Here is a 72,089-nt window from a genome sequence, read left to right as displayed (position 1 = left end):
ACCTATCTAGTGAACAAGAGCAAGTTATCCATTATCTAATTGCTGTAGACAGTGAAAACAAATAAATCAGTGTTCCCAAAATTAAAAAAAAAAAAAATAGCAGCTATCACATGGTTGGGACTACATTGAAGATTTTTATGTTTTTTAAATTGTTCATAGATTTACGTTCTATAAAATAATACAATGTTTATTTACCATTTTTATTTTGCAAACATTATAAACTAATATTCTAATATTCAAACTGCAATACAATGATTGCTAAAGACTAGTAAATAATCCAGACCTTAGAAGATGAATCAGTTTTGGGCTATGTCATAATAATTTTGGCAGGGCCACGGAGCAAGCATACATGATGCAAGGGTGGAGATTTGCCTCCATGGAATGTATGATACTGATGCCAAGTAGCTTGGGAAAAAAATGTAAGGGGCAGAAAATAAGACCTAAGGCAAGCTTTAAAATTGTGCTTGAACTAAATATTTCTTCTATCTGGGGCCTGAGATCAATTTATCTAGGTTTCTAAGGTTTGGAGTAGTTTTTCTGGTCTGAGATGCAAGGAGCAACATAGGGAAATAAGAAGACCTTCTAATGTGGTGCAGGCTTATTATGTAGCAGCTTTAGGTTATTCTCTTTGATGTGTGTGTGTGTGTGTGTGTGTGTGTGTGTGTGTGTGTGTGTTGATGTTCCTGTTTATCCTCAAATTCTTGGTAAAGTCTTGCTAATTTTATACCTTAGTTGTTTTGTGGGAAGTTAGGAGGCATACGAGCAATGGAGAGGGAAGTGTGCCATCTGATCACACACAGTGTCTGCGCCCCCTTCCCTCACGATGGCGCATGTGATAGGTGTAAGGGACACAGCAGTCACTAATGAAGCACAGCTCTGAGCAGCAAGGTGGCAATATCTCAATTCTGTGTTTCATGGTCAATATTGTGATGGTGGGAAGTCAAAGCTCAGAGGTCTTCTTCTGGGTAATTCAGACATAGCTGGAGCACCTATTAATGGGGGCGAAACTCCAGAAGTTTTATTGCTGGAAGATTTTTTTTAATGAAATTTATTGTCAAATTGGTTTCCATACAACACCCAGTGCTCATCCCAACAGGTGCCCTCCTCAGTGCCCATCACCCACTTTCCCCTCCCTCCCACCACCCATCAACCCTCAGTTTATTCTCAGTTTTTAAGAGTCTCTTATGGTTTGCCTCCTTCCCTCTCTGTAACTTTTTTTTCCCTTCCCCTCCCCCATGGAAGATTTTAACATAATGCTTCAGGTTTACATTTTTTAAAAAAGGAAGAAGCTTTATTTTCAATAAATAGCATGGGATGAACTAGAACTGTGAATTTTGCTAATGAAATAGCTACATGTATTGCCATGAATTTACGTACTATAAGTAGATATTTCTATTCACATTTAGTGAGCCGTTTCACAGTTCAAAGACTGTAATATATAAGTTACTTTTATTTACTAGATCCCCTCACATATAGAAGGAAACTGATGCCTAATCTATACATGAGGTTTTTAGCTCTTTCTTAGCTTTGTCAGTTTTATGTAGTTTCTACTTTTACTTATTTACTCTTTGCATGGGGAGACAATTCATGAGAGAGAAGTCAGTCATTTCAAAACATAGATATACAAGATTTGAATGAATTTCTTTAATAGAACAAAACTCTAAAAATAGGCATATGAAGCATAGCTTTTAAAAAGGAATTCAAATGAACTCGTGTCCTGTAGAAAAACACATTCATCTGCAAAGAGAGAGCAGGTGTTTGGGGAGTGGTTTTATGTTTCAATCACTTGAAATCTAATCAAAGCACTTTCTCTGGTTACACACTGGTTTCCAGCTTCCGCTCTGCAGCTAACTCCATCACGTCACGTAAGTGAGATATGAAATGGAAGCAGAGGTTAACTTCCTTTTCCAATGCCAGAGAGACAGGTAGTGGTAGGAAGGCAGGTTCCCAGTATCTTCTGAATCATTTTAATTCCCTATGCTTCCATATGTTTATTGGGTTCAGTAAGATGGTGGAGAAATACTGCAGTTTACAACTTTCTCATCTGTACTTTTAACAGGTACGTCAAGTCGGTGTGCAATAAAAGATTATTTCCAAACTGCGATGTTCAAAGAAAGGGTTTTCATTTTCTTTTTCTCTCTAGCCCATCTACAAGCACGAGGTAATATATATGCTGGCCATGACTTATTACGGTTTTAGAGATCACTGATTCTCCATTAAATCATACAAGAAGAATTTTTTCTTCCCCTGAACATTACCTCAGGCAGGAAAAGGCAGAGAAACTTTTATTACTCTGGTTGAGTATACTAGACTTCTGTCCTAATATTCGGTGCAGTTGATTAGCATAAACACAGTACTAGAGATTGTCATGGCAGGAACATAGATAAGCACTGTGGAATATACCAAAATAAATTATTTACACAAAGACTGAGGACCGTCTCATCCTCTGGTGCAAATGCAGATTGGCTTGGTTCTTCCCGCTGATAACTCAAATGTAATTTTCCTTACGGTCTTCTTACTGTTATCACATATGCATGAAGAAATAACACTGCATCCAGTACAAAGATAAATGTACCTGTGGTTGACACATCTATGTATAATATTATAGAATTCATATAGTTGTGCTACTTATGTGTCAATATCTATTATTTTAACTTTCCATTGCAGATATCCCAAATTTTTCTTGGGTATATTGACAGGTAAGTAATATAATGGATATTACATTGGACACACACACTCACGCACACACACACATACACACACACACACCTTGTGCAAATGACATATACAGCATATTTCTTTGATTAAAAATTAATTTTGATTTGACTTAAAATTATTCAGTATAAATTCAAATATTCATTTAAAACGGGTATTTAGGAAAATATTTTATATGCAATGTAATATTAGTGGTGCTTTCAAATGAGCTAATGTAAGGAATAAAATTTTAATCTCTTAAAATAGCACAATTATTCTTTTTATAGACCTTTTATAGCTCATGCTTACACAAAAATAAAGAAAAAATGAAAGTGGTCAAGGAAGGAAAATTTTTATATTTTTGAAAGGCATACAGAAAACAATGAGTCTGTCTATGTTTGACATATTTGATGAGTTAAAAATTGTGAAGTTTAGATGTGCAAATCGGTGATGAAATAATAACATGGAGAACTCAAAAGTATATTTAAAGATGATCCTCTAGGAACGGTTTGCACAAATATGGAAGGAATGTTTGGATATATGTTAGTAAAATACATTCTTTTGAAAGGTCAAATAAGTAATGCAGTAATCTCCTTCTTAAAATTGTGATAAAATTCAATTCTCACATCATGTAATAATTAGAGAAAACAGAGGTGAACATTTTAGAGTGCTAAAAGACTTTTACTTGTAGCTACCATTCAATCTTAAAATTAAGATTCCTTCTACATCACCATTTACACTAATATCTTTTAAAATTTATGTATTCAAATTCAAGTTAGTTAATATACCATGTTCTCTGTATTTAAGAGTCTCTGATGGTTTGCCTCTGTTTTTATCTTATTTTTCCTTCCCTTCCCCTATGTCCATCAGTTTCGTTTCTTAAATTCCAAATATGAATGAAATCATGTATTTTCTTTCTCTGATTTACTTTGCTTAACATAAAACACTCTAGTTCCGTCTATGTTTTTGAAAATGGCAAGATTTTGTTCTTTTTGATTGTCAAGTAGTATTCCATTGTATAAATACATACCACTTCTTTATCCATTCATCAGTCAATGGACATATGGACTCTTTCCATAATTTGGCTATCGTTGATAGTGCTGCTATAAACATCGGGGTGCATATGCCCCTTCAAATCAGCATTTTGTATCCTTTGGTTAAATACTTAGTAGTGCAATTGCTGGGTCATAAGTTAATTTCATTTTTAATTTTTTGAGGAAACTCCATGCTGTTTTCCAGAGCAGCTGTACCAGTCTGAATTCCCAACAACAGTGTAAAAAGGGTTCCCCTTTCTCTGCATCCTAACCAACATCTGTTGTTCCTGAATTGTTCATTTTAGCCATTCTGACAGTTGTGAGTTGGAATCTCATTGTGGTTTTGATTTGTATTTCTCTGTTGATGAGTGATGTTGAGCATCTTTTCATGTGTCTGTCAGTCTTCTGGCTGCCTTTGAAAAAGTGTTTATTCATGTCTTCTGCCCGTTTTTTAACCGGGTTATTTGGTTTTTCGGTGTTGAGTTTGATAAGTTCTTTGTACATTTTGGATACTAACCCTTTATTGGATATGTCATTTGCAAATATTTTCTCCTACTCTGTCGGTTGCCTTTTAGATTTGTTGATTGTTGCCCTCACTGTGCAGATTTTATCTTGATGATGTCCCAATAGTTCATTTTTGTTTTTATTTCCTTGACCTCTGGAGAAATATCTAGTAAGAAGTTGCTGTGGCCAAATTCAAAGAGGTTGCTGGCCTGTGTTCTTCTCTAGGATTTTGATGGTTTGCTGTCCCACATTTGGGTCTTTCATCCATTTTGGATTTATTTTTGTGAATGGTGTAAGAAAGTGGTGAAGTTTCATTCTTCTGCATGTTTCTGTCCAGTTTTCCCAGCACCATTTGCTGAAGAGAGTGCCTTTTTTCCATCGGATACTCTTTTGTGCTTTGTCAAAGATTAGTTGGCTATACATTTGTGGGTCCATTTCTAAAATCTCTATTCTGTTCTATTGATTTATGTGTCTGTTTTTGTACCATACTGTCTTGATTAGAGCTTTGTAATACAGTTTGAAGTCTGGAATTTTGATGCCTCCAGGTTTAGTTTTCTTTTTCAACATTACTTTGACTATCTGGGGTCTTTTCCAGTTCCAAAAAAATTTTAGGATTATTTGTTCTAGTTCTGTGAAGAAGGCTGGTGGCATTTTGATAGGGATTGCATTGAATGTGTAGATTGCATTGGATAGTATTGAAATTTTAATGATATTTATTCTTCTAATCCATGAGCATGGGATATTTTTGCATTTCTTTATGTCTTCTTCAATTTTTTTCATAAGATTTCTGTAGTTTTCAGCGTACAGATCTTTTAACCTCTTTGGGTAGGTTTATTTGTAGGTATCTTATAGATTTTGGTGCAACTTGTAAATGGTATTGATTCCTTGATTTCTCTTTCTGATGCTTTATTATTGGTGTTTAGAAATGCAAATGATTTCTGTATATTGATTTTATACCCTGAGGCTTTGCTGAATTCACATATCAGTTCTAGCAGTTTTTTGGTAGAGTCTTTTGGGTTTTCCGTACAGAGTATCATGTCATCTGTGAAGAGTGCAAGTCTGAGTTCTTCTTTGCCAGTTTGCCTTTTATTTCTTTTTGTTATCTGATTGTTGAGGCTAGGACTTCCAGTACTACATTGAACAACAGTGGTGAGAGTGGCCATCCCTGTCATGTTCCTGACCTTAGGGGGAGAGTTCTCAGTTTTTCCCCACTGAGGATGATGAAGCAAATGAAAATGAAAGTACAACAATTCAAAGAGGAAAGTACGTTGCAGTTCAGGCCTATCTCAAGAAGCAAGAAAGGTCTCAAATATACAACCTAGCCTTACACCAAAAGGATTTAGAAAATGAGAAGCAAATAAGGCCTAAATGCATCAAAAGAAGGGAAATAGTAAACATTAGAGCAGAAATAAACCATATAGAAAAAAAAACCAGATCAGTGAAACTAAAAGATGTGTTTTTTGGAAAAATAAATAAAATTAATAAAACCCTAGCCAGACTTATCAAAAAGAAAAGATAGAGGGCCCAAATAGATAAAAATACGAATGAAAGAGGAGAGATCACAACCAATGCCACAGAAATACAAACAATTATAAGAGAATATTGTGAAAATTTTATGCCAACAAACTGGGAAATCTGGAAGAAGTGACAAATTCCTACACACTCACACACTACCAAAAGTTAAATAGAAAGAAATAGAAATTTTGAACCGACCAATAACCAGCAAAGATATTGAATCAGTTATCAAAAATCTCCCAACAGGGGCGCCTGGGTGGCTAAGTTAGTTAAGCATCCGACTTCAGCTCAGGTCATGATCTCACAGTTTATGAGTTAGAGCCCCATATAGGGCTGCGTGCTGACAGCTCAGAGCCTGGAACCTGCTTCGTATTCTGTGTCTCCCTCTTTCTCTGCCCCTTCCCTGCTGTCACTCTGTCTCTCTGTCTCTCAAAAATAAACATTGAAAAAAGTTTTAAATTCTCACAACAAATAGGAGTCCTGAGCCAGATGGCTTCCCAGGGGAATTCTACCAGCCATTTAAAGAATAGTTAATATCTATTCTCCTCAAACTGTTCCAAAACATAGAAATGGAAGTAAAGCTTCCAAACTCATTCTATGAAGCCACCATTACCTTAATTCAAAACCAAGGACCCCCAACTTACTAAAAGGAGAATTACAGGCCAATATCCCTGATGAATCTGGATGCAAAAATTCTCAACAAGATACTAGCAGGTAAAGTTCAACAGTACATTAAAAGATTTATTCACATGACCAAGTGGGCTTTATTCCTGGGCTGCAGGGTTGGTTCAATATTCACAAGTCAATCAATGTGATACACCACAATAATAAAAGAAAGGATAAGAACCATATGATCCTTTCAACAAATGCAGAAGAAACATTTGACAAAATACAGCATCCTTTCTTAGTAAAAACCCTCAAGAAAGTAGGGATAGAAGGAACATTCCTCAGCATTAGAAAGGTTAATACATTAACATTTATACATAACATTAACATAACATTAACATAAATGTTAATACATTAACATTTTATGCATGTGTTCATTCACCTTTCCTTATTTCATTGATCTACAAATATGCATTGATACACTACTGTGTATTAGAGTCTGTTTTAAGTTCTAAAAGTTCTTCCTCTTGTGTTTTGCATTCTACTGGGGGGAGAAATGTTATATTAAGTGCTGTGAAGAATATGAAAGCCAGTGGTAGGTTAGAGAGTGAGTAGGAAGATTCATTGGCCAAAGGGGTCTATGATTTCTGTCTCAGGAATTGAAAGTTAAGCAAACACCTGGATAATGAGCAGATGTTGAAGAGTGGAACATCTTATAAGTGAAGATGCTTACAGATGAGATTTCAGATTATGTCAACACCAGTTCAGGTAGCATTTTCTGATGATAAATAAATAAAAGGTGAGCAAATGCCCACTGGTAATTTCATATCGGGATAAGATCTCCATCCAATGGTACCCTAAAACAATAAAGTTATCAATATTAGACACAAACTAAGAAATAAGAAAACGTAGCAGAATTCCGATGCACAACATCAACTACAATTGTAACAAATGGAGGAACGAGCTCATTCTCTTAAGAAAATATCCTCGGCTTTCCTTCTCAGAGGAAGAATGACTAGACACACGGTGGCTGGAGTCCGCTTCTATACTTTCACGAGAGGACACAGACTGTACTATTTTCCCAGATAATTGGTAAAGTATATAAACTCCCTGTGATAAACAACATAAAACCAGACCAAAGATCGTGATTTCAAAATGTTTGATGTTAACTTTTGTTAAAGGTCAGGCTGAAAGAATTGATGTATTTATAAGGAAGGCAGCCTGCAATTTACAATTGAACTACCTCATATCTTCTTGTTATTTTCTCAAATCAAGCCAAATGGCCAGAAAGCTAGGAACTTCGGCCACTTTGGTTTCTTCCCCATCCCAAATGGTGACAGTAAACCTATATTATAAATACTTTAGCACCACCGCATTGACTAATATTGAAGATAACTGTGAAAAGGAAATATAAAAAAACAACAGTACATACAACCTCTTATTCTGTTTAGTGAATGAAAATCGCTGCCAGCACTTTTCACATCATCAATTTTCCTCCATTATGAGATGCACATCTGAAATTTCTTTCTTAACAAAAGCCCAGAAAATGACTCTGCGAAATCATTATGTGTGGGTGTGATGGATGAAGTGAATCATAGCTGAAACCTTATCTATTCTATTTAATCCAGATTTGCAGTTCAACTCTAATCCTGTAGAACTTTGACTTAATATGTACAAACCTTATATTGCTACTCACCTTTGACCAAGTCTTCTTTTCGTATTTTTTCCTGACTCTGATTTTTATCAAATTGGTTTTTTTTCTGCAAAATTGCTTTATTACTCAAGATCGCTCGTGTCTTAAGTGAAGTCAAGTGGACTATAATTGAATAAATAAGATAGAAAACTACTGCAAATGCCCTTTTAATTTTTTTTCTTGCAGAAATAAGAATCTGTGAATAAAACCTCTCATGGGAAAATGCACATAAATATTATGGCCAATATTTCTACTACTAAAGCTACTTTTGAAGAACCTGAATATTGTGTAGAACCCAAGTGTTACTCTGTGGAGAAGGACCTTGGAATATAGCATACTGGTGCAGTCTCCAGTTAGCTCAGAAATCGACATTCTTACTAGTGTTTGTATAGAAAGAGGAGACAATATTTCCTCCCCTTGCAAATATTCAGTGTTCTTCTACTACCACTTTGCTGGGAAAATATGTAACATTCTTGTAACAGGAGCAGTAAGCATTGGACTGTGACCCTTGCATTTTGCTCATTAATATTTTGCAGGGCTCTCAGTCTGCTTCAACATTCAGTACAACATCTCGGTGCCTACTTGCTCCCCATGCCCAGGGTCCTGACTAGTGAAATCATGAGATGACTCCTAAAATTCCATAATTCCTGCATATTTAACTAACCTCGGACACTGAATGGTAACATTGAATAAATTAGAAATGCTGAATTCTATGCATTAGCAGTGATATTTAAAAATCTTAGAGCACAATGATGAAGAAATATTGACCAAGGTGGTTTTGACTCCTAATCCCTGGAGTTTCAGTGATAGGTCCATATTAGCTTCCTTAATTTGGGTTGAAACCACTCTTAGACAAATTTTACATCCTATCCATTAATGGATATAATTCTATTAGGAACCCCAATAAAGTTTGTTTTGAATCTCAATCAAATTATTCTAAAGCTTATCAGGAAAAATAAGCAGACAAGACTAGCAAAAAGAATTTTACTCTAGAAGGTCAATGAGAGGGCACTAGCCATCCCAGACCTAATTTTAACCGAATAAAAAAATTGACATAAAATTAGAGGAACAGAGCAGTGAAACAGAATTGACAGCTAGGAACTAAGACCAATTACATATCTGCCTATTTTAAGATAAAAGAAAAAGCACAAATCAAGCCAGAAAGGAATTTATATTAAATAGTGTTGAGATAATTGGTTAACTACTTGGAAAAATAATACAAGTAGAGCCCTATCTTACAACACATAGCAGAGTATTATAAATGAATAAAAATGGAATTGCTTTAGGTAGATTAATTTTTATTCAAACAATGGAAGATATTATTAAGCAGAAGGTGGACACATTTTCACTTTATAAAAATTTAAAACTGGCATATCTAAAATAGTAACCAAACTATATCCATCAAAAATAGGGGATACATTTATTTATATATTTATATTTTTTAAACAAGGGTCATGTACACAGCAATAAGATGCAAACACTGTGACTCTGATTACAAAGTAAAGGCAATGAGCTGGTAATTCCTTAGGTATAGGTGTAACAAGCAGATATAAAAATTAGGAAAAAATTACCTAGGTTGGTAACTGTTCATATGACCTTATTTTGAGGGTGGTACATAGATTTATCATTTTAAGTGTTATTTATTAAATTTGAAAGAGAGAGCAAGCAGGGGAAGAGCAGAGAGAGAGAGAGAGAGAGAGAGGACTCCAAGCAGACTCCACACTGTAAGCATAGAACCCGATGTGGGGCTTGAACTCACGAAACGGTGAGATCATGACCTGAGCTGAAATCAGGAGTTGGGTGCTTAACCAACTAAGCCACCCAGATGCCCCCACAGATTTATCTTTTTATAAAGCAGTTTGTCAACATAAATCCATGTATCAAGGCATTTTAAAACGTTTCTGTGCCTATCCAAGAAATTATACAGCTGTTTACTCTAGAAATTATTAATTGGGAGCATTGATACACACAAAAATCTTAAATGTAGTGTTTTTATAAAGCAGAATTTAGGAATAGCTTACATTTCCAAACATAGGGGGAAAGTATGAATATGGTGACGAATCTACTTAATAAAACTGTATGCAGCCATTGAAAATGCTTATTGTGATTAGGTGACATTATGGAGTGCACCAGGAAAATGCTTATTAGTTGAAGGCATTAGGAATAAAAGGCAGATATAAAATCATATGTAATAGTTCAATTGTTTAACTATCACTATGAAAAAAAAAACTTGAAGGGACTACATACATCAGGAAGAGTAGACATGACTGAATATATTTCAGATAGAATAGTTTTTAACATATATGTTTGCCTTTTAACGAATATTATAATGAAAAAGTTACTTTAAAAAGAGTACATTATATATAATCTACAGCATTCCTACATTACCTCTGAATATTTTTCTAAAGCAATAATGCATTTTTCAGAATTTCACCTCCATTTTCTGCTACAATGTTTGCTATTCAGTTACAGATATCTGTGGTTTTATTCCATACAAGACATGTTTTTAATGCTTTGAAAAGTACCAAGCTATTCTGCACATACTATTATGAAGATGATATGCCACAGCAATCAGGAGCACCAATTAGCATCAATTATAACCTATCTTACCTGTCACCCTGCATCCTTGTGAAAATAGCTACAGAACTTTGCTTCTTTATATGCCCTGGGATTGAGGGATTTCATTGTTATTTGAGCTTGAACCCAGTCATTCAGTGAACATAAAGGTTAAATGAGGGCTGCGCAAATTAAGACTTTTAACAGATCATGATGTTTTCTAAAATTCCTTTTACCACTAACTTTTCAACTTATGACATTGAAAAATATATATGTGATATTACATTTGTGAGCACCTGTAAAGGTTTAGAAATGTGCCAGCTCTAATGGAAAGTGTAATTTAATGTGTTTTTTTTTTGATGTTCTTTTAAGAGAATTTCTATAAAGTGCATTCTGACTGTATTTATACAGTTTTCTATAATGTATTCTCAATTGAACTGATGCTGCTTTGGGGAGGAAATGGACAAAGTCACTTTTCAATGCAAAGATACCATCTTTCATAAGATTTTTAACTTCTTTTTTGAAAAAAGGAAAATGATAGTAGTCATTTACTTTGAATTACGATATGATATCTATCTATTCCTTTGGTTTGCTGAGACATTATTTTTTAATCTTTTTACTTTTGAAATTGGGGATAAATGAGTGAATACTGTAGGTACAGACACATTCAAAGGAGGAGAAACTAATTTCTTCAGGTCTAAAACAAAAAATAAAGTTAGACATATCAAATAAATCTAATTAAATAGCAATGACACCACCATCTGTGTATCCAGTATTATAGTCTCTCACACTTTGTAAAAACCATTTGCTGTGTGTGTGTGTGTGTGTGTGAGAGAGAGAGAGAGAGAGAGAGAGAGAGAGAGACCAAACCTCTTGGACATGATTTCTTTCTATTTCCATCACATTTGGCAATGTCGATATTTCCTATTTTCCAAAACTTCTCTTTCCCCAATTATAGGACAGTATCTTCTATGGATGTTGTTCTGCCTGCCTGACATGCATCATTTGAGATTCAGGGCACTTGGGCTGAAACACAGAGTAAGGCAGGAGTCAATTTCCTGAAAGCCATAAGCAAATCTGTGAGAATCTAGAAACAACACAGTATGGAGTCAGGCTCACAGAGCTGACAGGTGCCAAAATTACCCAGCTCTTACCTTCCTGTCTCATCTAAGATGTGAAGAAGAGGGGAAAAGGGAGGGAGAGAGAGAGAGAGAGAGAGAGAGAGAGAGAGAGAGAGAAATACTTGTGAAAGAGGAAAGAAAAGAAAAGTGACTTCTGAAGGTCACAGCCTTTGGAAAGAGGCCTACTAAAACGCTGAGGTTTAATCATAACACTATAGAACACTTTCTTATACTCTGTGAAGTGCTCAGAGGGAAATTTATAGCTATAAATGCCTACATTAAAAAAGAAGAAAGATGTCAAATCAATAATTTAGCTTTGTACCTCAAATAACTAGAAAAAGAAGAGCAAACTAAACTAAAGCTAGCAGGAGGAAAGATATAATAAAAACCGTAGTGGATATAAATTAAATAGAGAATAAAAAGTGATAGAATCAATGAAATCAACAGATGGTTCTTTGGAAAAAGCAACAAAATTGAAAAAATATTTAGGTAGGCTGACTATAAAAAAAAGAAAGAAGACAGAAATAACTGAAATCTGAAATGAACGTGGAGCTATGATTAATGATCCCACAAATTGAAAAGAAATATAAGAAAATACCATCAACAATGTATGTTAACAAGTTAGAAAAACTAGATAGAATGGACAAATTTCTGGAGACATACAAATTACTGAAATGAACTCAAGAATTAACAGAAAATCCAACCACTTATGGATTTATTAATAAAAATAAATGACGGATTCATTAATTTAAAACACAACAACAAAGAAAAGACCAAGTCAAGGTTACTTCTCTGATTCTTTCTTTCTTTCTTTCTTTCTTTCTTTCTTTCTTTCTTATTCATTTTGAAAGATAGAGGATGGGCAGAGAGAGAGAGAGAGAGAGAGAAAGAGAGAATCCCAAGAAGATTCCACACTGTCAGTTTAGAACCTGACACAGGGACACAGGGCCAAACAGTGAGATTATGACCTGAGCCAAAGTCAAGAGTTGGATGCTTAACAGTTCCAGACACCCCAACTTCACTGGTGAATTCTACCAGAGATTGAAAACAAAACAAAAGAAAACATCAATGCTTCTTGAATTCTTCCAAAAATTGAAAATTATTCTATAAGATTAACATTATGTCATCCCAAAGTAGACAAAGATACCACAAGAAAAGTAAACAGTAGACCACACATGAAGATAGGTGTGAAAATCCTCACCAAAGTAGTAACTTACTAAATTTATAGAATAATAAAAATACTCACCACGAATAAATGGATTTTTTCATGATTGCAAGAGTGGTTTAACATATGAAAATCAAGATAATATACCACATTGACATAATGAAGGGAAGACTGAAATAATTGTATCAATTGACATGGAAAACACATTTGACAAAATCTGGTATCTGCTTATTATAAAAACAGAGAATAGTAGATATATACAGAAATTTCATGAACATGATAAAGAGTGTTTATAAGTAACCCACAACTGGGGGTGTCTGGGTGGCTCAGTCAGTTAAGCATCCAGCTTAGGCTCAGGTCATCATCTTATGGTTCATGAGTATGAGCCCTGCATCTGGCTCTGTGCTGACAGCTTAGAGCCTGGAGTCTGCTTCAGATTGTTTCCCTCTCTCTCTGCCCCTCCCCTGCTCACGCTCTGTATCTCTCTCTCTTAAAAATAAATAAACATAAAAAAATAAAATAAATAATAATAAATAACCGATACCTAACAAAACACTAAATATTGAAAGACTGAAAGTTTTACTCCTAAGATCAGGAACAAGACAAGCATCCCACTTTAACCACTGTTATTTAAAGTTATATTAGAAATTCAAGAGAAATAAGGCAAGAAAAAGAAATAAACAGCATTCAAATTGGAAAGAAAGAAGTAAAAAGAAAATCCTATATACAGAAGAATTCAGGAAAGGTACTGAGTACAAGACCAACATGAAAAATCTAGTTGTATTTCTATACACTCTCGATGGAAGTAAAAACAATTCCATTGGTAACAGCATCAGACACTATAAAATACTTAGGATACAGTTATCTGTGGAAGTACAAAAATAACACACCAAAAACTACAAAATACTATTGAAGGAAATGAAAGTAAATAAATGGAAATAAAGGGGAGTCTGTATTGATAGACTGAAAGACATAATATTTTTTTAATGTTTATTTAAATTTTTTTTCCATGTTTATTTATTTTTGAGAGATAGATAGACAGAGTACGAACAGGGAAGGGGCAGAGAGAGAGGGAAACACAGAATCTGAAGCAGGCTCCAGGCTCCGAGCTGTCAGCACAGAGCCTGAACATGGGGCTCGAACCCACAAACTGAGAGATCATGACCTGAACTAAAGTCGGACACTTAACAGACTGAGCCACCCACGTGCCCCTATTTATTTATTTTGAGAGAGAGAGCGTGCATGTGAATGCAAGCAGGGGCAGAGCAGAGGACGAGGGGGACAGAGAATCCCAAGTAGGCTCTGTGTTGTAAGCACCGAGTAGTAGGGGAGATGGATCTCACAAACCTGAGCCCAAATCAAGAGTCAGATGCTGACTGACTGAGCCACCCAGGAGCCCCAGTAAACAGAAATAAATAAAAAGGAATCTCTATTAATAAACTGGAGGACGTAATATTGTTAAAATGCCAATACCACTCAAAGCTTTCTATATTTCCAATGAACTTGCCATCAAAATCTCAACAACCTTTTTTTCTTTTTTTCCAGGAATGGAAAAGACTACTCTAAAATCTGTGTAGAATTTTAAGTGTTTCTAACAGCCAAAACAATTTGCAAAATTTCCTATAAAGCTACAATAATCATAGCAGTTTGATGTTTGCATCACCCATATACATCAGTGAAAAAGAACTGAGTGTCTAGAAATAAACTCATACAGTTACAATCAAGTAAATCTGGAAAGGGTGTCAAGACTAGTCATTGGGGAAAAAATTGTCTTATCAACAAATGGTGCTGAGATAAATGTGCATCCGCCTTCAAGAGAATGGTGCTGGATTCTTCAAACCATATATAAAAGTTAAAATGGATCAAAGGCTTGAATATAATAGCTATAATGATAAACCATGTAGAAGAAAACATCGGGGTAAATATTTGTAACTTTGGATTTGGCAATGATTAATTACACATGACAGCAAAAGCACAAGCAAAAAAATAAAAAAAAAACGTAATAGACTTCATTAAAATAAATATTTTTTTGTGCGCTAAAGGACATTACTAAAAAAATAAAAAGACAACCCAAAGTGGAAGAATGTATTTGCAAATCACTTACGTGATAAAGAATTAGCATCCAGAATACAAAAAGACTTACTCCAATGCAACAACAAAAAGAAAAGCAACCTAATTAAAAAATGGACAAAACACCTGAATAAATATTTCTCCAGAGAAGATTTACAAATTAAAAAGAAGCACATGAAAACATTTTCAATACCATTAGCTATTAGGGAAATACAAATCAAACCACATTGAGATACCAATTCGTACCCATTAAGATTTGTTATATCATAAGAAAAATAAAAAAGTGCTGACCAAAATTATGGAAAAATTGGAGCCCTTGCATACTACTGATGGGAATGCAAAATGGTATAACCACTTTGGAAAATAGGCAGTTCCTCAAAACTTAAACATAGAATTAGAGCCCCTGGGTGGCTCAGTCGGTTGAGCGTCCGACTTCAGCTCAGGTCATGATCTCACAGCTTGTGAGTTCGAGCCCCACGTCAGGCTCTGTGCTGACAGCTTGGAGCCTAGAGCCTGCTTCGGATTCTATGTCTCCCTCTCCCTCTGCCCCCAACCCACTCGCATTCTGTCTCTGTCTCTCTCAAAAATAAATCAACATTAAAAAAATAAACATAGAATTACTGGATGGCCATAAATTATAAACAGGTACTCAAACAAAACTTATATACAAGTGTTCATAGCAGCACTATTCCTAATATTCAAAAGTAGGAAACAACTCAAATATCCATCAATTGATGAAACGATAAATATAATGCACTATTATTTGGCGATACAAATCAAAGAAATGCATGTACATACTACTACATGAATAAAGTTTATAAACATGCTAAGTGAAAGAAGCCAGACACAAAAGTCACACATTACGTGATTTCATTTATATGAAATGTCTGAATAGAAAGAGCCATAGAAACAAACAGCAAAGTAGTGGCATCTGGGAACAAGTAGGAGGGAGGAAGGGAAAGTGGCTACATAATGAATATGAGGCTCCCCTTGAAGTGATGAAACTGTTCTTGAACCTAGTAGGGTCCTTGTCATATGACATTGTGACTAAATATAGCTAATGATAAATTTTCTTTTGTGTATTTTACTAAACACAAAACAAAACAAACCCCAAAGCAAAAGAAACAAAATCAGCCAGTGACCCGAAGAATCTGTGTTTTCACAGAAGAAAAAAAAAAAAAAAATATATATATATGCAAACATGGAGGACATATTACAACTTTAAAAACTTACAGGAAGTGATCTAAGCATTTTTATCTACCACCCATTGCTAATAATACCCTTAATGGGCCTAGTCATCTTATTAAAATATATTCTAATATTTTAGAAGCTCTAAAAATAAATTTAAATTATATGTTTTCATGTTTGAAGATGTTTTCATACCTTGTCCCCCTTCTCTCCATTCTTACCTGCTCTTGCATTGCCCTAAAATATATGAAAAACCTGATTAAATTAGTGATATCCTAGAAAGTAGTGTTGCTTCATGTTCTACTAAAGAAGCAACACTTACAAATAGGTTCCTAGCTTTGGGCCCATTATATTTACTGGACCATTTTAATTAGGATAGTTGCTTTCTCTGGCCATGGAATTTTCCATAACAGAATTTACTTGGATGTCTCCTAGTGTCCTGAACTAGTCAATGCACTGTACCTAAACAAATAGGTAATTTTGCTTCAACCATGTGCTCTTAGTTTTGCTCTAACAGGAAGTTTCCTTCAAATCTATTAAAATGTGTTCATGCTCACCATCTGAAGATAACAATTTTGTTGTCTTCTCATGTCATGAGTCTGTCCTTTATATATACAACAAGGTTCAGGGTTGGATTAGCTGGCAGAGAAGTTCTGGGAGGTTTTAAGAATTACAGCTATGTCTGAATTATGATCACTCAGGATATAGGTTCACTAACATTTTAGGCAGATCTCAAGCTCTAGACAAAACTTGATGACAGAGAATCAAAAACAGTAAAATCATAGAAGATGATTCCTTAAACTGGGTCAAAGTGGTCCATTTCAGAATCAAAAAGCTGAGACATCTCAAAAGTACAGTGGAATTTGCACTTCATTTGTGAACACAAATTTTCAATATTTTTCAAACTGGAATTATTAAAACTTGGTCAAAATCACAGCTGCTTGTTCTGTAAACACACTATGTAGCTCTGCTTTCTCCAATTCTAAATTTTTGGCTGTGTTAAATCCTTCGAGAAAAATGGAGAAAATGCATCTCCTTCAAACTAGTCTTTATTGCCTTGCCTATGAAATAGCTCCATGAGAGAAAGGCAATTAGCTTGGAAAAAAAAAAAAAAAAAAAAGACAAGGTTATCATCATGCTTCCTGCAACCTTAGACTTTCCTGGCTTAACTCCACTATCTTTCATTTATTACAGGTCTTCTTTCTACCTTGAGGTCTATGTGAGGACATTCAAGAAGTCACTTAGAGTATCCAGACTTGAGGCTGATAATATTGCACCAGACATTTTTAAAACCTGGATAAAGTCACAAGAGAACCTAGTTTATTGTCCAAGAGATTGCTAAGGTTTGGCTTCATCACGTAAGTTTCTGGTGGCATGATGGAGATTGTGAAAAACAAATAAAATATTAAAAAAAAATAAGTTATTGGCAGTGGTGGATGATATCTAGAACAGATTTACCTAAGCAGGTTCTGTTGTGTTTCATTCTGAAGACAGTGTTCTTTGGGGAAAATTCCAAGACATAAAAATGATATTCTTATTAAAGTCTCCAAGATGTAGTTTTGTTTTCTATACCTCCAGATATTGTTCCGTTATTGTTTTAAGCATCTGAATTTTTTATGAGTATTTACAGTTATTCTAATTTCCCTGTTCTAGAGCTCATATTAATAATATTTGTAGAACATAAAGGAACTTTATATCATCTACAAAGAATCTCAGAAAGCAAAGAATGCTATATTAATATGTTTATATGCTTTTTCCTTGAGATAAGTAGTTTTTAAAATACCTTCTATATTTTATTGTAGCATAAGCACAAATACATAATTTTGAACTTACTAGTCTGAGGCAATACCTGCCATCACGTAGCCTCAGTAAAGACTTAATGTTTGTGCATAAGCATGTGTTTTAAGTGTGCATGTGACACATTGCATTATTGCACACGTGGTATGTTATTATGTGTGATTGACTAAATCTTTCTACAACTGTTTATAGGGGGTTATCTCCTGAGAAGTCTAGCAGCAGTAAAAGAAAGAAAGAACCTGATTTTAGAGCCATGTAGTTGAGATCAAGTTACATCTTCAGGATGTCATTGTATTTTTATTTATAATGTAGTCAAGGACAGAAGTTGATAACAATTTTCTGCTGCCTTCAAATTAAGATTCTCTCTTTTGAATTGTGGTAACAGAATGTTTCCAGATCTCTGTGTGGCCACTTCAATGGTGTATTCCAGTGGATTCCAAACGCTAGTGTGTACAGAACTACTGGGAGTCTCACTAAGACAGAGATTGCAGGGCCCACATCTGAAGAGTCTGAGTTGCTAATTCCGAGGTGAAACCCGAGAACTAACAAGTTCCCAGATGACATTTAATCATTTTATCTATTTGAGATAGTTTCACACAGGTCGTGAGATGAGTCTCTCACTTGTGTTCTCCTCCCAGGAAGACCAGCCTTGCACCCGCACTCTCACTGCCTAGTTCTCCTACCTTCCCATGAAATATTCCCTGAGTACCGTTATGTCTTCCTTCTAGGCCCCCAAGATCCTCTCTATTTACTACTCTATGCAGCACTTGCACAGGCTTAAATGAAAGCCATATTTTTAAAAAAAATTATTGGGGAACCTGAGTGGCTCAGTTGGTTAAATGTCTGACTTTAGCTCAGCTCATGATCTCATGGTTTTGGGTTTGAGCCCCACGTGGGGCTCGGCACTGACAGCACAGAACCTGCTTGGGATTCTCTCTTACTCTTTCTATGCCCCGCCCCCACTTGCTCGTGCACGTGCATGCGTGATCTCTTTAAACTTTAAAAAACATTAAACTTTAAAAAATAATAATAATAAAAAAAATAAAAAGCATTAAACTTTAAAAAATTATTTTTTCCACACACTTTCAATACACCTTTCTCTAGTTACTATCTTTTCTATTTCTTCCCCCTTTTAAAACTCTTACGAACTTTTCAGTTACCTGTTTATTCATCGTCTCACATTTCTCACCTCAACATATTCTCAACATGCCTCTCTGGCTTCATATCTAAAAGTTCCTAAGAATAATTTTTAAACAACTTTTACTGCAATTCAGACACCATTTGATGTTTAAAAAATCCTCTTGAGTTTTCTTTTTCTAGTTTCTATACCACCATAATCTCATGTTTTCCTCTACTTCTTTGACAACTTCTTTTCCGTCCGTTTTGCTTATTCTTCTTTCTTTGCATAACAAGTGCTTGAGGTTCCGAATCCTCTAATTTCAATAAGTTCCTTTTCTCACTCTATATCACCTTTAAACAAATTCATTCACTCCGGTGATTTCCATTTTCAGCTATAGGCCAACAACTTCCAAGTTTTTAATTCCAGCTTTGATTAATTTTTGAGTACCAGACCCACAATTAAACTGCATACTAGGTGCTCTGAACTTAACATACCTCATGCATAATATTCCCCTAAAATGGTTTGTCATTCCAATATTCTCTGTCTCATTGAGGGGTACCATCATCATTTACCCACTCATTCATTCCAGAAACACCTAACTTATCCTCAACATCTCCTTTCTTTTCACCCAGCTTCATACAATTAGTCACCGAGCTTTGTCAATTTCACCCCTCCTATCCTCAAATTCTCCATCCACCCCAGTGATCCCAGGCTGACTTCATTCAATGTTTTTCTCACTAAAACCATTGCCTTCTTTAACTTCATCTCCTCATTCTAGAAAGAATCATTATTGAACAATGCAATCTAAACATGCTACATTTTCCCTACTTAAAACATGTTTGTCCCTTTACATTGTTCTTAGGACAAAGCCCAGACTTTATGGCATGACTCACAAGATATTTTTTACCTGTTATTTTATACCTGATATTTTACCACACTTGTTTACAATTTAAACATATTGATTACCTTTAAAAATCAAATGATCTTTAAATAATAACTTTAATAAATATTGAATGTACTCTAAATATCATGCCATGCCATATACGACTTGGAAAACATTTCTAATTAGCAAAATTTGAACAATAGAAATATAATTGTAAAAGATCTTAAAAAAGTGCAATATTAATTTGGTGCCACAAAAGCAGTGTTACATTTTTTAAAAGGAATATGTATAATTACACACTTTCACACACACATATGTGACTTTAGAGAATGACTGATTTGATACTACATGTATATTAAATTGTCTGCAGTTGAACATTGTGATTCTATTAGCTGTCAATTCCACAGAAATAGTCAAATTTGTTTTACAGTGATGAATAACCATAGTTATTCTTTTAAAGAGTTGCATATCTTTAGAATTTTTTCCTATGGCTATTTCTGAATCTCTCTCTTCAACCCAACGAGTAATAAATTGACATTTTTGCTAATGAAGTGATAGTTTGGTACATTTGACACACCTTGTTCATAGATGAAGCATTCATATTTCTCCCTTATCAAATAAGAATCTTTTTTTTAAAGTTTATATACTTCTATTGATAGAGGGAAGGAGAGGAAGAGAGAGTGGGAGAAAGCGAATCCCAAGCAGGCTCTGCACTGTCAATGCAGAGCCTGACGTGGGGCACAAACTCACGAACCATGAGATTATGACCTGAACAGAGATCACAAGTTGGATGCTCAACTGACTGAGCCACCAGGAGTCTGCCCAATAATAATCTTTAAGTTAAATTTATTTAAATCCAACAATATGTCATATTTCATGCATGAGCCTTTCAGAGGTCCTCATATAAGATGGAATGGTAATGACAGCCATGCTTCTGTGAATGTTCTGGCTCAAGAAAAGAAATGTCTTTAGGAAACCTATCATCAAAGATTCAAGACCATCAAAGTTAAGATTTACTAAGTCATGCTCTTACTTTTGCTATACTGTCTTATGTATGCTTTTGGTCTCATGCAAGTAAAAAAAAAAATACTGTCCATAAACAGTATAATTTCTGTATCTTGCCTGTTCAAAAATAAAAGAAGTCAACTATATATTCAATTCTTTTTTATCTTTTTTGCTTCAGGTTTTGTAAAGATGTTGCTCATTGACATAACATTATCTTCACCCTCACCATTTTTAATTTTAAAATTACCTCGTGTATGACATGAGTCTGACATATACATTGTAAACCAACAGTGAATATGACAATATTAGTACTGGAGAATACATGTTTAAATACTTGAGTTTATAATTTATGATAAGGATAAGCTTCCAAATTTAAACATCACCTGCATATGATTTATTAGCTTTATGTTTAAGTGTAACAAAGAGAACAGCAAATAGAAAAAAGCCATACATAACTAGTCACTAGTAATAATTAAGCAATAGTTACTTTTCATCTAAGAAGTATATTACTATAGACTATTACTCTCAATGAACATGAAATGACTTTGAGTGATCAAAGTCTGGGCGTACTAAATAATAGTCACATTTTGTTATGTATTATTTCACAAAGGAAAGTGTGCAAATACGGAGAGGTTAGCAAAAAAGGAGAAATATGAATTTCTACAACACTTGATTTCATAATTGTTGGGAAATAATTCTGTGGGGGAGAAATCACCCTCAAAGTTACATTCTCAATATTTACTTACAGACAAAAGGAAGATGAGACAGACACAAAACAATATTAATGTGATCTGAGACAGTCTCCTTTGAGATTTCCATTGTTCATACAATTTTGCCTATGGCAATGACACAATTTATTTGATATACAGCATTAATATGCATGAATAAATAGACTTGATATGAGTATCAGAATAAGCAAGGCTACTGTGATAACATCCAAATATAATCCTTAGGCAAACATAAGACAGTGTAAAGCAAACCATTGAAAAGTAGATTCATTAAGAACTAGCATCATATTTATGTAATTGTTTTCCTTAAATCTACAAGGAAGTTCAACTTTTGTTCACTCTAAGATAAAAAAAAAAAATTCTGACAAAATCTAAGCTTTGGAAGTCAAAGTATGCTTCTTTTGGATAAAATCCTATTTCAGAATTTGAACTAACAACATACTTTTTTACTTTATCTGGTTCTACTTAACTGTCAATTATTAATTAGGAATTATCTTGGCTCCCACCAATTATCTTTGAATGACATTAATTATTTCTCAGGTTTCAACAGATTTTTGCCACTCTTTATCTGATGAATTAGCACAATACATATTAATTTTTAAAATAGCATATGATTATTTTCTACTGCTTTCCCTTCACAATGTAAATGTAAATCTTATTAACTTTTCTCAATTACCAACACAGAAAGCCAATTAAAGTAACAGTAAGTGAGAGAGGAAAATAACAAACAGAAAAGAAGTAAGAAACAAAAAAAATAAGTAGAAGAAAAGAAATTTTCATTGTGTGTTAATGCATATTGAAGCTGACCTAAATCTTGTAAGAATAAAGATAGTGCAATGTATTACCTAACGAAGACTTTTATTTATTTGTTTTGGTCATATATACCACTTTATTAATTATGCAATTGAGTTCTGTGCGTAAAGCTAGCGTCACTGTTCCTGTAATTTTCAGGGAAGGAAAACTCTGACAAATTGTGCGGCAAAGTAACAAGGGAGATGGACGGATTACTACAGACACAAAATTACTTTAGACCCAGGGTTTTGATCCTTGGGTTTGCCATTCCAGAAAATGGATTTGATATCTCTGGAGCAAGCTTATACCAGCCCCAAATCATGAGATTCACAAGAGACTGACATATAAAGTACAAGTTCCATTTGTTGGTTACAAGGAGAAAAGTAATTCTGACAAACAGGTTGGGATCCTCATGACAGCAGGACTGATGCCTCCCCATAGTCACATCTACCTAGGAAGAAAACAGATAAGGTTGCTTCCAGAACATGAAATCAGAGAGGGAAGATGAGTAGGTTATAATTCATAGAATCATTGATCCGTAATAGTCAATTCAGTCATTTTTTTGCCCAAGAGCACCCCTGCTTATGAACAAAATTATGATTTTTTTTGCATTTAGATAAAAAGCATATCTCAAAAAAGTTCCAAAGTAATATCATGCAGAACATGTTAGAATAGATTTAAAAATTGTACAATATCCATCCAATGAAATATTTATGGCATTGAGAACGATCGAGTAGATATGTGTAAAATAACAGATAAATGTCAAAAAAAAATCCAATGTTGGGCTGCTGGGTGGCTCAGTCAGTTACACAGCCGACTCTTGATTTTGGCTCAGGTCATAATCTTGTGGTTCATGAGATTGAGCCCTGCCCTGTGAGCATGGAGCCTGCGTGGAATCTCTCTCTCCCTCTCTCTCTGCCCCTCCCCCTCTCACATGCTCGCTTTCTCTAAAAATGAATTAAAAAATAAAACTTGAAAATAATTTTCAGTGTTGAGTGAAAAAAGCAAAAGGTAATAATCCATTTAGTATAATATTACGGATACAAAATTCAACACATACAAAATGTAACAGTACTACATTTAAAAACACTCATTTATAGTAATACTATTTTTAATACTTTTATCATTTATATTCATTTATTTTTTGAGAGATACAGAGACAGCATGAGCAGGGGAGGGGCAGAGAGAGCGAGACAGAGGGAGAGTGAAACCTAAGCGGGTCGATGTGGGGCTGAACTCACAAAACCATGAGATCATGACCTGAGCTGAAACCAAAAGTTGACACTTGAACTGACTGAGCCACCCAGGTGCCCCAGTAATACTATTTTTAAAAGCAGAAGAGTCATAAGCACAAAATTTAGAAATGTACTTGATATTAGAGGAAAGGCGGTAGGATTCAAAGGTCACTTGAGTATTGAGAACTACTTTTTCAGCTCATTTGATTTTCAGATGTGTTAGGTTTATATGTAGATATTTGTTGGTTATTAATATATACACATATGAAACCATATATTCTATCATATATCCAAGATGATACTTGGTGGAGATTCCATAGGTAGATAAATTCAAAAGGTGGCAAGTACAACTACAGTTCAGTTGACATTCTGGCCGCTTGTATTACAATCAGGCTAATTTTATTCAATGCCACAAACCACAAATTGGAAAAACAATAGCTTTCATCTTTGATTTTATGTTCTTCAGTAGTTTCATTTCAAACTAAGACTGATGAATTTCCTTTTCATTCTCAATAGTTTTTCTTGCCTTTTACTTGTTTCCCATCTCCCAGAATGGAACCCTACTTTGTAAAAATTCAGAAACAAAATTTATCAAGCATTAGCTTTTTTTTTTTTTTTTTTTAACATTGGGATGAACATTTTAATCTGACAGTAGCACATAATACCATACAGGCAGTACTTCTAGCTCCAAGAGTCCCCTTCCAGTTTACAAGGAAGTTATCAAAAATAACCAGATTTGCTACAGCCTGGTCCCCTGCCCCTGGAAGGGACAGGGAACGGAATGGGCAAAGCACTGAGGTCTGCTTTCTTGCCACTCATAGATCCAGTTCTGAGCTCAGCTTTTGTAATCTACCAGCTCCTCAGGCTGAAACCGCAAGCCAATCTCCTTCTCTGCAATCTCCATGGAATTGCTGCATGGATAAGCTTCTCCTGCCAGCTTGGATGCACAAGTTTCAACAGATTATACTAGGTATGGAGCCCACAGGATTGGTCTCCCTGAGCATCACTCAGCCTGTCTCTGCCACATCCAGTCCCTCTAAGATCATGGCAACCACAGGACCTGATTGCATGGACTTCACCAGGCCAGCAAAGAATGGTCAGTTCTTTAGGTCAATGCAGTGTTCCTTAAAAAGCCTGAATTAATCTCATAGCAATGAAATGGAATCCTTTTTGCTGAAAACGCTTGATCTCCCCAACAAGGCTGTGCTGGACCCCATTGGGCTTGATGGCAATGAAGGTGTGTTCGCTGTTGGCCGTGACCCCTCTAGCTGCTCCGGCTGCAACCAATGGCAACACTTACTGTTAGCTTTTGATGTCACATATCATTTTCATGTCCTCTACTGGACCATCAAAATAACTGAAAAATTGCAGGCTCTAAAGTGGCCACGTAATTAAGACCAAATATCACGGCTTTGATCTCCCTGGCCTCATGAATTCAGAACCGATGTGGACTTGGGTGCCTAGCCCATATCCACATGGATGATGATGATAAAATGCCCTTTTTGTAATCTACTCCTACCATGAAGTACATATGAGCCCTGAGGAAAGGAGATATTGTGAGAGTGGATCCTTGGATACACACAAAAAATACCTCAACTAACTTAGATTAAATTACTTTCTTCTGTTGGAATAACAGCTTGAATTACAAATGAATTTTAGTTAATCAAAATGAAAAAAAAAAAAAAAAGAGAATGTCTCTTAAAAGCTGAGGTTTTGCTGAGTTCCTGGGTGGCTCAGTCGATTAAATGTCGGACTTCGGCACAGGTCATGATCTCACAGACTCTGAGTTCCAGCCCTGCTTGGGGCTCTGTGCTGACAGCTCAGGGCCTGGAGCCTGCTTTGGATTGTCTCCCGCTGTCTCTGCCACTCCTCTACTCATGCTTGCTCACCCTCTCTCAAAAAGAAATAAACATTAAACAACTTTTTTTTTTTAAAGAACTGAGGTTTTGCTTAGGAAAATTTATGCCCAATAAAGATACTTGAGGCATAGAAAATTTGTTTGTTACGCTTTTCATCCATAAACAAAGCCTGATAATTTCCTTTTTCATTTGTTTTGAAGATTAATAAGAAAAACAAAATTCTAACTGTTTGGGCTAGCTAGTGACTTCTGCTTAATCCACACAGGGACATTCACAGAATATGACTATTGGATGTGTTTGCATTATAGGTTTTGCCATAACAAAATTGAGGGTGAGACTTGTGTGATATAGCTAATATCTCCAAAATTCTTGGGCTAAGGCATATTTCTGAGTTTCTCCTGTCCCTGATTATCAACTGGGCTTATAGTCACTCCCAAATTCCATAGCATTTTTGTGATCAGCTTTTGACCCAGGGACTTTAGTTATTATCTGTTTACAAATTTATTTCACATTTAGTTCATGGAATACTTGAAAACAACTGTAGTATTATTTTAAATTAATGCCAACATCAGTTTAAGATCTATAAATTTTGTGAAGTATTTTCTGATTAAAATGTACTGAAAGAGCTAGCTGGTTTATTCTCCTCCAAATTACTCTTGCCATAAGCACAGACACACTGAAAACTATGAAATTTCAACTGTATTTTGTATGGAAAGACATATACTTAGTTTGTCACTAGAATACAAAGAAGGCCAGAGTGACTATAGCAAAATGAGAGAAAGGAGAATTAGGTCCAAAAATGGGGCCAAAGTGGAGTGGTCATATCCCATGAGGATGTGTAACCTACGCATAGTTTAAATTGTAAAATGAGGTAAAACACATGCTAGAATATTTACACTGAGAAATGTGATCAACTTATTCAAGGATCACCCTGGCTGCTAGGTGAAGAATTGAAAATGGAGTGCAGTGCAAATTGATGATGCTACTAAATTTATAATGCTGAATATTCTAGAAATATAGAATCTTCTACCAAAAGAATTATGATTTGGTCTACCAATATGTTAAAAAACAATATAGTATTGATACAAAAATTGATAGATGGGTTGACGATTTAAAGGTCCTTGGGGCAAAAGTTGACAGAGAAAATAGTGGAAAAGAATGACAGCTCAGAAATTGACCAATGTGTACATAATATATATATATATATATATACGTTTTTTTTTAAGTTTTATTTATTTTTGGGACAGAGAGAGACACAGCATGAATGGGGGAGGGTCAGAGAGAGAAGGAGACACAGAATCTGAAACAGGCTCCAGGCTCCGAGCTGTCAGCACAGAGCCCACGCGGGGCTCGAACTCACGGACCGCGAGATCATGACCTGAGCCAAAGTCGGCCGCTCAACCGACTGAGCCACCCAGGCGCCCCTATGCATAAGTTTTAAAATACCCAAATTAATTAAATTCAGTGATAGTCAAACATTGCTGAAAATTTGGGCCACCTGCATGGCTCAGTCTGTTGACCATTCGGATCTTCACTTGATCTTAGCCAAAAGGCCGAGAAGCGATTGACCATTCGGATCTTAATTTTGGCTCAGGTCATGATCCCAGGGCCGTGGGATTAAACCCAAGTCAGGCTCCATGCTGAGCAGGGAGCCTTCTTAAGATTCTCTTCCTTCCCCCCTCTCTCTCTCTCCCTCTGTACTTCTCTGTGGCTCATACTTTCTCTCTCTCTAAAATAAAATTTAAAAAAAGTACAAAACATTGTCAAAAAATTAAGAAATAATATAAAAAATGTCATTCACATCTTACATCCGAACTTATAGTTTAAAAAATATAAAGAAAAAGATGTGTCTATGTATGGAATTTTGTGAAGGAAAGTATTTCCTAAACATATTAAAATTCTTTTAAAGCGACATAGATTTTTAAAGATTATAAAAACACAAAGTCAAAAGCAAAATTAAATGATATATGTACAATAGCAAAACAGTTAGACAACCATGAAAAAGAATTAGTATCTTTTTTAAGGAAAATTATCTTATCAAACACAAATGCAAATGGTAATACATCTACAGAAAGAAGTACAAGATCATCAAAAGAAAGGAAGATCAGTAAGAATATAAAAATTCCAAATCGTTGTTTATTAAATGTATGCGGATGAAATGAAAACAAATGTGGTCATGAGGTGTCAAATTTTCTCTTTTCTAAATATTTTTAAGACAGAAAGTGCGCACGCGTGTACACACACACACACACACACACACACACACACACACACACACGAGTGAGCACGCGCGCGCGCGCCCACGTGGGGGAAGGCTGGGGGGAGGGGACAGAGGATCTGAAGCAGGCTCTGTGCTGACAGCAGAGAGCCAGACGCGGGGCTGAGCTCAGGAACAGTGAGATCATGACCTGAGCCTAAGTTGGGCACTCAACCAACTAAGCCACCCAGAGGCTCCTCAAATTTTCGAAATGCTTGTTCTCTCATAAACTGCTAGTGAGAATACTGACTGATAAAAGATTCTTTAGAGAGCAATTAGAATTTTAAAAATATGTACTTTTTACTGTAATTACATTTCTACAAATTACGCTGTAAAAATAGAGGATATGTTTAAGGATGTCCCCCAAACAATATTATATTGAGGCATTGGAAATTAACAAGTTATTTAAATAAAGTATGGCAGGACAGGATTAAATAATGTGTAACCAATATTATGGATATTTTCAAAAGCTATTAATGATGCAGACTACTTTCTTGAATGCAATGTTACCTAAAATTCAGGATGTAAAATGATTGCAACCACATTAAAATCATGCATGTGCTTAGATGTGGCAATGAGGGCAGAGTGTCTATAATCATGGCATTAAGGGCATTTGCTTTGCCCTCAAATTAGGAAGGTCTGGATCACGGTTCTGAAACCTGCCAGCTGTGATACCTTAAGCAATTCACTCTCTGTGACCTTGGCAATATTAATATGTGCCTAAGCTTGGCTTTACAGAAAATGGAATAATAGTAATATATGGCACTTTGTGAAAATTTATTTCATGATATCATGAAAAGAGAGGAAAAGAGAGCCAATAACAGTGTTTTACATTTTATATATGATTTCCATTTTGTACGTAAGAAACACTTCTGTTTCCACCAAAAAAATAAAAAATGTGAATATTTACTGTATTTTGGAAGCCTTTTTCTACCCCTCTTTCATCATACCCCTTACAGTTGCTCCCTACAAGCAGCTGTTCTCCTTAAATTCATGTCGAGCATTCTTTTGAGCTGTATTGTTTAACTGTCTGCTTTTGAACTTTATGCGTTTGTGAAGATACCATAAAGTTTCAAACGTAATTCGCTTCCTTTTCTTAATATTACATTTTTAAGATTCATCATGGTTGACACGCATGGCTTGTTGATTTATTTTCACTGTGCATACTATTCATTGAATGAATGTATGATGATTAATCATTCTATTATTGATGACATTAGGCTGTTTCCACTTTTTTTAGATATTACAAAAAACATTCTTATATATGTCTTCTATGCACCCATGCCAGATTGTCTATAGATATCTATAGAATTGAAATTGTTGGGTTGTATACACACACACACACACACACACACACATTAAAGGAGAGGTGTACAAAACAATACGAGGCTCCTTACACTATTCAAAACAGAGATAGTTTTGTAGAGAGGGAGCTTTGTCTGTAATGCCGAGAACTTAAAATTAACACATCCCCACCAGAAAATGGCATGTTCTAACAATGCTTTTGTAGAACCCAAATGTTCTATCTGGCTGACACATTTCGCATTTGAGGTTACTGATGTGATAGTATCTCCTCTCGTGGGTACTATTTTCCCCGCCCATATCCATGCTTTAGGCATGAAGTGAAAGAAACAGTGATTTCTCAAATAGCAAATGTTTCAGGCAAGCCATTTTCTTTGTTTAAGTGTAACATCATCAATTCATTATCAGCATTATTGTTGACAATATATACTCTATTAGTTTATAAAACCTAACCAGGTATCAATAGCTCAACCACCATCAGCATTTCCTTGACTGCTTTATGGTATGGATTGAGTGGGCTGTGTATTAATTCCAGTTTTGTTTTAATGATACAGAGAGACGTGCTCAGGCTTTTAAATTACTGCAGCAATGCAGCTGGAAAAATTAAAGCAATTTCACCTCGAACCGAGGTAAACAAATCATTTTCACCCCGTTTTCAGCTTTCATTCCTTCAAAAAGGTATAGGACAGCAGCCTTTCTTTACAGCATATTACAACATTAATTATTCTCTGGATAAAAATAAGGAATAAAGAATACAGTGGGTGAGGTATTTTTAACTGGATTTGAACATGGATAATTAACAGGCAAGAAACGATGTTTCTGCTCATAGCTAATTTTTTATTATAATTTCTTTTGTTGGAAAATGTGCAAAACTTTAGTTTCTCTCAATCTCTGAATGGCTCCCATCTATTCTAAAGCTGAGAGAAAAATCTGTGAAATGTTTAGAAAAACTTCCTAAATATTAGTGTCTTTGGACACTAATGTGTTCATTGTGAAAAGAAGGGGGGGAAATCACATAAAAGCGATTCCAACTAAAAATAGCTATGCTATGTTGGTTTAGCTGAATTACAGCCAGGAGAAAATTTTAACAGGAGAAGGGATGAGAACAATAGTCATCATTCCAGACTCTAAAAGGACAGAGGAGTATCCTGGTATAAGCTGTAAAAATTTGTATGATTTTTACAAATCTTTTTTTTTCAAATGGATACTGCTGAAATAAGTCTAGGTTTGCCTTGAACATGCAGGGGCACACACTCTGAAGTCTTTCCCTTATTTACCAGGGTGACCATGGGTCACCATGACTTGGACTGTCTGAGACCGTCCTAAGGGACAACCTTGGTGAAGATGGAGAAGGGATAATTGAGGACAATTGACCTAACTAAATAAGGTAACTAAAACAAGGCAATGCACTTTTCTATATTAGACATCAACCTGTCTGAATGTATGAGAAGATCTAAGTAATGATCGTATCTAAATTGATTTTAATTTTTCTCATGTAACAAGAACTGAAAAGTATTTCATCTGGGGCCAATATGGTGGTTTGAAAATGTGGTCAGTGATACAGTACTGTCAAAACTTCCACTCAGTCATCTTGGGATGGTGGTTTATATCCTTCATCTTGTCACCTCATGGTTACATAACAGCTGCTTTACCACCACCATCTTCATTTTAGGAATAAGTGAAAGGGCATGCCAGTGAGAGGCCCTTCTCTTACACAGGACTTTCCTAGGAGGCTCTTCCAATGACTTCTACTCTCATCTTATTTTTCACAAGATTATATTACAACAGACGTCTTTGTTCCCACCTTTTGAAAGAACTATTACAATTGTGAAATAAGATGTACTGAATCATGTTGGTAAACAGATCTTTTTTCATGAATTAAAAAAAAATTATAACCAAACTCCTACATGCAGAGGGCACAATATAGTTGCCAAGCTGGGGGTGGAGGAAAGGGGGAGATGCTGGTCAAAGGGTAAAACATTTAGTTATAAGGTGAATAACTTTCAGGGATCTAATATAAAGTCAGATGACCATACTTAACCATACTGTATCGGACACTCGCAAGTTGCTACGAGAGTAAATCTTAAATATCTCATCATTAGAAAAAAAGGTTATTGTGTGAGTTGATGCAAGGTGTTAGCTAATGCTATAGTTGTAATCATTTCACAACATTTAAGTGCATCAATTCAGCACATTTTGTACACTTTAAATTTATGCAATATTATATATCTCATAAACACTGAAAAAAAGGAAACTACTCAAAAACTGAGAGGGGCACGTGGGTGGCTCAGTCAGTTAAGCATCTGACACTTGATTTCCACTAAGGTCATGAAAGATCTCATGGTCCTGAGATTGAGGCTGGCATTGGGCTCTGTGTTGGGTGTGGAGCCTGCTTGAGATTCTCTCTCTTCTCCTTCTGCCCCTCCCCTCTTTCAAGAGAGGGAGAGAGAGAGAGAGAGAGAGAGAGAGAGAGCAAAGTTATGATTAATTTTATTTGTCCACCTGGTAGGTGTTTTTTGGATGACATTAATGTTTAATTTAGTGAACTCTGAGTACAGCAGATTGTTCTCCATAGTGTGGATGGGCCTCATCCAATCAGTTGAAGTCTTGCATGTTACAAAAAGGCCAGCCTCCCAATTCTCCAGAAAACAGCTGGTTGACTTCACCAGTTCTCCTAGATCTCCAGTCTGCTCACTCACACTGTGTATTTTGTACTCATTAACTTGTGTAATCATATGATCCAATTACTTACAATAAATCTCCTATTTAGGCATGTATTGTATTGTTTCTGTTTCTCTGGAGAACTGGAATAATATGAGAGTCATATGAATGGAATCAATGAATGGAGCTCCACATGCATGGAGCTTTATGTCTTCTCCAAGCTCTTCCATTCCTATGATGATTTTTTTTCTTGCCCTTGATCGGTATTTTACATTCTTCTTCATACAGATTTTCTGCTTTTCTTCTTAAATTTATTCTTAAGTACTTTAAACTGTCTTGTTTTCCATCCATTGTAACTCCTGATTATTATTTACAATCATGCAGGCTCTTTTTTTCTGCATATTAATTTTATACTTAGCCACTTCACAAAATTATCTCACTTTTTGTACTAATTTTACATATAATTATTTTTAGAATTTCAAGCGTACAAAAATATTGAAAACTAATGATAATTTTGTGTCAACTTTTTAAAATGTTTACCCATTATGTTTTCTCTTTCTTAATTGCTTGACTAGTACCTGCAGTATAATAGTATCCTTGTCCTTGACATTAAAAGAAATATTTCTCAAATGTGATATAATATTTTAAAATAACAAGTAAAATAGTAAGTTTTGCAGGTTGAAGCCACCTTTTGTCTTCATATTTCTAGCCTACCAAAATCACCACTATGACTACAAATATAATGGTATACAATAGGTATAAAAATATAACTTTTAGTGAAATAAATGACAAAACCATGAGGTCCATTTAGCAACCCCTTTCTACCATCACACTTTATAATCGCATCAATATCCTCAAGACATCTGACTGCCAGTTACCTTGTTTCAAAGTGGGCAGAATTTCCTCTCTTGCTCATTTAGTGTTACAGTTTTGCAGAGGAGATCTCAAAGATCACATCTTGTGCTCTCAAGGTCAGAGAGTATTTCCGTTAAATAGTTCTTTCTGTGATCATGTTATTACTTACACATGTGCCAGGTGAATGGTGGAGGTTTAGACCTCTCAATATACCGCCACTATTCTCTGCATCATGAATTCCATCCTCTTCAACAACCAGCCACCTGAAGTGGCCTTATTGGCATATCTACTTCTTTCTCCCCAAAGAACATGTTCTTTTAGCAGCGGCTCCAAACCCTCCATTGCAAGGAAATTGGATGTACTACTGTTCTATTTTTCATAGTTTTATGCACAATTATTGTGTCCCTCTGAAATTCATATATTGAAGCACTAATTTCCAAAGTGGTGATAAAGGATGTGGAGCCTTTGGGAAGTAATTAAGTTTTTATGCCATCACTAGGGTGGAGCCTTTAGAAAAAGAGAAGAAAATACCAGGATTTCCTTTCTCCAGCACGTGAGGCTATAGAAGAAGGTGACCATCAGCATCCACAATCTGGAAAGAGGGCCTTCACCATGAATCAAATCTACTGGCACCTGGATGTCGAACTTCCTAGCCTCTGGAAGTGTGAGAAAAAATTGTGTATTGTTGAAGCCAGCCAGTCTATGGTATTTTGGTAACAGCAACCCAAACTGACAGACGCATATGTTCTCAGATTTTTCTGAAACCAGAGGTGAAGTTAAGCTAGGAAATCTTGCCAAAATACATACAGCATTCCATTTATTATATTTTTGTTACACAGATGGCACACAGAGGCTCAGGGATTAAGTAAACTCTGAAAAATCAATCACATAGCTGGTAAGTGTTAGAGCCATGATTCATACCCAGAACTGTCTGAAGCCAAAGCACTTGTTCTTTCTAGTATACTACATTCTTTGTAAAAACTGGAATATAGCTGGGGCACCAGGGTGGCTTAGTTGGTTAAGCGATTGACTCTTGATTTTGGTTCAGGTCACGAACTCATGGTTTCATGGGTTCGAGCCCTGCCATTGGGCTCTGAACGCTGACCACGCGCAGAACCTGTTTGGGATTTTCTCTCTCCCTCTCTCTCTCTCTCCCTCTCCCCGACTTGCGCTCTTTCTCTCAAAAAATAACAAACTGGAATAGAGCCAAAAATATAAATAATGTTGCCATTAAATTGTATAAAATCAATAACAATGAATCAAATTACATGTCATCATAGAAAACAAGCACATTGGAGCTACACGCCTATCTACGGAGTTTGGCACTAGGGTGGACAGACTATCTTATCTTAAAGGAGAGAGAATACTGTAAGAAATATTTTGAGAGATTTCAAATACATAAAAATAGAGAAAGAATGCAATAGAGACTTTCTTCTCCGTGGACACAGCATCCAGTTTCAACAACTACTATCCCAGGGCCATCCCATACCATCTTCTCCCTGGCAAGGTATCATGTTCCAGTAGATCCTAGGCTTCCATTCCATTTCACCTGCGAATAGTTCAGTAGTATCAATAAAAGATGAGACTTTAACAACAACATAAAAATGATACCATAACCATATCCTTAAAAACACACTAAACAATTATCACTAACAGTCAGTGAAGATTCAAGTTTCCCCGGAAATCTCAAAAATGGATTCTTTGAATCAGGATCTAATCAAGATTTTCTCACTTTAAATATTTTTTAACCTCATTTTTACTCCCTACCTTTTTGTTTTCCCTGTACTTTGTTGTTGTTGTTGTCATTAAGAAACCATGTTGCCATTACATTATTTTGCTGGGGTTTACAAAATTGTGACATATTAATTCAACTATTTTTCTTAATTTATTATATGAATATTTTTTGTTAAAAAAAAAATCTCCCTTAACTATTTGAACACCCTGAGGTCAGAGGTCACACAACACAGGGTAAAAATTCGACTTTTCCTCCCATAAGTACTATTTTTTAGGAAAGTAGCCAACGAGGTGTTTTTTTGTTTGTTTTTGTTTTTGTTTTTTGTTTTTTGTTTTGATCTGCAAACTATTACAAATACTTAGATTTAAATGTATTTGATACAATTCACTCTAAGACTATTACTTTCACTGCTTCCTAGGTAGTCCTATTTTTGGCCAATAGTAGTCTCTTTACCTTTGTTCCTGGACCCTCAGTCGATTTTCATAACTACTTTGCATTCTGATCCACCATGTTATGGGGATCAGGCTTATCTTGCGTGCTTCCCCCATTCTTGGAATCAGCCATTTTTTTCATACATCTTTGTATTTTTTATTGGGAAGTAGTTTTTCAGATACCGTAGTCTGGTTTATGGGTGTTCTTTGCTACTATTTGTGTTTGTTTTGGAGAAAATATGCCCTAAATTCATACTTATATCTCAAGATTAAATTTGGGAGAATAGGGTTTTGTATTTGATATGTTTGATTTAGTTTGCATCTATTTTCTCTAATGATGATAATATTGCATCGAATTATGAAATTTACGATAATTAGTGAAGCAATCTATGACATAATAACTTAAACATTTAAAATTTAATTATGTAAAGAGACGTTAATAAAGTGAAAGATAAAGATAATATGAAATGTCATAAAAATCCCAACAGCAGTGTGTATTCCTGTGTGTGTGTATGCATGCGTGTGCATGTGCAATAATTAAAACATTTGTTTGGAAGTACAAAGGATTTTAAATAGCTAAGCAAATGTTTAAGAAAGAAAAAAAACTTTTTTCCAGTTATCTGTTCTTAAAATAGTGCATAGTAGGAGGAGTACAAATTACTATTTTGTAAAATCATTTGAAATATTCTTTTCTGGGATTTTTTGCCATCTTGATACACAGGATATTTATTTCATTTTGGCTTTGATTTTAAAATTCAATTAATTTTTTGAAATATATGTTAATTTTTATATCTGTATTTGACTTTGAGTTGATAAATATTCCACATAGTTTTATCTATCCACACATATATGTATTTACAAGTTATAAAGTCAACTTCACAAATTAAGGTATAGTTAGAGAAATACAGGCTCTCTTTGGCTTCTACTGTTTTTCCTATTTTTTTTCCTTTCTCTTTTTTTTTAATAACCATGGGCACAATATTTCTTTTAATTTTTTTTAATGTTTTTTTTGAGAGAGAGAGAGACGGAGCGTCAGTGGGGGAGAAGCAGAGAGAGAGGCAGACACAGAATCTGAAGCAGACTACAGGCTCTGAGCTGTCAGCTCAAACCCATGGGGCTCAAACCCATGAACCATGAGATCATGATCTGAGCCAAAGTTGGACATCTAACCGACTGAGCCGCCCAGGCACACCTCTTTGGTTTTCTTACAATATATTTTGGAGATTACTCCATAGAATTTGATAGCACTATGTTTACACTGTTTCTTACTGGCAAACATTTCTGCTACTTGTGGTCTTTTTGGTGGCACAGAAAAACTACAATGGAGAGCTTTCTGGAAAAGTCTTTCCAACTTTTTCTGGGTATATCTACAGGAGAGATTTCTTGTATGTGGGATCACTGTATCAAAGCTTGGATGTATAGGTAATTTTATTAGGTACTGTGTGATTCACTTCCATGGGTGCTGTGTGATTTTGCATTCCTCACAGCAATCTGTAGAGTGTCTATTCTCCATAGGAACATAAATATGTTTTCAAGTTTTGTGATTTCTGCCAATGTGATACATACATATCTCTTCATAGTTTATTTTGAAATTCTTTTCAAGTACAGTTGAGCATCTTTTATGTGATCAGGAGCCACTTCACTTGTATTTATTTGTGACCACTCTGATTACATGTATGTAACATTTATAACTATATTAAGTAGATGATAGAAAGTGATGAATGGAAAAGTGGATAGATAGACAAAAAGTTATTAACTATTACAAATTTAATTATTTTTCTTTAGTTATTATTTTATTTGCTTATGATGCTCCTGTCTGCAATGCTTTTTTTTTTCAGCATCACTAAGTCCAAATTATCACTTCTTTCTTTTTTATATCTAAATTTTAACTCATAATTATAAAACTTTCTTTATATAAAAGTAATATAGCATTCAGTTTATATTTTCTCTAGCATTTGTATGGATATAATTTATACCTATAAAATTGCACACTATTTTAAGTGTATAATCTGATGAGTTTTGACAAATGAAACGCTTAACCACTATTCCACTTGACATTATAACCATTCCATCATTCCAGAAAGCTCCACTGCTGCATTTTACAATCTCTCAACCATTTTATACTATAGGCAACCACCTAACCACATTTTATCTAGACTGATGTCTTTGGCGTTCATCAGTGATGAGAGTATCTGACATTCTTTTAAAATATTGTTGACGATAAACATTTCTATTCCCAACTAATGGTTATTGTAAGTAAAGATTTATTGAAATTCACATGAAATACTTGTATGAAAAATACTTTCTTTCTCTTGGGAAAACACCTAGGCATGGAATTGGTAGCTCCCATGATAAGTGCTTTAGCTATGCACAACCTGCCAAACTTCATTTCCAAAGTGTTTGTACCATTTTATAGTTTGAGCAGCAATGCAAGAGAGTCTTAAATGTTTCACATCCTCACCAATACCTGATATTGTCAATCTTCCTAAATGTAGCCCATGCAGTGAGTTCTTAGTGATATATCAAAGTGTTTGAAATCTCCACTTCTCTGATTACAAATTATGTTAAGCTTACTTCAAAGAGCTTATTAGATATTCATAAACCTTTAATGAAATGTCTTCTCAAGTCTTTTTCATTTGTCTGAAAGCTTGTTGATTTTACTATTGAGTTATTGGAGTTATTTATATATTATGTTTAAAATTCTATTGTTTGGTATATGAACTATGAATGTATTTTCCTAGTCTGTGACTTACTCTTTTTCTTTTTTATAGTATTTTTTGAGGAGTAGATTTAAATTTCAATGTAATTTACTTTTCTTTTAGGTCTACAATATATTCCAAGTGTTTGTTGCTGTTGTTGTTGTTTTTGAGCATGGTGTTAGGCAGGGGTCAAGCTTAGAGTCTTTCCATAGATATATATCCAGTTGTTCAGCGTCATGTATTGAAAATACTAAACATTAAATATTTAATGACATTTGTGCCTTTGTTGAAGATTAAATGACTACATATGTGTGGGTCTATTTCTTTATGTTCTGTTCTTTTGATCACATGTCTTTAATTACTCTATGTCTTGAAGTAAAGTAGTTTAAGATCTCCATCTTTACTCTTCACTATTTTATATCCTTTGCATTTCCAAGTGCGTTTTTTAATTACCGCCCAAATTTTCAGATGTGTGAAAGTGCACGCACACCAACACACACGTGCACCTTTACACAACCACTGGGATTTTGATGGCACTTTCTTTGTATCCTTACTGAGGAGAACGCATCTCTCAAATCCTTGAGTTTTCTAATCACTGAACATATTATGTGTGTATATTTTATTTGGATCTTCTTCAAATTCGTTTAGTAATATTTTGTTTTTCTTAGTGTAGGAATACTGAATATTCTTGATTAAATTTGTTCCTGAGTATCTTATGTTAAACATTTTTTTATTATTTTCCAATAATTGTGTATCATCTCAATTTTTGCTGCTGACCCACAGAAATACCATTGAATTTTGTAAATTATCTTATATCCTGAGGTTTTCTTTAATTTAGTTATTGTCCCATCAACTAAGTCAGTGAATTTCATCCCTGAGGAAATCTTCTCCTACATAGTTATATCCATATATCTCAAGTGCAGAAAAGATCCAGAGAGGAATATTTGGTTGGAAGGAAAATAATATTTAAGGAATTTGATTTATTTATTTTTCTTATCTGAGTATCATTGAAACACAATGTTACGTTAGTTTCAGGTGTACAATATAGTGATTCAACTTCTCTATACATTAAGCTATGGTCTCCACAAGTGCAGCTACCGTCTGTCACCATACAATGCTATGATATTATCACTGCCCATATTCCTTGTGCTGTGCCTTTTATTCTTGTGTTGTGTTCATTTTGTAACCGGAAATCTTAGAAAAGAATACAGGCAGTAATTTCCCTGACATTGGCTATAGCAACATTTTTCTGGATATGTCTCCTGAGGCAAGAGAAACAAAAACAAAAATAAACTCGTGGGACTACATCAAAGTAAAAAGCTTTTGCATAACAAAGGAAACTATCAGCAAAACAAAAAGGCAACCTGCTGAATGGGAGAAGATATTTGCAAATGATGTATCTGGTAAGGCGTTAATATCCAAAATATATAAAGAACTTATACAACTCAACATACACACACACACACACAAATACTATTAAAAAATAAGCAGAGGACCTGATAGATATTTTTCCAGAGAAGATATGCCGATGGCCAAACAGACACATGAAAAGATGCTCAACATTATTAATCATCATAGAAATGCAAATCAAAACCACAATGAAATATCACCTTATATCTGTAAGCATGACTAAAACCAGAACGACAAGAATTAATAAGTGTTGGTGAGGATTTGGAAAAAAGGAAGCCTCATGCGCTGTTGATAGGAATGTAAGCTGTTATAGCCACTTTGGAAAACAGTAAAGAATTTTTTAAAGTTTATTTATTTTGAAAGAGAAAGAGAGATGGGGGAGGGGCAGAGAGAGATTGAGAGGGAGAATCTTAGGCAGGATTTATGCCCACTGCAGAGCCCTACTCAGAGCTGAATGTGGGGCTCAATCTCACCACCATGAGAGCATGACCCGAGCCGAAATCAAGAGTCAGACACACACTGATTGAGTCACCCAGGCACCTCAAAACTATATGGAATTTTAAATATTTTACTTATCATTGCTGGTATTACACTGAAAATTTTGGATCTACTCTTACGCATCATTTTATTTTTTAAGTACATTTAAATAGCTCCAAATTTTAGCCATTTTAAGAGAGTGAACGTTCTACATAGTATTCATTACGAAATGGAGATATTTATTTGGTATTGGGATTTAATTTTTTTTTATTCCATTTTGGTAAGAACATTTAACATGAGATCTGCCCTTTTAGCACATTTTATAAATCTTTTCTTTTTAATGTTTATTTATTCAGAGAGAGAGCGAGAGTGGGGGAGGGGCAGAGAAGGAGGGGACAGGATCCCAGGTGGGCCCTATGCTGACAGCAGAGAGCAGGATGCAGTTCTCAAACCCACAAACCATGAGATTATAGCCTGAGCCAAAGTCAGATGTTTAACTGACTGAGCCACCCAGGTGCCCCTGCCCTTTAACACATTTTTAAGTATACAATAAGTGTTATTGACTGTAGGTACAATGTTGTACAGAAGATCTTTAGAGTTTATTTATCTTGTTATAACTGAAACTGTATGCCTGTCATTAGCAACTTCCCACATCCCCCTCCCCCCACCTCTGGTAACATCACACTATTTGAGTCTATGCATTTGCCTATGGTAGATACCTCTTACAAGGGGAATCCACATTATTTTTCTTTCTAAGACTGGCTTATTTCACCCAGCATAATGTTTTCATTTTTTTTTCTTTCAATGTTTGTTTATTTTTGAGAAACAGAGACAGAGCATGAGTCAGGGAGGGGCAGAGAGAGGGGGAGACACAGAATCTGAAGCAGCCTCCAGGCTCTGAGTGGTCAGCACAGAGCTCGATGTAGGACTCAAACCCACAAACCGCGAGATCATGACCTGAGCCACCCAGGTGCCCCTAACATAATGTTTTCAAGATGGCTCCATACTGTCACAATGGTAGGATTTCCCTTTTATTTTTTTAAGTTGAATAATGTTCTATTATATGTATATGCTGCATTTTCTTTCTCCTTTCATCCATTGATGGATATTTAGGTTGTTTCCACACCTTGGCCATTGTGATTTGTACTACAGTGAACATGGAAGTGCTAATATCTCTTTAAATTGTTTGGATAAATGCCCAGAAGTAGGATTATTGAAGCATATGGTAGCTTTATTTTTTATTTTTTTGAGGAAGCTCCATATTGTTTTCCTTAGTGACTACACCATTTTGGATTCCTACCAATAAGGTGTAGAGGATTCCAATTTCCTTACATTCTAGTGCACACTTGTTTTTCATGTTTTTTTGTTTGATAGTAGCCCTCCTAACAGGGTGAGGTGACATCTCATTGTGGTTTTGATATCCATTTCCTTGATGATTATGTTGAGCAGATTTTCTTATACCTGCTTGTTTTCTATGGAGAAATACCTATTCAAATTCCTTGCCCATTTTAAAATCAGTAGGGTTTTGTTGTTGTTGTTTGTTTTGTGTGTGTATGTGTGAGCATGTTGTTTTTTGTTTTTTGTGGTTTTTTTTTGCCATGGAGTTTATTTGATAACTCAGATTTTTTTCTTTTTTTTCATTTTTGCATATATATTTTGCATAAAGTAATCATATACACTGTTGTTTTTATCATTAAGATTCTTCCCAATTTTCTTTCTTGGATTTTTACTCTCTAAAGAGAGACTGATGCTTTTTTTTTTTTTTTTTTTGAGAGACTGACACATTCATAACTTCAGTCTTTTAGTAAGTGCATAAACTTCATAAACCCTGGGTATAGCATTGAAAACCTGCCTAAGGGATCACTGGGGAGGTAGGAAGGATTTCTGAATTTTCTTAATGCTAACAGATTTTATGCACTTTATCACCATATACTGTGATGTTTTCTACAAGAAAATGAAATAGTTTTAAATCATGTTTTGAAAAGATTACCAACTCACATTTTGGAGAGCATGCTCTGATTCCTTCAGTAAGTCATCTGGGCATCTGTGAAATAAAGAATTTGGACTGAATGATTGAGAATTCATCTGTACAGTTTTGTGATTGCTTAACTTCTTACAGAGATAGAAATTTAAAAGCTGCTGTTATCTTACTGTAATTAACAAAACAGAATACGGTGGAGTCGGCCATTCAACAGAGTGGATTACCATCACACATCACTTGGGTCAACTAACCAAGGCTTTATTTTGCTTTTTAAATGCTATCTCATTGGGTAAATAAACTTGAAATTACAAAATGTGTTTATAATTAAAGGATCTTAGCCAATTCAAAAATAAGCAAGTCCCAATATATGACTTTACTCAATTTCTATGTGTTTTTAAATTATTTGGTTTCATACATATATTTATGCTATTCCATATTAATCTTTATTTTTCCAGTTCTGGGACTAAAATCTGCACCTCTTACTGTTCTCCCTTTTCTGTTATTACTATCACATATATCCCAGGCAACACTGAAGAAAACTTTACTCCAATTTTACCTTCTTTTTTCAAAAAAAAAATTTAATGCTTTTTAGTATTTATTTTTGAGAGAGAGAGAGAGAGCATGAGCAGGGGAGGGGTAGAGAGAGAGAGGGAGACACAGAATCTGAAGCAGGGTCCAGGCTCTGAGCTGTCAGCACAGAGTCCAACGTGGGGCTTGAACCCGCAAACCATAGGATCATGACCTGAGCCAAGGTCAGATGCTCAACCGACTGAGCCATTCAGGTGCCCCAATTTTACCTTCTTTTAATGCACATCCAGTTAATCATTATATCTAGAGCTTCCACTACTAGAAGCTGATACCATCCAGTTTTTATCTTTATTAAATGAAATTTAAAATAATTATGATAGCATGATCAGCTCAGATCTATGTAAATTTACCTTTACAACTTTCTTCAAAACACTCTCTCCTGATTTGCCACACATACCTAATTTCTCTTCCTTAATGTGTCTTTCTCTCTACCCATCACATGCCCACCTGCATTTATTCAGATATTTTCTTTTATACTTGATATATATTCCATTGTTTTCTATTTAAAACAGTCAGTAAAGGGATGCCCACTTCTTACACCACCTCCTTCTTTATTGACATCCATTAGTTAAAGATAATTCTCTCTCTTCTAAGGTCTTTGACACTTTGTTTGCTATTTATTTACTAGTTAATTTTTTCACGTATTTATTTGTTGACTTGTGCTTGTTTTGTCCATCTGGGACATAGAAACATGACACATTTTTCCTCTACCTGTGTAATTTCATTATCTCACTTAAGTTTCTCAGTGATATTGAAAAATTGGTCCTATTATTATCGTTTAGAAGATTAGCTAAATGAGGCTTGGGAAAGTTAACTAAATTGTGAATGGTGATATCACTAGTATAACCACAATGGTGAGAACTTAAAGTCAAGTCCTTGTGCATTCTGCATATTGTTTCTGTTGCTGTAATTTCCAACAATGCTTCATTATAAAGAAGCCTTTTCATTGAGATTGTTTTTTTCTAAATGAAATTCCTCAAGAATTGTGATCCCCAGGAAAGTCTCATGAGCTGTGCCTTGAGGAGGATTCATCTCATCAGTCTCCCAAATACCCAGCATAATACTATGTCCTTGGGAAGATGTAAGAGTCGCATTTTAGAATTTTCAATTTAACTAGGAATATTTGACAAACACTGATAGAAATGAAACATATCACATCTATCCCTCAGTCCAACGATTCTGATATTTTCTTCTGCCAATGGATAAAGGCCATTAATAGAAATATATTGAATAAAATCATTAATAGAAATATACTTTTATTAATTTTATGGAAAAATAAAATACATCTCATCCTAAACAAAAAATAAGTCAAACAATTATTACAAATAAAAAATATCAGCAGAACTAAAAAAAATAAGTATGTATAAGTAAAGAGCCATTTGAACATGAACATATAGTTTGCGCATAATATGGAATATGATAGCATTATGCTATAACCACCAGCAAGGAAGAAAGAAGCTGACAGTGTGTGATGGGTGGTGGATAAGAGATATGAAAGAATCATTTGTAAGAAAGTGCAATCATATTTTTTCTCAAGTTCATTAATTGTTTCAATAATTTAGGACCTTTGGTTATACTTAATAGGTACTTAATATGCCCCTTTGAAACAGCACACCTGTATCCCTTGGATAAATACCTAGTAGTGCATGCTAGGAATTTACCCAAGGGATACAGGAGTTCTGATGCACAGGGGCACTTGTACCTCAATGTTTATAGCAGCACTCTCAACAATAGCCAAATGATGGAAAGAGCCTAAATGTCCATCAACCGATGAATGGATAAAGAAATTGTGGTTTATATACACAATGGAGTACTACGTGGCAATGAGAAAGAATGAAATATGGCCCTTTGTAGCAACGTGGATGGAACTGGAGAGTGTTATGCTAAGTGAAATAAGCCATACAGAGAAAGACAGACACCATATGTTTTCACTCTTATGTGGATCCTGAGAAACTTAACAGAAGTCCATGGGGGAGGGGAAGGAAAAAAAAGAGGTTAGAGTGGGAGAGAACCAAAGCATAAGAGACTCTTAAAAACTGAGAATAAACTGAGGGCTGATGGGGGGTGGGAGGGAGGGGAAGGTGGGTGATAGGTATTGAGGAAGGCACCTGTTGGGATGAGCACTGGGTGTTGTATGGAAACCAATTAGACAATAAATTTCATATATTTAAAAAAAATATCTAGTAGTGCAATTACTGGGTCACCGGGTAGTTCTACTTGTAACTTTTTGAGAAACCTCCATACTGTTTTCCAGAGCGGCTGCACCAGTTTGCTATCCCATCAACAGTGTAAGAGGATTCCCCTTTCTTCACATCCTTGTCAACATCTATTTTTTACTATGTTGTTAATAAAAATGACATTTTAAAAAAATTAAAAGTTTAGAGATTGAGTTAACAAAAGGAAAATTTACTTAAATATTTCTGGTTATACTTTCATTAAATCACATTATTTTTAATATTATTAAAATTGTTTTCACTAACAGGCTGCAGTGAAAAAGGTATAAAGAGATTCCATTACCTAAATGTCCCCAAACATTATAACATCGAAGTGTAATTGTGAGGGGTCCTTTGAACCAGTAGGGTGCTTTTACTTGTGAAGTTATCATTAGTATGAAGACAACAATGTCAATTTTCCTTTCGATTCTTTTATTTTCTCTTACTTCCAAACCTTCTTTAAAGGCAAAGATTTATATGACAGATATCGTGAGTCACCTCACAATTTTCTTATGAACTAACATGGATAATTGTCAATTCTATAAAGAAACATCAACCAAAAAACCTTAAGATAACATTTTAAATAATTAAATTACTACCTACTCCCTCACAAATTAAACTGAAGTTAATTTTCTTGCAAACTGTGTCCCACTGATGATTCAGTGACAAATGTTTTGTTAAAAACAAAAAAAAAGAAAAAGGCTCACACACCAGATAAGTTTTAAAAAATTTTCCTTTCTCCTTTTGCTCTATGGTCCATTTCATTATATTAAAAGTTCCTGCACATTCTCCTCCAGAGAAACCTGTTATGCTTTTTTAATTCGATATTTCCCAAATTCACCATGAAACTATCACATACTTACCACAAAACTACTTACCGATATTTCACAGAAATACTATGCTCTTCAGAAAAAGCTTGGGTAAAGAGGAATGAGGGACTGTCTTTCCTTAAAAAAGAAAAAGCCCTAAGAATAATTTTGTTCATGGTAGATTATTTGGCAATTTGCACATTAAGATTTCAGAATAACTTTTACGTATCAAAACTGTAGAACTCTGATAGTCCATCAGGAGTCAAAACACAGATCATGCAGCCACCATTGGTTTTGCAAATAAAGTTCTCCTGGAACACAGACACACATTTGTTTGTGTATTTCACAGTACAACTCTAGAGATGAATAACACAAAATGTACACAATGTACTAACTAGTGCTTTACAGGAAAAGTTTGCCCACCATCGATCCTAAATTTTTAACAATCAATTGACTGGAAGACAAGTTTGTGATGATACTTTTTTTTTTTAATGTTTATTTATTTTTGAGACAGAGAGAGACAGAGAATGAGTGGGGATGGGGCAGAGAGAGAGGGAGACACAGAATCTGAAACAGGCTCCAGGCTCTGAGCGGTCAGCACAGAGCCCCACTCGGGGCTCGAACTCATGGACCGTGAGATCATGACCTGAGCCGAAGTCGGACGCTTAACCGACCAAGCCACCCAGGCGCCCCTGTGATGATACTTTAAAAGTTAAGACACACACTTAAAGCATGGGCCATGCAAGTTCTGCAGAGGTGGACCCAAAGAGATTTTTACATAGACCCAAGATACGACCCAGAAGAAAAGTTCTGAGACCTAACATCTTCACCACTCTCGATCACAGATAATTACACACGGCCGTGATAATTTTCAAATGGGGATATTTCAGATGCAAGTATCATCAATTGTCCCCAGCGTCCATTAAAAATTTCCAGTAATGCACTTGTAAAATATCTAATTTAAATTGTAGTGGGTGTTACTCTTACTGAGCAATAACATCATCCATCCTGACCTTTTCAAATACAAATGTCATTTGTGTGGCTGTAAATCATGACAAATGAGATGCAACATTAGCTATATCGCTTAGGCATCTTGGTAGGAGATTGTTAGCCTTGTTTCAAAAGGTCATCTTATATTTTTTTCTAAAAATATGACATTTGTTTGGTCTTTCTGACGTAAGTCTAAATGAATGTTTATTAAGTCTATCTATCAAGAAGCCTATTATGAAATAGCTTCTTAGCTCATCCAATCAGATTATATTTTTCCTGGAAAGGAAACTGCACAGATTTCTAAGGGAAATGAGACAATGGAAAAAAATATAAAGATAAGCTCTTCTAATATAACAGTGGCCCCCAAATGAGCTATTAGATGTCTAATAGGAGGCCTTTCCCACATACAAACCATGCCATATACAACAGGGACAAAGTTATATATGCCACATTAAAAAAAAAAAAAAATTCCTCAAAGCCTTTTCTACTTTTCCACAACACGATAGCTTGACAAATTATATACAAAAGTCTTTTTGTTTCTTATCGTGTACCTAAGGTTTCACCACTATATTTAAATCCTCTCAAATTATCATAACATTCCTTTTAAGAACAATATGAATAATACAACATTTCTTGTGACTCAAATGGAATTCGTAAACATGTTAAGTTCTTTTTCTGAGATGGGATATTATTTGCAGAGCCTGGAGGACTCTCAGAGAGAAAGTAAACCTGGATTTTTGTCCAGACTCTATGTAGTTCTAGATCACACACGACTTCCATTCAGTCTCAGTTTGTTTACCTGAAAAATAGATATAATATTAATCTTATGTGCAACAACTTTAATGTAAAGATTGAATGATACCTTTCAAGTAAATATTACTCTCTGAAAAAAATTTAAAAGATCAAGATGGAATAGTGAGCCTATACACTCTATTTTCGAACAGATGATTGGCAGGCCTGTTGCCCCTGTTTTATTGAGGTATAATTGATGAATAAATTTGTGTGCATTTAAAGTGCACACATGATGTTTCGATATAATGTTTGACATACATATATAATGTGAACTGATCACCACAATCAAATTCAATATCCACCATTTCATATACTTTTTACAAAGTTAGCTTTATTTCCTTTGGTGAGAAGAATTAAGATTTATTCTCTTATTCTGCAAATTTCAGGTGTACAGTTCAATATCATTAACTGTAGTCACTACACTGTGTGTTCGATCTCCAGAACTTATTCACCTTGCGTATCTGAACTTGTAATCTTTGACCAATATTTCACTATTTTCCCCACCCCAAACCCTTGGCAGTGACTGTTCTGCTCTCTGCTTCTATGAGTGGGAAAAAGACCTGAATAAACATTTTTCCACAGAAGACATAAAGATGGCCAGCAGGTCTATGAAAAGGTACCCAGTGTCGCCAATCATGAGGGAAATGCAAAACTGACACCAAAATGTGATATCACCTCACATCTGTTAGAATGGCTACCATCAAAAAGACAAAAAAAAAAAAAAAATGACAGGTGTTGGTGAGGAGTTGGAGGAAAGGGAATCCTTACACACTGTCGGGGAGAATGAAAGTGGCAGAGCCATGATGGAAAACAGTACGGGGGTTTCTCAAAAAATGAAAATAGAGCTACCATATGACACATCAGTCCCACTTCTGTGTATGTCTTCGTTTGTTTGGGCTGCTATAACAAAATGCCACCAACTGGATGATTTACAAACAGCATTTATTTCTTACAATCCCAGAAGCCAGAAGTCTGAGATCAGGATGCCATTATGGAGTGACTTCTTCCAGGTAGCACTCCTCTCGATTTATCCTCACATAAAATGAAGGAGCTGAGGGTCTCTTTTATAAAGCCACTAATCCCATTCACGAGTGCCCCATGCTCATGACCTTATTACCCCCAGTGATCCCATCTCCAGATATCATCACGCTGATGACTAAGATGTCAACATGTGTATTTGTGGGAGGAAACAAACATTCAGCCCACAGTGAAGTATATCCAAGTAAAATGAAATCACTATCTCAGGGAGACATCTGCACGCTCATATGGATTATAGCATTAGGAGCCTGTGGTAACATGGATGAACTTGGAGAGCAATAGAAGTGAAATAAGCCAGTCACAGACCAACAAATACTGTATGATCTCATTTACATGTGATTGGCTTTTCACGAGGGCAAAACGTAATATCTAGGCATTTCCTGGCAAAAAGACAATGCACAAAATGTAAAAAGCAAAACCCTTGTTCATCATGTTAATAATTTGTTAAACAGCTCTGGAGGCAGACACAGTTCAGGGGCTATGATTAGACAGCCTAAGTGGGCTTAGTCAGCTGCTTCTTACGGAAGCAGCCAGTCGACAAGGAGCACGAGCACAAAATGAGGAGACACCAGTATATGTGACACATTGAAAAGTAAGGTCTTAACTCTGAGATTTATATCTGGGGTACTCAGGCAGGGAAAATTCCAGCAGGTAAGACTAGATAACCGATAATGCAGAGTAAGTGTAATCTAACAAAGAGGGGGGAAATAGTAGCTGTCCTCTCACTCTGCATTTATTTCCATGTAAATCAGAAATACCCAAGTTACCAAGTGACTGTGTGAGGAAACTGCATCCCGGGAAAGATCAGAAGTCAACAGGGGTTCCACTAGCAAGGAGAATTATATTCACATGTGTTCTCTCCTATTTTTCTGATTCAGTCAAAATACATTTACTTTACGCTTATGCTGAGCCAGATACCGATAAAGTCCTGGGGATATACGTTTATACAAATAGGATTACTATTCTCCAAGAGTTTTAAGTTAAAAGAAGACACAAGCCAGCATACAAAAATTCAAAATAATGTGATAAGTAGTATTATTTATAGGGTTCTTTAAGCAGGTGGAAAATGGGTACCCAATGCAGCCTTGGGAGTTAGGTCAGAGAACACACTGGAACTCTCACTACCTCTAACAGGGCCCACTGATTCAATGCAAGGAATATAGAGCACGTTTTTTGGAGGATATTATGCACATATTCATTCAGCCTAAACAGTTGAAATATTTTTTGAGTGAATATGTTAATTACAGTGTGGTGTTTGCAACCCAGCTGCCTGTACCTACTGAAATAATAGTGTAGGATTTGGGTTCCTCTGTTTGGCGTATTACCTATGTATTGAATTACCTTATCCTATGGTGCCAAAGCGAATTTGTAGGGTATTAGTCAGGTCTATAAAAAATAACATTCCAATTAACTTTCTCAGAAGACCATCAACTAAAACTCAGACTTAAAAAGGAAGAGTGTTAGAAATGCCCATGTGATATGCTTGAAGGGACTGAGGAAGAGCACAGTTCTCACTTCTCAGTGCTCCACACCTACTTACTTAATAGGTGAGATCAGTGGATTAAGCTTTGACCCTTTATTTTTTATTTTTTTATTTTTGAGAGAGAGAGAGAGAGACAGAGAGAGAGACAGAGACAGAGAGAGAAAGCTCATGAGAGCACATGAAAACAGGAGAGGGACAGGAGGAGAGGAAGAGAGAGAATGTTAAGCAGGCTGCATGCCCAGTGCAGAAGAGCCTGATGCAGGGCTTGGTCTCATGACCATGAGATCATGAACCTGAGCTGAAATCAAGAGTCAGTTGCTTAATCAACTGAGCCACCCAGGCATCCCAAGCTTTGATCTTTTAGAGTTATCTCTAGATCTTTTACAGTTATCTCTAAATCTATTTATTTCAAAGGCATTCATGGAGCACAGTACCAAGTTTTTCAGTGTCCTTGCAAGCCCCATTCAAAATATCATCTGTGTGCTTAGACTCAATTGACTGAGACCATCCAGTATGATGTTAAAGATTTTGGCAGACCAAAATCTCAACCTTGGAGAACCCAGTGCACAGCAGAATATTAAGCTTTCCTCAGTAACTAGTGTAGCTTTTGAGCAGTAATGATTTTTGTTGCAAGTGGAATTTTAGAACACATCATATTACAGCATCTGCTTGTGCCCATGTTATGTGTGTTCCTGCCCTGTTCAGGTTCAGTGTGCCAATTTTACTCCCCTGTCAAACTGGGACTGTTTTATCCCTGATGGTGCGGCTGCCTTATTAAAATGTTTCTGTGGTTGGCCAGGCTCAGTTGCCAAGGTAACCATCTTGTTGTGTGTTGCCTTTAGGAGTTTCTCATTAGATACATGAAAACCTTGACTGCATGTAAATAATAAAAGCTATCAAGGTAATGTGCCTTTGTGTTTCACGTGGTATTTTCCAGAGACTCACAAAAATATGTGATAATGCTGAGCTTCTATTCATACGTTTAGTCAGTGATTATCAAAGGTCTTGATAGGACTATATTAATCTTTCCTTACATTTTTAAAAGTTTTAGTTTATACATAGGGAGCCCAATTTAAAATATTTTATTTATATTATTTTATGTCAAACTTCACGCAAAAGTAATTTGATGGAGTTTTGACATTGGTTACGGCAACTTCGAAGGAAAACATTTGTGAAATTATTTTAGGCCTCTAAACTTCATTTCTCCTTCTTTCTAGCCTATCTCTGCTCTCAGCCACTGGGTAAACTAGTAATTGTATCAGCATTATTTCCTCTTCTCAAATTTTATCCTATTCCCCCACCCCTTGCCCAAAAGCCAGAATCATAGGCTTTGGAATTCAGATATATATTTTGGCTTATGTCTTTGCTTTGCTATACTCATCATTCATTCATTCATTCATTCATTCATTTTCTTTTGAGCCTCAGTTTCCTTATCTATATAAAGTTACAGATTGATCCATGAATGGATTAGTGATAATGAATATACATAATTTAATAAAGTATCTGACACATTGTTGGTTTTAAAATAATTATATATATTATCAAAAATGAACCATTTGTCCTTTCATAGGGATTTATTTGATGTTTTCTTTCTGTTTGTATTGATAAAATGGTTGATAAAGAATGAACAGTGGGATACCTGGGTAGCTCAGTCAGTTAAGTATTGGACTCTTGACTTCTGCTCAGCTCATGATCTTGTGGTTTGAGCCCCACATTGGGTTCTGTGCTAACAGCATAGAGCCTGATTAATATTCTTCCTCCCTCTCTCTCTCTCTCTCTCTCTCTCTCTCTCTCTCTGTCTCTGCTCCACCCAGCTTGTTCTGTATCTCAAAATAAGTAAAAATAAACTTAAAAAAAAAATAGAATGAGTGGCCTCCTAAGGGGGTGTTAAAATGATTCTAGGGAAACTTTCCTGCCCTCCAAACATTTGCAAAGATTTCTAGCCTACCAAGCTATGAGGATCTTTGCATTTTAGAATGCTTGTTTTGGGTAAGTCTTTGTGTTTTCAGGAGTGTCGACTGAAAGAAAGCCAATCGCAAAGTAGGTGAGTAAATGCTTTATTCCTTGTCTTACTGAGGACTACAGCCTGGGAGACAGTCTTTCAGCTTGTTTTGAAGAACTGCTCTGAAGTTTGTTACGTACAGGGAATTCTATATGAAAAATGGGAAAACAGTATACGTACTTGTGAGCAGTTCTCCAAATACTTGTGGGTCACAAGGTCAAAATTAAGGTTTTTATTTGTTTGTTTTGTTTTGTTTTTCACATAGACTTGAGAAAGACTCTTAAGTAATCTTAATACATTATATTTCTATTGCCTCTGATTATTCGAAAATATTTTCTCTGTGGCTCTGCTTACCTGGTTTTCTGGTTCCTCCTGTTTTTGATATATCCTTGAGGTCACCAGGGACAGGTCGCTGTCCTTTCTGCAGGAGATCTGGGTGGCTCACACCCCTGTCCATCACACTTAGATTAACCAGCTGTATTTGAAAAGAAGTGAATTGGGCTTAGGTTCTATGAGATAATGATATACACACACTTTGCTGGGGGACTTGACGCAGATTCTGTTTCTGGTGAGTTACATCACATGTTTGTGCTACTTCCCCACCAGAGAAACCTAAACCATGAATTCATCGACAGTGAGGGCAATTAGAGAAAAGAGAAAACCCCAAAACAAAAAGATGAATGAAGCTTGTAACAGATCAACATACCCATTGATTTACTTAGAAAGCATCAACCAAGTTTTTAATTATTTTACTTTCCCCTGTGTAAGTTGCATCTTGTCTCACCAGACTTCCCCTTATATTTGTATTTTTTAATTTATATTTATTTATATTTATATTTATTATTTACATTTATTTTTATATTACTTACTTATATTCATATTCATTCCTTCATTTTTTTAACCTCTCATTTTCACTCTTACAAGGAAAGAAACATCTTTTTGTTGCTTGCTCTGTTCAGTTTTCTAGAATTAAGGAAATCACCATTCAAGTACATTGAGCACAACCAAATGAGTCATCACTGTAGAGCTTTATGGCAGATGGGAAGGTGTTGGTTACATTTCCCATTCTTTCCCCATAGATTCCCCAGTGCTTTGTGGGTGCTTATATGACCCCACACAGAGCTACTTCTTTTAGTCTCTTCTTCTTTGAAAGAAGAGAAGAGAAGAGAAGAGAAGAGAAGAGAAGAGAAGAGAAGAGAAGAGAAGAGAAGTAGAGAAGAGAAAATGATGCACTATTATTCTCCACCCCAAATCTCTTCTTCTAAGAACTTTAAGCTTATGCAATGGTGATGCAGAATGACTTACAATGGAGCATTAGGTACCAATAAACTCAAGGGAATGAAAAGCACACTACTATGAGTTATAGTGCCCTGATGGGCCATTATATAGGCATCAGCAAGCTTTAAAAAATCACAGTGGTTAGACAAAATAATTTGCATTGCCCAATATCTTGTAAAAACAGCTGAATGTTTTATTTCACAAAATTCTTTCTCTGGTTATGCCTCAGTGATTTTCACGTACTAAGTAGCATCACTGAGCCATGAAAATATTCTCCCCAGGCACACACAGCTCACTAGAATTTTTGTTCACAAAATATTGATTTCATGATTAAACTTTCCGTTGGATAAAAACTCAAGGTCTGAGCTTTAGACTTTTCATACTGGGTTGCATTTATGATTTGAAAATCCTTGAAAATTGTCTATTTCCATTAATAAAATATAGAGATAATGTTCTACATGGAGAAGATTAGATTTATTCCCAAATCCCTATTGCTCACAAGAGGCTACTATTCTGTCAATTTTATGATGATATTTAAATACTTAAACTTTATTATGTGGGCCACATGCCATTATTTTTACACCTGTAAAGTAAGACTGGAAGTTATCAGGAAACAAAATTGATGCATGGCTACTTAGAAGAATGCACACTGATATCTCTTGAACTACTTTTGATTATTGCCTTTTCTTCCACTAACAAAACTGCTTACAAAAGAATGAATTTTCTAAATTCCATTTATAATGGCCACAGGAGTTAAGTGGCAATGTGAGTTACTTAAACAAACTATGATAGGTTCTACATATAGTCCCTCTACTAATCAGATACTTTGAAATACTTGATTTCCTTTCTAACTTCCTCCATTATTTGGTTGGCAAACACTTAGGTGATCCTTAAAATTGCAATACATTAGGCCTTTAATGGAGTGATTCAAAGTTACCTTAAACACTCCAACATTGATTTTAAATTTAGCAAGACTTTAACTTGAAGTCTAAGCTCCCGCTTCTACATTTGAAATTGGAGTTACACATCAAAAACATTTTCCTAAAGATCACATTGTCCTAAACAGTCAAAATATCAATATAAGTGTACAAGCTTAGATTTTCTAATCTGATATAATAATATAGAGTCAATTACATTTTGTGTGATTCTAAACTTTCATAAAATTTTAAAATGCTTACCACTGACACCGCAATTATACCAACCTACACAACTTGGAGGGCTGCTTTCCTAAAGCAATATTTTTGGAACTGCCCTTTTGATTTCCTGAGTATTTAAGAACTAGAACTATTGGTTAGGATGCAGCTGAGCCCTTGACTGCAATACTAAGGATACATATGAACGCTATTTAAAATTGTTGGTGACTCCATCACAAAAAGATGGAAGCGGTGAAGTTAAACATGCCCCTTAGATTTGAGACCCATGTTTAGTGCCTGATGGCTCTGGCTCTTGGTTAGGATATTGTTTCTGTTGCTCTTATGTAATTGACTCTCTTCTGCAACTCTAAAGATATCGGACCTTGAAGAAATCCTGCATCCTTATAAGACACATCTTCTTTTAGAACCAAGTAGTACTTTCAAGTATGAAAATGATGTCCAGTAGAAATTTTCATGTTTCTCAGGGCTTCTGCTTATTTGGTGTTATCAAAATGTGTTATTTTTAGCAATGAATTGCTTCATCCTCTAAAGAGATTGGATTATTCTAGGTTATTTCTAATATGTATAATATGAGAGAGTCTCCAAGTTTGAAACATGTTTTAAAGTACATCTAGCCCACTTATTCATCAGACAGAAAAGAATTGCTTTTTTAAAAAAAAATCACATTTTAATTTTTTTTTTAAAGTTTATTTATTTTGAGAGAGAGAGAGAGAGAGAGATCACGTGGAAGTGGTGGGAGGCAGAGAGAAAGGGACAGGGAGAATCCCAAGCAGACTCCATCCTTCCAGTGTGGAGCCCAGCGTGGACTCCATCTCACCAGGGGCTCAATCAGACCATGAGCTAAAATCAAGAGTCGGATGCTTATCTGACCAATCCACCCAGGGGCCCCAAAAATCACTTTTTAAAAATAAATCTGTAGTATATTGTAAACTTGTATGTTAATGTTAACTATTTGTTGTCCTCCTCCTCATCTACTCATATCATTATACTCAACTTTTTATTAGGGTGGCCATATAATTTTATCATCCAAACCGGGCAACCTTTGAAATTAAATTAGGGAGTGATTACTAATGAAGTAATCAGGCCTGTTCTGGGAAAACTAGGACATCCTGCCACTCTAGCTACGCTCAACTACAGTCACCTGAAATGCCTAGAACATTTCCATTCACAAGGAATTCTCTAGAGCAGCAGTTTTTACATTCTATGCTCCCTTAGGGATTTTTTTAGTCAACTAAATTTAAATACCACTATGGTATGTAAAAATATTCAAGTAGGGTCACACTGGTTAAATAGGTGACAGAAGACCCGCAACTCTGTACCTTTAGCATCCCCTCAGAGCTCTGATCCCTCAGGCACTACTTTGGAAATATGGAACTCCATAGGATTATTTGGAAACTATTGCATTAATGGAGAGAAAAAAACATTTATCAAATATCCATGAGATGCCCGACCATATACATGTAATTCGCTGGGAACAAAAGAGCTGAGATTTAAATCCACGTCTAATTGATTGCCCAGCCTTATTCTCATTCCTCTGAAGAAAGTGCATTGCATTTTTGTATAATTCTTGTTTTAGAAAGTTCCTCATTGTATCAGTCAGGTCATCTTAACTTATACTATACCAGTTGCAAACACCGTCCAAATTTCAGAGGCTTAAAAATAGGGGAGGAAAGTAGGCCTTTAAAACGAAAACATTTCTTGTTCACCCTATGTACCCATTGCAGGATGACAAGACACTGCTCATGACATTCCCTGAGGTATATAGGTTGTGAGAAGTTCTATCTTGGCATATGCTACCGTGCTCCCAGAAGCAAGGAAGGAAAAAAATGGTGAAATATTCACTACTTCTTAAAGTTTAGAAATAACAAATGTCTTTTTCCTCCACATCTCGTTAGCCAGAACAAGTTATATGGCCATAAGTTAAACAGAATGAGGGTGTATAATTCTTCCATAGACAGGGTCACCAAATAATACAGTCAGTTAACCATGATCTTACCTTAACAAAATCTATATTTTTGAACTGGTCATTAATATCCCTTCTTTACTAAGGGATCCTTCATATCATGAGAGCCCTTATATATTTAAATTTTTAAAGTGGTTTGACTCACTCTTCAGTATCCAACTCAAACTTGTTCTTTTCCAAGTTAAATACTTCCAGTGTTTCAACTGTTCCTGAAAAGGCATGGTATACAGCAATGTTTCTAAAACTTGAATGTGCATTGGCATCTTCTGGAGATATCAAAATGCAGATTGTGATTCAGTAGGACTGGATGAGGCCTGTAATATGATTTTTTTGTTTGTTTGTTTTAAATACGTTTTGACCTACTTCTGAGGTCCTAGCTAGAAGCCAGCCAGTTTCTCTAGTTAAGTCCACACTCCAACCACCTGCATTCATAGGCTTTCACACTCTGGGTCATTACGTACCTGAGCTCATTGACCTAGGGCCAGGTGTCAGACGACTAGGGACAGCCTTGACACCCAGAAACTGAAAATTTATTCAAACCCACCAATTCAGAAGAGGCAGAAAAACCTAGCCACCCCACCCCACTTACCGTACGTAAGCTGCCGCTTACAGCTCCACCTTTCTCTTACCCCATCCCCAGGTACACCCTCTGTATGACCCTGACTGACACCATTTTCTCATTTGGAGATGCCTATAATAGAGTCCTGCCTGTCACTTATCTTGGTGTCAGTGTCGTGTCCTGCCATCAAAAACTTAATCTGTGTCTATTGGTGGTTTCCACGTCTCTCTTTACCCAAATGTCCTTGGTGATGGAATATTAAAGATACTGGCTAAACTCAGGGGACTGGCTGCATACCAGCCAAGGCGAAGTCCTCACTTAGGGCAGGAGGAATGATGGATCACTTGAGTTGCACTTCTGGGGGCACTTTTCCAGTATCTTCCTGGTCATTTCCTACATTTGGCAGAGGCTTATTTCAGGGTCTTGTCACTTCTTCAACACCAGTGTTGTTTTGTTTTTGTTTTTGTTTTTGTTTTGTTTTAATTGTTATTTGAGGCAGAATTCTGGTTTATCCATGCACTTCTGGTGACTCCTGTGGAAGAAGATATCGACCAGACTTCCTCAGAGTAGGAGGAATGACACTCCGTTTCTGTTGATGTTGCTTAGATGGCCCATCTTCTGTGCTGCTACACACCTTGCTGTTGTCAACTAACTTCATGTTGCCCAGATCCTGAGGGGTATTGTGGGTTGCATCTAGGTCAGTGGCCCAATGTTTAGACCAGAGTTGAATATCTTACCTCTGTCCTCCCGCAGATGCCAAAGTTACCCAATTGCATAAATAATGAAAAAAAAAAAAAAAAAAGCATTGTCCAGTGTACTTGTGCTTTACTAAGTGCCACACCATGTCAACCTGTGGATTGACTGACACTTTGGATAAGGGGCTGTGTTGTCCCAAGGAGAGCCAGCTACACCTCTCTAAGTGTAGACCCCAGTCCCTGGGAGGTGGACTGGGAAGGGTGGGAACAAAAGATGGCTGCCTATGAGGTAGGCTACCATTATCCTTCCCCTTTCTTGTAATCCCACAGAAAGTCCTCACTATGACTTAGCAAACAGACACAGAAACTGAATACTGTGGCTTTAGTCTACTAGAAGTTCAAAACAGGAAAAAAAAATAGGGGAGAGGGATTAAATAGAAATAAAACCCAAGATACTTGGGGAGGAACTAACAACAGAATACACATGCACATAATTCATTAAAATAAAAATCCATAATGTGAGCCAATTAAAAATCCAAAATTTATTTTAAAAATGTATATAGAAATAATATATAAGAATAGTAAGTGGCTTTTGTGTTTCTACTACATAGATTCTAGATTAACTGCATTTGCTAAAATGCACCATAGACAAGGATTCATGGGCTTAATCAATACTGGGCCTTAAATTATAATTATACCTGGGATCCCACTAAATTTAAACATGGTATCCCAAATAATCTTGGGAAAATAACTAAATATAAATTAGACAAAAAAATAGCCATGCCTCATTTTAATTACAACCTTGGCTAAATTTCCCATAGTCATAGTACCCTTTGCCCTGAAATATCTCATCTTAGACATAAACACTCTGACATATTGAGTAATAAATTTAAATTAAATTAAGTCTTTGACACTTACAAATTGGCTTGATAAAATGGGACTCCATGAGCCCCTAGTTAGAATGGTTAATACATCCCCAAATAAATCAAAACGGGGTCTTCAAGGATCAGAATTTATTATATAAGACCTAATTAATGAATGGGTGATTATCTCCATTGCTTCTTTATTTGACAGCCTCGTTTTGCCTGTTCTTAAACAAGGAAAGATTAAATGGCTTGTCATGGTAAACTACCACAACCTTAAGGCTGTGGTCATATCCGTTAAGTCCCCAACACCCAATAGTATTGAAATTACTAACTCTATTCATCAGTAGCCAGTAAATATCTTTCTATATTACATACTGGGCTAATATGTTTTATGTTCTACTACATCCTTACTTTAATAACCTCTCAGCAGCAGTTAACCTTCACCTCCAGAGGACACACACACCTTTACTAGCCTCCCTATAATGTATGTGCACACCATCTTTGCAGACAAGATCTTAACTGCATCCACTTTTCTTCAGGAGCACAGGTATGACGTCACATTGATATCCTCCACTGAGGAAATGCATTTGGCACATTCATTAAAAACTCTTTGTGAGTACTGAAAGCACTATACTCCTCATTTACAGATGTTACTTAATTTCACTAATGGTGCTACTTACAAATCAGCCTACCTTGAAAAATAGGCTCTAGAATCCATCCAAATCAAAATCAACAGGCACTCCCATTAGTGCTCTCAGAGACTTTTCACTGTAAAGACGTTAGCAACCTCCCTGTCTGCCTCCTAGAGTCTCTGGACCACCTATGATGGCCATAAATTGCATATGGGGTCCTGAGGCAAAAAAACAAAAACAAGAAAAAAACAAAACAAAACAAAAAAAAACAAACACAAATCAACTGCCTGTGTTGGCACCATTAGAGTGCAGATTGCTGGCAACAGCCTGGGCTCTCCTGAAAAGAGAGGCTGCCACACACTCTGAGACTGTAACCCTCCTTACCTAGTTTTCCATCATTATTCCTTGGGTCATGAAAACTGCACCTTACAAGCTTGGCAAGGTTAACAAAGCCTTCTTAAATAGGACAGAGCCAAATCTGAAGTCACTGGTATATTCCACCTGTAGGATGGAGTGGCTTTCCCTGTCCTCAGTCCCTTGCCAAATATCATGGTGCTGGAGATCACTTTTCCCCACACCCCTTAGCTACTTGGGAAGCCCCTTAGAACAAACTGAGTGAATAGCAATCAGTCGATATACTGTACCAATGATATTTCTGCCATCATAATTTATATAGTTCAGTAGAATATTGCAGCTTACCATCCCTTAACTGAGATGTACCTGATAAAGGATGGGACCCTAGATCAGCACATCTGGTGAAAATTTGGGAATTCTTCCTAAGACTGAAGGCTTTTGTGAGCAAATGGTGCAATCTGCACATTTGTACAAGCTCTTGACTATAGCTTAAGAGAAGAGGTGTCCCCTTCAGGTTAAGGAATTCTGGGAATCTCTTGTGTCACAATGCCCAAAATAGAAATCAAAGTCACAAATGTATCCACATATGGTCAGATGACAATACAAGGACTCACTAGGACTCTACCTATCTCCTTCAGCATTTCAGACATCAATGAACTTTAGTGCCCATGCACACATTTCACTTCTCAAAATACACAATGCTGCACTCTTGGAAAAGGCATTCAATAGAACTTTTATTTCTCCAGGAGGTCCCACGCATCCAGTTTGATTGAGATGCCTACTTGACTTCCCAACAACTTAGAAAAAAGACAAAAAAACAAAAAGACAAAGAAACAAACAAAATAACCCACCAACTGGGTCTTAATCTCTCTTAATCCAAAACTGCTTCTTCTAAGACACTGACAAATTTGGACACAAGACATTTACTGCATTTACTGCTTCTCTTCTTTCAATATCAGGGATTCTGTTTCTTGAGCTCATTGTTTGCTTAGCCCATGAACCTTGCACTCTTCCAGAACATATACCCCTACACTCTGCTCCATGACTAAGAGAAGAATCTTACACAGGTTGCCACTACCTGAGCCATTCTAAAATTAAGTGGAAATTATTGCTTTCCCGAGTCAACAATCTCTTCATATAGGCATATCTCTCAGCCTCTTGAGGAGAGGACCTCCCGTTGCTTTGTGCCTTCTACTCCGCTCCTGCTTGCTATCAAGAGGTTCTGCCTATTTCCTACATGTGTCCCTTATTCTTGGTTATGAATACAACTAGCTTTTACATATACTTTACTGAACTTTTAGTTCATTCCTTCTAAAAATGAAGCTGCAAGACCTCCAACCTCGATCTAAGGAATATACCAATATGTTATTATCATAAATGCGTAACTAGTACTTTAAACACATTACAACTCCATCAAGATACTGTTTGAGGCCATCAAAATTTAAATCTGGTATTTATTTATTTTTGGCTAGTGTTGTATACATGTTTCCATGGCAACGGGTTGGCCTACAAAGACTCTTTATACTTCTTCATGTTGTGTTCTTCCTTTTTACTTTCAAAATAAGATGTTCTCCATGGTGTTTAAGGCAACTTCTGCCTTATTCTCTAAAAGTCTCCTGTCTTATTTTGGCCACTCAAATATCCCAAATATTCAAGCTGAAATTTGATTTCAAGACATCAAGGATTCAACTGTAGTGTAACTTTGTTTGTTTGTTTTGTTTTTAATACTGTCTTGACTCCGTGTTGAGCCACTGGCTAGAGGCGGATGTTTTCCCCTTCTTGGGTAGCTAGTTTGGTCCATATTCCAACCATTTCCATTAATGAACTCTCACATTCTGGGCCATTGTGCCTTAACCACCTTGGGACCACATTTCAGACAACTATGGCTAGCCTGAATGCTCTGGAGCTTGTGAATATTATTCAAATAAGCCAATCCACTGGGAACCCAGCTAGCTTTACCCTACTGGGTCTACATAAACTGCCCCTGACTTATCCATTTTCCAAGTCTTGGGCAATTTTTTTGTTTGTTTCTCTTCCTAATTGGAAACATAAAGGAAAGAGAATTAATCTAAGAAACGTAATTCAGCCTAGTCTAGTGAATATATGACAAAGTCACTGCAGTACACCTGCTATCAAATTTGTACTCATACATTTATGTTTAGAATATGTTTTATTTCCAAAGAAAGACAACAAAGTCATGCTTACATCTAACATGATTCAATTACCATGTAGAAATGATAACAACTCCCTGAGAAATGTATACAAAGTCCTTGTTTTGTGGATGGGTGATGTTCATTCATTCTTTTAGTTGATTCACATTTCCTCTTTGATATTTGTAACATAAATACTGATATATAAACAAATGTCATTTAAAAAATTCAATGTTAGGTAGGAGGACAATGGGAGAGAAAAAAAATATTTGGTTAATAAATATACAAACATACTTAAATCAGAACTACTATAGTCCACCTTTCTGTAACTCATGACATGGTCATAGGTGGTATTTATAACTGGTATTTATAACTACTTTCTTCTACTCATTGCATATCTTCTTTGGCATGATAGAATAAAAGAAAGGTAGAGAAATACATTTCTGTGTTTGCAATTTTTTTCTTGTGTATTCATCTAGAAGTTATGAAGGATCATGTACAGTGTTTTCTGCATCACACTGTCATTTCCAGGGTACAACAGAGAGAAACAGATGTTCCAAAACAATTTCATCTACAATATAACAGGGATTATATCTTCTAATAGTTGGCATGACCATCTCCTCCGTGCATCTAATAATATACAATAATCTTATTGTACTTGACCAATCTCCAGAATTCTGTTACGACATCTCCTGGGATAAGGGGAGTGAACAATAAGATAGGAATTTGAGTTAGATAGGTAATTTGTTTATTTTTTATTATTATTTTCCATTTGATTTTGTTCATTGTTTTGTATGTTTGTTTACTTAACCCACCCTTTGCTTTTCCCTTTCCATAAAATGTCTGGGTGCATAGGAAATTTCAAACTAGGATTCATACCTGAAAATTTGATCATTATTATATCCACAATACTTTATCCATAATATTTATTAAAACATGTAAATTGTGGGAAAAAAAGACAGGCTTCTTTTGCTCTTTTTAGATTTGAGATCTCTCTTTTAGATACTTATTGAGATGGCCACATATGTGCTTCTTATGGCAAATATTTGTCTGTTGTTTCCATAAAGATATCAGGATTTCATTGAAACTTTAGAAATTAGTTTCCAGTCCCACATTTTACACCTCAATCTTTTCATTGTCAATGATGATCAATGACACAGACTATGATTCAAAAATGAATTTTAAAATATTTCTTCTAGCTTTTCCTACAGACTATAGCTTTTTTATCTTTACCATAATAGCTCCTATACATATAATATTTATAGTAAACCACCAAAAATAATTTGTGAGAGATAACAGAGTAAAGAAAGTTCTTTGAATTATATTTACTTAGAGAGAAAAATGGGTACTTAAAGCATTTCTTCTGTCCATATTCAGTACAATCATTCCAAATGAATCAGAGCCATGTGAAATACTGGTTAACTTAAAATACAACATAATATCTTGTCTTCTAAAAGAGAAAGTGTCTCTGAAACCTAAAGGAAAGATATTCAGTAGTGCAAAATATTAGATAGCTCCTCTCCATGGTAATTATAATCTATGATTTATAAAAATCTGTGCCAGTATTATTAAAGTGGGTAGCTAACAATGCGAAGGTTTATTTGCCAATTAACCTTTGTTCTTCATAAGTATAAATTAAGATCAATGGTTCATTATTTAAATGGAAAGAAGAAGATATGATACTGATATGTACATATATGATAGTGTTTTCATTAAGATTTGAAAAACATATATCCTCCTTCCCAAGAATATTTCCTTGACTTTCCTGCCAAATTATCACATTTACATTGGTGATCACTGGAGAAAGCGTTGAAATCCTCTAAAAATCGTGCCAGAGCAGTGTAATGTTTGAATCCATTCCTTAAAAATCATGTCATATTATGGGGCGCCTGGGTGGCTAGTCAGTTAAGCGTCCGACTTCAGCTCAGGTCACGATCTCGCGGTCCTGAATTCGATCCCCGCGCCCGGCGCTGGGCTGAGGGCTCAGAGCCTGGAGCCTGCTTCCGATTCTGTCTCCCTCTCTCTCTGCCCCTCCCCCGTTCATGCTCTGTATCTCTCTGTCTCAAAAATAAATAAAAAAAAAATCATGTCATATTATCGTTTTTCTTTTCCATGCACAGAATAGGAGATACAGGATCGACAAGTACTTACAAGGTGGGAAGGACCTGATTCAGGAATTATTCTGTAGAGCGACACACTAAAGCTATCACTGTAGTGAAGAGTCTAAGCAGTCAGGAGTAGCATGAAGGGAGGTGAAAAAATGCTTGCCACATAATGATTTTGCAGAGTATTTACTCTTATGTGTGCGTGTAATGTCAGAAGAATAGTAGGGAAAATATAAAATAACATATTTTTGTTTATTTTTCTTTATACTATGTGCATGTGTTTTTTTTAAACTGAAGTATAGTTGAAATACAGTATTATATTATTTCAGGTGTATAACATAGTGATTCAACATTTATATACATCATGAAATGTTCACCACTTCAAGTATAGTTACCATCTGTCGCCATACAGGGTTATTGCAATATATTTTTTTTAAAACAAGGAAAAAGACGTTTGCCTCTGGATACAAGTCTACTAGTCCTAAGAACAAGATACCTATAAAACCTATAAATTGTCTTCCTGCCTGAATGCATTCCTTCACTACTAAAATGAAACCAAAAGTTAAACCCCAGATAATTGAATAGTTCGAGTCCTGTTCTCAAATACAGATATCTCTACAGTTAATACCCATTGAGCAGAATAAGTGATGCCCACTATTTTCTTTTGTAGTTTCAAAACAAGACATTGATGGCCAATGTCACATTTACTTGAAACATAGAAACAAGTAAAGTAAATGATTCTGCCTGTTCTTTAGAATGCCGTATTATCTGACTTAGGATGACTATTGACTGCTTCTTACTGTGCTAATAGTTTTCATGTCTTGAAAAATTAATTCTCTGTGACAGAGAATGGTTCAAAAAATTGTGTCTCTTTATTCATGCATATTTGTTCTTGGAGTGAAGAACTTAATAACACTATATTAGAACGAATTAACACTTTGAAAACAATTCATTTAATACTTGGGCTCTTTACAATCACAAATACTCTTGACTAATGTTGTTGGTTTTTTGCATATACAAAATTGGAGACAGAGTGAATCTATATAAATTCATTGGTTCCTGACCTAGTAAAAATTTGGAAGAGTTGACTGATGCTTCTATATTAAAAAATTAAACTTTTTATGATGTTCATGAATAAAAGCAGCTCATAGATGAAATAATTTGTATGAATGCATAGTATTTTATAAAATACAATTACATGTAGAGTTTAAAATGGGCACTTAAGTAGCTAAATTCAGATCCACGTTAGAGTTCACAAGGCCCCTTTCTCGTATACTACCGCATTTATCATCATACCATCATAACAACATATTTAAGCACCATTATCCTTTTCGTGCAGATGAGATAAATGAGCTCATGTTATATTGCTTAAAGTGGCAGAACTGGACTTGAATGCACGTGCCTTAAGTTCAAGTAACTCTTCTGAACTGCTAACCAAACACATTTAACACAGTTGTATTGAACATGCCCATTCTTTGTGCAGCATCACTCTATATTTGTAGCACAGCAATGAAGCTGCCCATGGGATAATTGCAGAAGCATCTTGTAAAAAATGAAATAAAATAAATGGCACAAGTAGAAAAGAAGCATGAGGTCTATTGGCAGCCCCATACATTGGTCTCTAAAAGAAGAATCCTGTCTGTTGTGTGAAGTGGTAATTTTTTTCCCATACAACTAAGGGTGGTTGATGGAACATTGCTCAATATACCCATTCAAAGGGCAGATTGAGAACACTGCTGTATTATCTCTGAGGGTCTAGTAGTATCCAGTTTGAAAGAACAAGAGGCTTGATAAGCTGTAATGGTGGAAATCATAAGGAACATAAAGAATTGGTTTGAACTCCTTTATTAGTATTTATTATAGTATTCATTCTGTCAGAGGAAAGCCACAAAAGGCACTTCTGTCTGTTCCACTAGTATGAGGCTGTAACATCTAATAGGAGGGAAAAGGTGTGCCACTTTCCCCAGATTCAGTATAGAAAACTCTGACATGTCCTTATTCACAGTGTGGAAGTAACAATTTGCTTCAACTATGAATCCACTTAAGAATTTAGACTCTATGGTTATTTGGTTTTGTGCTATAACATAAGATTTATTCCTCCAATCTTTGTAAAATCAAACCTATATTCCATGACAGATATCCAAATTGGTTTTCCTATTTATTTAAATTACAGACCTATGTCTATTGCACCTGCCTTATTACATTATTCTATTTATAGGCACTGAGTGTTTATTACACAAAGCTTTGTATTTCTTTGCATCCAGAAAAACAGAAATAATGTGTTCCCTGCTGACATTTGCCTTTATGTTATTGAGTGTAACCCCTACAACCTGTACTCTACAATTACCATTTCTGAATCAAAGTCTTCTACTTCCATTGCATTATGCAATATGGATTAGTCTGTAATTTAAGTAAGAGACTAACTGGTCATGCACCATATACCACATTATCTTAGAAAGACCAATACCTGTCTCACACTGTGATCTAAGTTGCTTAGAAATTGTGGTGCTCACTCTCTCATTTTCCTCTAAGAAGCAACACATAAATATATCCAGACTACATAAGTAGTATCCTAAACACAAATTGTAGCCATTGAGAGAAAAAATACGCATATAATTTCAGTTAATTATATTCATTATACTTCATTCCTAACAAGTTGAACACAATTTCAAGTAAATAGCTGCACATAATTTGTATAGTAGAATAACAAAAAAAAAAGTAGAAGAATTTTTATGTGCACACAAGATTTCAAAATGGAAAGCCAAGGAATATAGTTTGGCACAGTTTGGAAACTAAAATAATGTATGCACTTTGTATGGTAGCTAAAAAACAATTTTGGTGAAATTATTTCCTCAAAATCTTTTTTATTGTGAACAAAAGTAAACGCATGAAAACAATGCACTGTTTTATACATAAGCAGGACCTCTCAGCTGCTGAAGTGATTTAGAAAATATGGTTTATGAAGCAATTTGAGCCACCCATTATGATTAGAATATTAAAAAAAAAAGAAAATCCATGAGCATTTTAATAAAGGATAGTCATGGGCTCATTTAAGAAACAAATTTACAAGAACTTGTTGAGATGTGTTCACATAAATAATGCTCCTTCAAATCTATTGGCAAACCTTACAGAGTTTGAAACCAAGTTTTAATTAGGTAGAGTTGGCCTGTGGCAGTGGATGAGCTATAGGCTGAGAACTGTGAATCCAAACATGCTTTCTCTAAGTCAGCTTGATTATACACTCGTTTGTTACAAATGTTTGGGCCACCTGTGTTTTGAATCAACCATTAACACACCAGCAATTAAAATATTGGGGTTATTGTTGCATATTTCTAAAATGCAAAGTGTCACTTCCAATAGTTTTCCTTAAAATGTATGTGAGCCTTAAGTAAGTGGAGCTTAGGAAAATCGTTGAAACACTTTGTTTGTTTCTTTGTTATAACGTTTATTTATTTTTGAAAGACAGAGAGAGACAGAGAGCAAGCGTGGGAGGGGCTGAGAGAGGAGGAAGAGACACAGAATCTGAAGCAGGCTCCAGGCTCTGAGCTGTCAGTACACAGCCCCACGTAGGGCTCGAACTCACGAACCGCGAGATCATGACCTGAGTTGAAGTCGGATGCTTAACTGAACCTCCCAGGCACCCGGAAACACTTAGTCTTAAGCCAAAGCAAAACAAAACAAAATATTCATGGAACTGTTAGTATGTTTCACAAGTTTCACACCCTAGTCTTATTATATCAATCAATAAATCTTGGGCGATGGGGTAATTTGGTCCATTTTAATAGTAAATATCTGACTCTGCTATTATCTTCTCTTCCTGCTGATAGTGGGGTCTTTTGCTTCTGGTTAAGAGGTAGAAAACATCAAGAAATCAACACTGTCTTATTTACCTTTTCATTCAGTCAATATACAACTTATCCCCTTACACACTGTAGGAATTAAATTATTTCATGTTTAAAAAAAATATTTTTAACCAAGTTTTAAAGTAGTTGAAGTGAGTTGGTAGGCAATGTTGAAATAGAAATAACTTTTGGATTTGTGACCTAACAATTTATGAAAGCAATCCAGCTAGATGCATAGATGCATAGATGCATAAAGTGGTAAGAGGCCAGATTCTGAATCCTTTTTCCCAGGGTCAAATATTGGCTCTGCCACTTATTGATCTCAAATTTACTGGATAATTCTTTTGTGGCTCAGATTCCTTAAGTGGCCAATGAAAACAACAATAGTATATATCCTGCGGCGTTCTTGTGAGAGTGCCTGACTAAATATATGTTAAATACTCAGAGCAGTGCCTGCATATATAATCATTGCTTTGTGTTAACTATTGTTATTAACCCTAAGTAGGTATAGTGGACAGGACGACATTTTATCCAGAGTTCAATGTTGTGATTTACCAAAGTTCTTTATTCACTGTCATTTTGGGGATAAATGACAAAGTATGATTTTTGAGATTCTGATTTTTGAGACTTTTATCTTTACTCCTATAATTCAGTTTACATATTGGCGAACTGGGGGTTCTACCAGTAGCCTATGTCAGATGTTTTTATATGGCAAGAGCTAAGAAAATATATAAGACACTTTCCAAATAAAGAAATATATGTCTTCCAGTGAATCAGTAGAGAATTGCATTTAAACATGTGTAACATCATTCATCTGAGTATCTTAAAATTGCCTTATGGACAAGTATGATTCTATTTAAGAGCCAGAGAAAATGAGATCTGAAATTACTTTTTCAAAAGGTCAAAAGGCAGAAAGCTAGTAACAAAATTGAGGTTTCTGAATTTCCTACTACAGCGGCCTAATCAGTAAGCCTACCTGAGTCTTCCCAAGTCATTCTAATGACCTAGATGGTGAACAGTTAATTTTCCACATGAGTGCATTAGACATAGGGGCACTTTACTCCTTCACTCTCTCTGGCTCTTCACTGTCTTTCCACACTGATTTCCAAAAAGCCTGGGCCTCTCTTTGATGAGAAAGATTCTTGTAAAGCAAAAATAAGCTGGACAACTTTTAATATATGGTGGAGCCGACCAGGTTTTTGCACAGGCACATGTCTATTTAGTAAAACCACTCAACAAATAGTTAATGAGCACTCATATGTACTGGTTGCTAGGACAGACAAAAAGAAGTAAAATGAGGGATAATATTTGCTTAATTAATGTCTTGCAGCAAACATCTCCACCAATAGACATGTTTTCATGTGCCAAAGAGTTAATAGTCTTGGTAAATCTCCACTGATGCATTAGCCCACCAAATGTTACAGTTGGAATTTGTTGACTTGGCCCAACATACAGAAACAGAAAAGTGATTGTATATGCTTACCTTTCACTACCCTTCGATAGCTTCCCTCCTACACACAAACATCCCCAAACCTGTCCATCTCCTCTGCTGGGCATCCACGGTGGACCCCTCTTTCTTTGTATCTCCATTCCTTTTTTTTTAATGTTTATTTATTTTTGAGACAGAGCATGAGTGGGGAAGGGTTAGAGAGAGAGGGAGACACAGAATCTGAAGCAGGCTCCAGGCTCTGAGGTGTCAGCACACAGCCTGATGCGGGGCTCAAACCTATGCACTGTGAGATCATGACCTGAGCCGAAGTCAGATGTTTAACCCAGGCGCCCTTTTGTATCTCCATTCTGAACAAGGTACTGGTATATCTTTTTTCACTTACCTTAAACCTTTCCACAATATTGTCTGTACTTGCTATATCTTCACATCCCTTAGCTCCTTTGTAAGACTTTAGTTCCCTCTTTTAAAGACAACATCAACTCCACTCTGGTCTCAAACTGACTTTGCATTGAATTTCCAAGTATCTTATACAATATCTGCATTTTTCTGTAATTTTAAGCAAAAAGAAACTGGAGGCGTCTAATCCAGAATCAGATGTATGCCATTGGAAGAACTCTAGAAATCAAGAGATTTCACAACAATATTTAAGGTTGAGCTCGTGGACCCCTAGATGACTTCTAGATGGATTCGAGATGTGATATAGGTTATGAACTCCCATGAAATTGGGTGCAAAAAGTTATGTATGTGTGCTTGTACAGATATATATACATATATACATATATATCTCACATATATATCATATATACATGTTTTTGATACATTTTTCCAAAAAAATATTTCACAGCTTTCATCAAGTTGTCAACAAAAAACTAAGACTCAAGAGAATAACATTTTTATTTTATTTTTAAAATTTTTTAATGTTTATTTATTTTTGAGAGAGAGAGAGAGAGCATGAGCAGGGGAGACACAGAAAGAGAGGGAGACACAAAATCTGAAGCAGGCTCCAGGCTATGAGCTGTCAGCACAGAGCCAGACTTGGGACTTGAACTCACAAACTATGAGATCATGACCTGAGTTGAAGTTGGATGCTTAACTAACTGAGCCACCCAGGTGCTCCAAGGAATAAAAGTTTTAAAAGTTATAATGTAGAGAAATAGGTAAATGTATATGGGAAGAGAAACTATCCAAATAGAGAGAGAAGACTTTTAAGACTGCAAAGAATGTAATATTGATAATACAAACACTGCGGGTTAATCAGATAGGTATTCACTAAAGGAGCTGAAAACATTTGTGTGAGTGGAGAGGAATGGCAGAGCATTCAAGGAAACCATTTCTATATCATCATGAGCATAGAAGAAAGTTTTGAAAAAAGATGTGCTTATGGGATAACAATGCTAATAAGTTCCACCTTTATGATGATTACATCACCAGCCTGTGCAAAGCATTTTACATGGATGATTTAATGTTCACTACAACTTTATGAAACAGGTACAAGAGTGCATTTCATTATCTTATTTCCATATAAGAAAATCCATGCTCAGTGAGGATAAATAACTTGATGTTGTAGGCTCTAAGTCTAAAGTTCTCTCTTGGCCAACAAAAGAGTGGATGCAGGATGAAAAACAAGTGATGGCTAAAGTCCGGGAAAAGACAAGAGCCCCGGATAAGGATCCTTGCTCTGTATTTATTAAGATCAGAAAGCTTATAAATGGTGGGCATGCACAAAGATGCAATTAATATGTGAACATTAACTCATGGGCATGAGGGAAAGGGGGTTTTGAAGATATACAGTGTTTGGGGTTTGGGTCAATATAAAACAAAATCCTGGTGCCAGTCGGATGGGCAGAGGTTGTTAACAGCAGAAGGGAAGCTCCAAGGTCTGTTTCATTTAGCTAGCCTAGGGGATGAGACAGAGAGGGGGAATAACCTCAGGGTTAACAAGGCACCTTTTCTTTTGTAAATCATCTCTACTGTGGGCAGCTTCACCTGCAGCACAGTGGTCTATAGCCTTATTCACCTGTTCACCTAACTTGGTCCTTACCTCCTGTAAAAGCAGCTTTCTGCTATGGTACTAAATTGGGGGGGGGCACTTTTGCCCTGAATACCTAATCTTGCTTACTTCATATACCTTTGTATTGGAGACATTTGCCCCCTCTCTATTCTGGGGGCAGCCCTCAATCCTTATTCACCTAATCTTACTTACCCAAACTTGGATGTGAGCAACCTATGGTTTGTACTTCTTTATGCCTGGTTAACCCATTGGTGTAAGCCCAGGAAATTTCTAAATTTATTCCCCACAACTTGATAAGATCTTGTGGCCAGAAAGTGTCTGATCTAAGATCTAAATCTTAACCTCTGAACACTAACCAGTGCTTGCTGGAGCATATGGTTGGTGTTGAGACAAAAATAGAAATGAGATTTTGTATCCCATTCAAAAAAAAGCAATATATGAATAAAATTTTATTAATCTCTCAATCGAATTTAGGTAGAGTTTGCTAATAAGAGTCCACATTTTTAATAACTTCTTGGTCTGCTACAACTATAACCATAGCCATTTAATAACCTATTTTAAACCTTTTCCACTTTCAGATGTTGAAAAGAATTCTTCAATAATGGGGATTCTTGCTAACTATTGTCTGCCTTACCATGCAGTGGCTTTATAAGATATTCTCATTCAAATGCCAATTAAAGTTCTGATGGAAGATGAAAACTGCTGTAATCCATTTTGGGTAAGAATAGATATTAACACCTTTCACTTTGTGATTACGCACCTTGTCCTTACTAAATAATATAAACCTCCTTTCTTTCCCTCTCATATTTAATGAAATGAATTGGAGACAAGTTGCTGACCTTTCAAAATGAATCTCACTAGAACATTGAGTTAGAAAGCAAATTGAATAAGTAAGCAATTACTAGGGATTATTCTTTGCTTTGGACTTTGATCAATGAGAATGGAATTTGCAGTTGCCACAGATATAGAAGGAGGTGAAATGAGGAATTTGTATTGCTAGTGACTTTACAGAATGTTTATGGGTTGGGTGAACATACTGGCAGTCTTAACAGAAACTCTCTAAGAGATAAACCATATTCTTGAATGGCTAAATATGGAATACTTAAAAAACAAAAAACAAAAAACAAAACAATGCTCTGTTCAAGATTCTGGTCTTATACTAATAAATTCAGAATAGAAAATCATAGTGTCCCTCCTCACTGTAAATACCTGTATCTTCTTTGTGATAAACAAACAAATGAGCAAACAAACAAACAAACAAAAAAAATCCCCAGAATTTCACAATAGAAGGAGACCTCATTTTACATACTATTATTTTGTGGAAACATTCCTGATACTGATCAAAAGCACTTTTCTGCAGAAAATCATCTCTGGATTTTTCAAACCAGAGTCGAGTTCAAAGCACGGGAAATCTCAAGTCACTTCTGGCTTTGCTTAAATCAAATGAACACAGCAGATTAACCACGATTAATGGGTAATAATGGGATTTATATGCTTAAATATTTTTGCTGTAAAAAAAAGTGAAGGTTATTTCTTGATTTGAATAGTTCATCCAGATATATAGTCAATTTCGCTTGATGCTTATTAGGAATATTAATGTAACTGATGATTGTGATCATGATGCAAATATAGGTAACTGTCAGCTTGCAAACTTGTGCGCTGCATGGGTGCAAACTAAACTTGGCCCTTGTACATGAGGGGGAGGAAAGACTGAAGAAAGAGACATGCCACTCCAGACTGGA

General features: G+C 35.7%; 1 pseudogene; it reads right to left on the bottom strand.

Annotated features, from left to right (window-relative positions):
- Positions 1 to 24,445: 24,445 nt before the first annotated feature.
- On the bottom strand, positions 24,446 to 56,900 carry LOC109264243 (nucleoside diphosphate kinase A-like; annotated as a pseudogene).
- Positions 56,901 to 72,089: the final 15,189 nt, after the last annotated feature.

The sequence above is a fragment of the Panthera pardus genome, unplaced genomic scaffold (genome assembly GCF_024362965.1).
Source record: "Panthera pardus isolate Hobbes unplaced genomic scaffold, ASM2436296v1 HiC_scaffold_22, whole genome shotgun sequence".
Classification (NCBI taxonomy): domain Eukaryota; kingdom Metazoa; phylum Chordata; class Mammalia; order Carnivora; family Felidae; genus Panthera; species Panthera pardus.
The sequence above is the reverse complement of the archived record's forward strand: the minus strand, read 5'-3'. Positions and strand labels throughout refer to the sequence as shown.